At 40.5% G+C, this 72,089-nt stretch overlaps 1 long non-coding RNA gene across 1 annotated transcript; it reads left to right on the forward strand.

Annotated features, from left to right (window-relative positions):
- Positions 1-21,157: 21,157 nt before the first annotated feature.
- Positions 21,158-59,699, forward strand: LOC113612715 (uncharacterized). Its single transcript, XR_003429941.1, has 4 exons — positions 21,158-21,354; positions 49,216-50,421; positions 53,511-53,591; positions 55,315-59,699. It is a non-coding gene; the product is annotated as an uncharacterized LOC113612715 (long non-coding RNA).
- The last annotated feature ends 12,390 nt before the right edge of the window (positions 59,700-72,089 follow it).

Consider the following 72,089-nt stretch of genomic DNA (forward strand, 5'->3'; position numbering starts at 1 on the left):
GTTTTTTCTTTCCTCGTGGTTGGCAGGAGACCAATCAAGCTGCCGTCAGCTCCTCCCATGGCCAGAGGCTTAAAAAAAACCCCAGCAAGCTATGTCACCCAGCAGGCAGCACAAGACAGGTGACCTATCTACACACACTTCTGCCATGTACTACGTTCACAGACTGGCTGCAGCAGTCCCTTTTGCTGGGGGTTGTGTATTTTTACTCTCTTAGCTTAATATTTTTGGATGGGACAGAAAAGTGTTAATGCAGTGTCATGCAGCTTCACAGAGAAGGGATAATTCTGGATGGTCTCTCCTCCTTCCCTAGGCTAGGACGCCTGTGGGTCAGCATTTGAGATACAGTTAGACTGCATTCAACTGAACAAGGGAATACCTTGCAACTTGTTAGTGATCTGGAAAATGTCCATGGCGCCTTGTTAAGTGAAAACAGCAGCTTATAAAACAGCAATACACTGGAAATAGGCACAGAAAAGGCTGGGAGGACAGATACCGCAAAGTTAGCAGTGGTTACCTCTGGCTTGTGGGAATATGAGTGATTTCTTTCTCATTTTCTTTTTCGTTTGAACATTATTTATTGAGTGGTTAGCGTGATTGAGGCATAATAAATTCTCAATCAGTCTTTTATGTTTTAAAACACACATGATATAGGAACATCTGTTTCTTCTGTAGTAAGAAATAAGCTACTTTTCAAAGTCTACCTCATACCTATTAAGAAAACTTTTACCTTCTTGGAAGGAAATCCAATGCACAAAAATCCCAAACTTACATCCAAATAAACTAGGAAGTGACCATTCGCTCTACAAATGAGTTCACCACATGGTTCATTTAAATAGAATGCTCTCTAACACTCAATACCTGATTCAGTTCGCAATAATTTGCCCCGATCATGAGGAAGAAGTAAATTCAAACTTTATAAATTGGGCTAAAATTATTTACAGTCCTTTAGGTTTAGTTGGAACCAAGAAATGAGGAAAGTAAACGCTGCTGATGAAACGTTGCCGTCCGTGGAATACAGAGACACAGATCCCGTGCTTCTAGCAGAGGTGCTCTCCTGCCCACCGACAGGTTCGGCAAGCTGAGCTGGCTGCAGGGCCTCTGGGTCCTACCCCAACTGCACCCCATCTCCCGCTCCTGTAAGCCTTGCTACTTTCCCTCGGTTTTTAGGTACGTTGGCCACATCAGAGGCTGGTGCACTGCGAGGGGTGCGTGGAAAGAGGAACGATGCTGTGCAGCCTGGCGGCATGGCCTAACGTTAGTGCACCAACAATAGAATAAAATGACCTCACCATTTTCAGAGGTAATCATAGGACTCGAGCATTAATCAGGGGGGATTTTATGTGGTCCAAGAGGCGGCAGGAGGCCTTGGGGCGAGTGAGGGGTGTGTTGGGTGCTGAGACCCCATACTCCTGTGGGAATGGAAACAGTAAGGGGTGGAAGGATAGAAACATGGGTCCCCCTATAACCAAGAGCAGTAGAGAGGAGAGGTAGACCAGGACTAGCGTGCCTTGAAGAGTGACTTGGTATTCCCATTAGAGGTCATTTCTATTCGTTTCTTAGCACGGGACGGGCACTGGGCTAGCATGGGAGGTGCAAGGGTTGTGCCCCTCAAGCAGCTTCCAGGGCAGGGCAAGGTAAAGCTTATACAGGTACACAAATCCCATGATGCCGGAGGGAGTAAGCTGAAGGCGGTGAGAGAGAGAAGGGTGATCAGAGAGTTTGAACATACAGAGGAGCCTTCCTAGGGGAGGAAAATGTTTCCTGGATTGGGTGGCATTCAAAGGGGTCACAGATTTTGACAGGCAGAGAAGGGGAGAGGGCTACCAGTGGACGTACCAGCCTCAGCAAAAGCCCAGAGCTGGGAAACGTTATGTGCGCCTATCTGGTTGGAGTGTAGGGTAGCGATGACCACAGTGATGCCATCTGTGCCCGTGCAGGGGAAGAGCCAACTACAGAACGAATAGTTGGTTTTGTCTTGTTTTCTTTTTTTTAAACAACAGAAAGAGATATATGTCCCATGCATCTTTTTTGGTTTTAGTTTAGTTTTTTTTTTTTTAAGCGTACAAGTCAGTAAATTTTTATTCACTAAGTTGGGCAACCATCACCAGTATCTAATTGCAGAATGCTTTCAACACCCTCAGAAGAAAAGCCATACTCACTTCTCTCTTTCCAACCTATGGCAATTGCTAATCTACTTTCTGTCTCTATGAATTTGTCTATTCTGGACATTTTATCTAAATGGAATCACATAATATGTGGCCTTTTGTGTCAGGCTTCTTTCACTTAACTTTTTTTTTTTTTTTTTTTTTGTTGCAGTACGCGGGCCTCTCACCATTGTGGCCTCTCCCATTGCGGAGCACAGGCTCCGGATGTGCAGACTCAGCTCCCATGGCTCACGGGCCCAGCCGCTCTGCGGCATGTGGGATCTTCCTGGACCAGGGCACGAACCCGTGTCCCCTCCATCGGCAGGCGGACTTTCAACCACTGCACCACCAGGGAAGCCCTAACATAATATTTTTAAGGTTCGTTCATTTTGTAGCATCTATCAGAACTTCATTCCTTTTTATGGTCAATTAATATACCACTGTATGGATCTACCATCAGTTGATGGGCATTTGGATTGTTTCCACCTTTTGGCTATTGTGAATAACACTGGAATGAACATTTGTTTAACCACCAGGCATTTGTCTTAGTTAGTTCAGGCTGCTATGTTAAAAACTATATACTGGTTAGCTTATAAGCAACAGAAATTTATTTCTCATAGTTCTGGAGTCTAGCGGTCCAAGATCAGGATGGCAGCATGTTTGGGTTTTGGTGAGGACCTCTTCTGGGTTGCAGAGTGCCGTCTTCTTGCTGTGTCCTCAGATGACAGAAAGAGAACCAGAGAGCTCTCCAGGGTCTCTTTTAAGTGGGCACTAATCCCATTCACCCCTTCAACTCCATCCTCATGATCTAAACACCTTCCAAAGACCCCACCTCCTAACCATCACATTGTGAAGGCTAGGAATTCAACATATTAATTTTGGTGGTGGGGGACACAGACATTCAGTTCATAACAGCATCTTAAATAAATACATGAGAGCACTCACTTGAGTGACCGAAGTTCCAAGTATTTTCTTCTCTGCCAAAGAACCTGGAGGTCTTCCTAGGTCTTCCCTCTGGCTTGGCCCTCAAGAACTTATATAATTTTTTTTTTTAAACAAGGATCCCTTTCATTTATTTTTTAAACATTATATTTTATTTTATTTTTTTCTTTGGCTGCGTTGGGTCTTTGTTGCTGCGTGCGGGCTTTCTCTAGTTGCAGTGAGTGGGGGGCTACTCTTCGTTGCGGTGCATGGGCTTCTCCTTGTGGTGGCTTCTCTTGTTGTGGAGCATGGGCTCTAGGTGTGCGGGCTTCAACAGTTGTGGAGTGAGGGCTCAGTAGTTGTGGCTCACGGGCTCTAGAGCGCAGGCTCAGTAGTTGTGGCACACGGGCTTAGTTGCTCCGCGGCATGTGGGATCTTCGGGAGTAGATCTTAACCACTGTGTCACCAGGGAAGTCCAGGAACTTACATAAATTTTTGAGGGCCAACTTGTTGGTTTGTTCTTTTTGCAAGCTCTGGAGTGAATCCATATCTGAGTTCCTACTTGGTAGTTTCTTAACGTAAGACCAGATATTTCTTTCTCATTCCATGTAAAAACAAGTCTCAGGCTGCCACCTCTCTGTGTCCAGCTGGGTTGTTATTTGACACGTGTGGTCCCAGCTCTAGCACATACTGCTCTGCCTGCATGGTTGTCTTTAAAGAGGCAGGGTTTCCACCCGGCCACTACAGAGGAGAAAAAATTCAAATCCTGTGGCATTCTTAAACCATCATTAATGCAAGAGAATGTTACTTAAACACTTATTTTAAACGAGGAAACATTCAAAGTTATTGTTTTAAAAAAACCCAAAAACTCGTAACTTCCCTGGTGGCGCAGTGGTTAAGAATCCGCCTGCCAATGCAGAGGACATGGGTTCAAGCCCTGGTCCTGGAAGATGCCACATGCCACGGAGCAACTAAGCCCATGCTCCACAATTACTGAGCCTGTGCTCTAGAGCCCGTGAGCGCCACAACTACTGAGCCCACGAGCCACAACTACTGAAGCCCATGTGCCTAGAGCCCGTGCTCCGTAACAAGAGAAGACACCACAATCAGAAGCTTGCGCACTGCAACGAAGAGTAGCCCCCACTCGGCACAACTAGAGAAAGCCCGCTCACAGCAACGAAGACCCAACGCAGCCAAAAGTCAACTAAAAAGAAAAAAACAAAAAAAAACTCCAAAAAACAAAACTTACTGCATAATACCCAAAACTGTACTTTTGTTCTTTTAGGTACTCTTTTGAAATGTATCTAATTGTAAACTTGAGTCTAAGATAAGTAACTCTTGGCCTGAGTCCACAGATCACTTCTTAAAACTACTCTTCTTTCTCCTATCTTTTCTTTTAAGCCCCTTGTCCTAACCACATACCTCTTCCCCCTACTCCCTTCTCAATAACTATAGACCCTCCTCTCAAAATGTTCCTAAATCATAGCCTCCCTTCTTAACACGCTCTTTCCAAACCACAGCCCCTGGCCCTTTCTTTCTAGTTACCTCATCCCCCCAAACCACAGCCCTCCTTTTCAAGACTTCTCTTTAAACTCGTTTCCCAAACACTGTCTCATTCCCAAAATCTACATCCCTGAGCTGCAGTCCACTCCCTGAAACCCAAAGACACACATGTCCTCTCATTCACCAACGGGGCTGGGACTCTCTGGGAGAGAAGTATCAGCGTGTTATGACCTGTGGAGGATGGGGAGAAAGGTGAGGAAGTTGCTGTGGAGAGAAATGTGAGAGCCATGATTTAGTGCCCCCTGAGTACGCCCCAGGCTGTGGGCAGCTCCCTTCACTTGGCTGGCCTTTGATTTTCTTATCTGGCATGTACTCAGCCTCTGGCTCATAGGAGGGTCTCAGCAATAATACTCATTGGCTCGATTAAGTGGTCGGATGAAGGACTAGAGGATGAAGTGACCTCCAAGCTGCTTTTGATTCTGTGTAGAATGCTAATGTGCATGTGGTCAAGATGGAGAAGATCAGTAGAACTTTGGAAATTTGAATTACCTGACCAATTACTTCTGTTTTGTTTTTCACTTTGTGTAGTTAGAGTCTTTTTGTGTCAAGGAGAAAAATAAATGGAATTTTACTCGGGAGAGATATAAGACAGTTACTTTCCCCTTTGGACTCCGACTCCTTGATATCTGTCAGTGGGCTGCTAATGAAAATAGCTTCAGTTCTATGGGAATAGCAGTGAGAATGATGAAATCCAGAGATATGACCTCAGAGCACAGGATGTCCAACCAGGATCGTTCTAAATTGCTCAGAAGGCACCAATGAAAGCGAAATGCCATTATTAATAAATATTTGTTGATTGCTTAAAGAACATGAATACTGGGTCTACCTCTAATAAAGATATCTTGTAGCTCTAAGCTTATATACCAGGGACCAAATGTAAATAAGCATGGTGGTTTCCATGAACAAGTAACCCCTTCCAAAAAGTTCTAAAAAATTTTTAACTCAAAATGGATCATATATAGATATGTAAAAAGTGAAACTATACAACTTTTAGAAGAAACCATAAGAGAAGGTCTTCATGACTTTGGATTGGGCAAGGAGTTCCTAGATAAAACACCAAAAGTGTGATCCACAAAAGAAAAAAATGACATATTCGTCTTCAAAAAAATATAAAACTTTGTTCTTTAAAAGACGTGCTAAAGAGAATGAAAAGACAAGTTACAGACTGGGACAAAATCTTTAGAAATCACATATCCATCAAAGAACTTGTATCCAGAATATATAAAGAACTCTTAAAATTTAGCAATAAGAAAACAAACAACCCAATAAAACTAGGCAAAAGATTTTGACAGATACTTCACCAAAAAAAGATAGATATATAGGTAGAAAATAAGTACATGAAAATATGCTCAAAAATATATTGGTCATCAGGGAAATGTAAATTAAAACTACAAGGTAGTTTATTAGAACGGCTAAGAATAAAAACAAAACTGACACTTCCAAGTGTTGGCAAGGATGTGGACAAACTGGAACCTTCAGACATTGCTGATAAGAATGTAAGATGGTATAGCTATTCTCCAAAACAGTATGGCAATTTCCTATGAAATAAACATACACAAACCATATGACTAGGAGTCCCAGTCCTAGTTACTTTTACCCTAGAAAGATGAAACTCAAGTTCGCATAAAAACCTATATCCAAATGTTTATAGAAACGTTTATGATTATTGATAATTGCCAACAACTGGAAACTACAATATCAATGATTTTCAAATGCATTACACTAAGTGAAAGATGCAGAACCAAAATGTTACATAATATGTAATTCAACTTATATGACATTCTGGAAAAGTCCAAACTATAATATGGAGTTACTACAGCCTGAGGGCAGGTGGATTTTTCCAAAGGGGAAGAATTAAGGACATTTTGGGGGTGAGGAAATTGTTCTGCATCCTGACTATGGTAATAGTTCCATGACTTTGTGCACTTGTTAAAACTTACAGAATTGTACACCAAAAAAAAAAAAAAAAAAAGAAATGGGGTCGGGGGTAGTTAATTTACTGTATGTAAAGTGAAAAAAAAAAAAAGTTCTGCGAGTAATGAAGGTGAAAAAAAAAACTGGTCAGGAACTACCCTTGGTTAATCATGAAGCTTTAATTTTTACCCAGAATAATCCTGTTTCTGGTGCTTAACTAATAGCACAATGAGTACAAATGAACATTTTCCTGATACTATATTTACATAGCAGCTAAGGTGACCCTTAAAGACATTCCCAAACAAGGGGCAGCTCTATCCCCTTGCCTTTCCCAACCAAGTTATCTGACACTGAAGATCCTATGACCTCAGGAGAATTATGACTGCCCAGCCGAACAAAGCGTTGATAACACCATGGCCTGCACTTTTCACCTGAGCAAATGTCACCAAGACCTCACACCTGTCACCTGCCTTGGTGAGTGTGCTGGCCTGAACGCTGAGTTCTCAGGAGGCATCCACAACCTCCTCCCCAAATCCTCCCTGGCCTTGCCCCACGGATTAGCCCCTACTGTGATGACAGATGAGATCCAACCCGGGTGCTGCCTCTGGGCCGGGCTCAGCTGGGACAAGCTGGATTTAGCGCTCCATTTCTTTCCCTCACAAAGCCTATCTGTAACTCCGTGACCATTTATTGTTTAGGAATTAAAGGTCTCCTTGAGAGTCTTTTGTGTCCTTGCTAGGCCCTTGCCAGGCTACTGCTACTGCTCTTCCTCTGCCAGCCTAGGGCTTCATTCTGAGGCTCTAGGGAAGTGACGGAGAACTTCAGTGCTCACATCCCAGACTTAGCCTCTATTAGTTCTTCAAGGACCACCCTTCTGAAAAATCATCGGGGTCCCAGGGGAACATCTTGGAGTCTTGGCCGCCCAGGAGAGATTCTGTGTTTTGGTAGTCTTCTGAAGTTTATTATATGAATTACTAGTGCTTCATTGGAGTCTGTCCTATGTCTGGATAATGAATAAGTTTCAAAAAATGTAACTACCAGGGGTTCCAGTTGGATTTCCAAGGCTAATAGAATTGTGTTCTTTCTCTCCCCTTCCCGCCCCCCCATCTGCCACCGAATATATTAAAAGCTGACCCGCCAAACTTGCTTTCCTGCAGAAATTACCTCGGAAATGGAGCTGAGATTCCAGGGGTCCTGGCCTTGGAGAGAATCTAATCCAAGAAGACAGGCAGAACGGAGAAGCCTAGGAAGACGTAAAGTTGGCAGGAAAAAACTTCACAGCTAATTTGGAGGGTAAACAGAAAAGTCGTTCCGCAAAACGTTATGGCAGAGGAAGGGGCCTGGGGAGATTTATGGAAGGGAGCTGCCCTTGCCACCTACACTTTCCTCTCTTGTGCTTAGCATTCAAGGACAACAAAACATCCACCAAAAGAGAGCTAGTCCCTGCCCCAGGATTCACGTAGCTTTGCTCTGTGCATACCAGATCTCCAACAATACCGTGGCTTCCTACCAAGTTTTTAAAAATTTATTTTGATTCCCCCTGATTCCTTTTTACTACTTTAATCAGCTTTGGGTCCTGAAATTTCACTTTGCCTGGCAGGGCCTCCCTCTGCCAGAGCTAAGAGAGAACCCACATGGGCTTTCTCTCAGGAGTGGGACAAGACCAGCCATCTGGGGTAGTATCAATTTCTTCTTGTGCTAATCATTCTATCGGTTTTTAAACACTTGCTCTTTTAAAGGAAATGTAATCCTTATGTTTTTATATCTCATTTACACTCAATTTAAGAAAGCTCTCTTTTGGAAAGAGTCACGTGAGTCATGTGATGTCCAGCCTTCTTCTTTTTTTTTTTTTTTAAGGTTATTAGCCGTAGCTTGACCTTCCTTGAAATCACCTGCTCAAGCCTAAGCACTATTTCTTTTTTTATTTTAAATTTTTTGGCCTTGCCATGTGGCATACGGGAACTCAGTTCCTTGATCAGGGATTGAACCTGTGCCCCCTGCATTGAGACTGTGGAGTTTTAATCGCTGGACCACTAGAGGAATCCTCCAAATAGCCTTCTTGAGCCTCTAGAACTCTTCTCCTGGAAGATGTGTCATTTCATGAGCTTTATCGTGAGCTTCTAGAAGTCTTCTGTTTCCAAAGTGGGAAGCAATGTTTTCTCACTCTAAATTGAAAATCCAATTAAACACGCACGCACATACATACATATGTACGTAACTTGCAATTTAGGTGAATGCCAAGAAAGTTTAGCCCTGAATTTTCAGCTAACGCCTTCTCTCACACAAGCATGGGAGAGCATTGAAATTTTGGAATCTAGAAGGAGTCTGTGGTGTGTGCTAACCCTTCACTTCTCTAGCATCAATCAGCTCTGACTCTGTAGCAAGTCACATCACCTGGAAGCCACTCATTTGAATGGCTGAACTCACGGGCTGTGTGGCAGACACCCTGTGTTTGGATCCTGTCGTTACCCTCTTAAGGTGGTGTAAATATTAACTGAGTTAAAACAGGCAAAACAATTAATGCAACGCCTGATTGTCACCACTGAGAACACATTAGCTGTCACCTCTAGGCTTTTGCACACTGCTCTTAGCACTTTTGGGGAACAATAAAAGAAACTGCTTTATCACAGGAAGATGTTCTCGCCATTATTGTTAAAACTGATTTTGGAAATACCACTTGCTTTGCCTTTCCATGTCCCTTATGGAAAATACTCTTTTGTTAAATTCATGTGACATCATTCAAGCTAGAAAAACAAATTTATGTCTCATGATGAACTGGCAGTCTTCCTTTAGTGAGGTAAATGCAGGTGAATGACTGATTTTTAATTCTTATTTTATTTTTTGCTTTGGAGGCCAGGAAGTCATGGTTTATATTCAGTTGCAGTAGTAATCCTGAGTTTCATAATAATAATGGCTAAATAATAACGCTCATTTAAAAAAGCTAATGTTTAAGCATTTTTGAGTGTTATTGTCTGATAATTTGTACTAGCTCCAAAATGAAAATGAAAGAAGGGCTATTATTGCTAATAAATATACCTGCAATTAATAGACAGGGTCTTTTAGAGCCACTGGCTTTATTTCTGCCCTATGACGTATATTATATCCTCCTGATATAAACTGGATGAAAGTACAGTCTAATGTTACCGATTTCAGCAGCTGTTAAAATTACACAGTAATTGTCCATTCACACTGTAGAGATACACCATGGTGAATTTCCTGCTAGTGTACAGGAAGAAAATCAACATTTAGGCACTAATGAATACGCATGAAATCAGATACACAAACAGAATATATTCTGATTGACATTTCCTTTTTTTGCCTGTACCCCAGTGCTGTTTAAGAACATAGCCAATGGACTTCCCTGGTGGCTCAGTGGTTAAGAATCCCTGCCAATGCCAGGGACACAGGTTCAAGCCCTGGTCCAGGAAGATACCGCATGCCGCAGAACAACAAAGCCTGTGCACCACAACTACTAAGCCCGCGTGCCACTACTACTGAAGCCCGTGCGCCTAGGGCCCGTGCTCCACAGCAAGAGAAGCCACCGCAGTGAGATGCCCGCGCACCACAACAAAGAGTAGCCCCTGCTCTCCGCAACTAGAGAAAAGCCCACGTGTAGCAACGAAGACACAATGCAGCCAAAAATAAATAAATAAATTTATGAAAAAACAAAACAAAACAAATAAACAAACAAAACATAGTCAAGGCTTTATGGGAAAGTTCTTGATTCTCTACTTCAGCATCCCTATCTGTACCCAATAGTTACTAGTTACTCCAGACACCCCAGACCAGAGGACAGTAAAGGAGGGCCCAGATTGGGCTTATAGTTCCTGTAGATTCCAGATGGACTTTATTTATAATTTATTTGCTGAACTGGGATATCTTTGAAAGTGAAAGGGGGCACAATGAATAGTTTTGCTGGGACATAGGTGTAAACATATCCTAAATAAATCACGATGTATGATCACTGTACTTAATAGGATGGGATTAGTAGGAACCCACTAGCAATGGTTTCTGGGGCACTGGGAAGGCCTCTGAATCAAAATATCTCTGTACCTCCCTTTCCTCATTGGTGACTTAAATTTCATCAATACTGATTCATTCATTTTGATTAGACGTCCTCAGTGAGGGGTTAACCCCATTCCCCACCTAAGGGGACATTTACTAATGTCATGATATTTTTCACTGTCACAACTGGGAGGGGTGTGGCTACTGGCGTCTAGTGGGTAGAGATCAGGTTGCTGCTAAACATTCTACAACGCATAGGATAGGCTCCCATGACAAAGAATTATCCAGCCCCAAATGTCAATAGTACTGAGGTTAAGAAATTCTGCTTTGGATTAAGCACTGTCTGTCCTCTGGTTTCCATTTGAAGACACCTGAGGGTCAAGAGAATGAAAAGACAAACCACAGACCGGAAGGAAATATTTGCAAAAAATGCATCCTATAAAGGATTATTATCCAAAACATATATTAAGAAAACCCCTCAACAGTAAGAAAACAAACAACCTGATTAAAAATTGGGCAGGAGATCTGAACGCACATCTCACCAAAGAAGATATACAGATGAGAAATATGCACATGGGAGGATGCGTGGCATCATTTGTCATTAGGGAATTGCATATTAAAACAACGAGATACTACCACACACCTATTAGAATTGTAAAAATCCAAAATACTGACAACGTGAAACGCTGGCAAGAATGTGGAGCAATGGGAACTCTAACATTCATTTCTGGTGGGAATGCAAAATGGTACAGACACTTTGGAAGAGAGCTTGGCAATTTCTTACAAAGATAAACATTATTCTTACCATACGATCTAGCAATCACACCCCTTGGTATTTACCTAAGTGAGTTGAAAACTTATGTCCACACAAAAACTTGTACATAGATGTTTATGAAACTTTATTTCAGTTGCCAAAACTTGGAAGCAACCGAGATTATCTTTCAGTAGGTGAATGGATAAATAAACTGGTACATCTACACAGTAGAATATTATTCAGCACTAAAAAGCAATGAGTTATCAAATCATGAAGAGACGGAGAAACCTTAAATGCATGTAACTAGGTGAAAGAAATCAATTCGAAATGGTTACGTATTGTATGATTCCAATTACATGACATTCTTTGCAAGGCAGAATTTTGGAGACAGTGAAAGGATCAGGGGTTGCCAGGCTTAGAGAGGAGAGAGAGAGGAATAGGCGGAGCACAGAGGATTTGTAGGGCAGGGAAATGTTTCCATATGATGCTACAATGGTAGATACAGATACATGTCATTTCACATTGTCAAAACCCTTAGACTGGACAACACCAAGAGTGAACCCTAATGTCAACTATAGACTTTAGGTGATAATAACATGTCCATGTTTGTTTGTCAATTATAACAAATGTACAGCTCAGTGGGAGATATCGATACGGGGGCAGGGGTGTATAGGAAATCTCTGTACATTCTGTTCAATATTGCTGTGAACCTAAAACTGCTCTACAAAGATACATGAGGGGAAACTCATAAGTCCCTCATCCTTTGTACTGAATGATTTTATCAAATGGTAAGAGAAAGTGACAGCTTTTAAAGGGGGTGTCAATGTCAAAGTATCACCAGCTTTAGACTTTTGCCTACATCGACTCTACTATATTGAACCGGAAGGTGGTCAGGAAATGAGGAGGTGACTGCAACTCCCTGATGCTTTCAGAGAAGTTAGCACAATCATTTATTCATTTTATAATCTGCCCTAATCTGGCCTAATCTAATTAACAGGATGGACAAAACCAAAACCAGATGATAAGAACGATTGGGCTAAGATCATTAACCACAGTTATTTGCGTTTGTTAGAGGACCTACTCTCCCCTTTCATTTGTGGGGTTGGAAAGTTGGCTCTCAGAGCTTCTCTTCCTGGATGTCCTCTGCAAATGTACTTCTCTCCCCGCCTGGATGACATGTGCATTGGAGGAGTTTCTGGAATAGACATTTAATAGCCTCTAATGATTTGTGAAGGAAATTAGACAGTGTTGCCAAAAACATCAGAGAACCAATCGTGCAGCAGTCTGGGTCGAAGGGTAAGGATGTCACAGAGAGAGGGTTAAGGAACTGAGAAACAAAGAAGGAGCTGAAATATCCTACTGGTTAAGGAAATCTAAGTCCGAGTGAAAAACACAGGGGCCATGTCTTCAAGTTCCCTAATAGCTGTGTTAAATGACGTCTCACACTCCTTTGACGAATTACTATTTTACTGTAGAGAAGCCACATCACACTGTCCACATGGGTCAAGCTTCCCTTTATAAAACCTGGCCCCAGGTCCCCAGACACCTAGTGTCCTAACGAAGCGCAGCAGGAACTTTAATTTGTGCCTAGACATTAACAATCCACATATTCTCTATGGCACGCTGCCAATACACTTAAAAAAAAATCACGTAGACGTTACACAATTTCAAGTATTTCTTGAAATAGGTAGGCCACTGACTCGGTATGGAAGAATTCCTTTCTGTATTGCTTATTTGGAAGAGAATTTGCCTGTACCAACAAGACTGCAAATTGGCATGTAATATAAATTTATTGAGGGTTAGAGGTGTGTCTTTTAACAACTGAATATCCCCACTGAACCTAGCACAGAGGTCTGTATATTGTCAGCACTTAAATATTTCTTGAATCAGTGCACAAAGGAATTAACCCAAATTTCAGTGAAGCTGGAAGGGACCCTGAGTGATCTGCATGCTTCCCCTTCTGGAATGAGCTAACGGGACACGTGCACATGAAGGGTTCTTTCTTCCTGGACTTGCTTTTAATATAGGAACAACAGGGTCAGTCCCTAATTCCTGAGGATCCATGGGGAATGGACGCTCACAAGCAAGCTCCCAGGTTACAGAATGCTCCCAAACAGCAAACTCGCTAAGGACAAAAGTGTATCTCTTATCAAGGGCCTTCAGCAGTCAAGCCAGCCATTCAGCACAGTCCTGGGTCAGTAACCATATAGGCGAGGCAGCACAGGAGGTTCAAACAAAATCAGATACAAAGGGAGTAAAATCACTCCTTCTGAGAATTTGTGTTCCCGAATTGACATACAGATCTGATTAGAAACAAAACCATTCTTCCCCCACCCCCACCCCCCCCACCCCCCGTCCAGTCAGGGACTATAAGGCTAAACCAAAAGACTTCCTCTTTTTCATGATTGGATAAATGGGGAGTTTCTGAAAGGTGAAGGGGGCAAAATGAAAATACGACACAGGTATTGTTAGAGAATTTACAGCATGAGCAAGCAGTTCATTTTTCCTTTTGACTTATGTAGCCTGTGACTGATGACTGGTCAGTGACTAAGCAAGCACAGACAAGTGTAAGGAAATGAGGATTAGTTCTTATCAACTGGGATAATCGTATCAGTTGAATAGTAATTAAGTGTGCTGTGTGTCGGCACAACTGTAATTGAAAGTAGTATTTCTACAATACGGACCTTGGGATTGCTTTTAGCACATTCCCTACCTGGAACAAGACTTTGGCCCTCTTCATCACACACACATTTAGTGGGCAATACCAAGGACCAAGCACTAGGTACTGGAGAAAAAGAAAGAAAGGATGAAGCAACTGCCTTGTGGAAGGAGGATTTTGTGATGCCATCACAACCTAAGGGAAACAAAGAAATTCAATCCTACAATGATCTTTTTTTTTGTCCCTGAAGGGATAACACATGTGTTGGTTGGTCTAATCTCCTTCTCCCACCCCTGACCTCACTCCACCACAGCCTCTTCGAATAGACCCATGATTCAGACGTGATGATGTCGTGGTCTCCAACATGATGGTATATTTTTTGAAGATCCTTAAGTGATATAAGTTCACTCTAAGTCTCTATGTTGGAAACTGCAATTTCATATGCACTTTTCTTGATAAGTTTTTATTATTTAATTAAGTATGGTAGTACCTGATAGCTACACAGTATTTATTATACCTCCTAATTGAGCCTCACTCACATACAAATTTTAATTAAATCTTTAACATACTGTATCATGACTGAATTGAGATGTTATGTATTGAGGTAGAGCATTGATTTGTTTTAACAAGCACTGTCAAATAGATTGTCTAATTTACTCTCAATATCACTTAATCGTTGGTTTTTCTTCTTTCTATTCTAGTTATATTTTAAAAGAACTGTTTCCTGTCTTAGAAGTAACATACAGCAGAAAACTTGGAAAACAAAGAAAAACTCCAAGGAAGCAGGTCTATAAGTCATCCTAAATCCTTTCACACAGAGACAGTCCGTGTCATGTTTGGTGAGGCCTTGTGATTTTTTTTTCACATAGATTCATTGTGTGTTGCTTGATAAAAATTGTATACATTATACCCGTAGCTTTGCATATATTTTTCTCACTTAATTTATTGGGGCTGTTTTCTCACATCAACAAAGATTTTGTTCAATGGTTGAATAGCATCAAAGTCCAAGTCGTAAGCTGCTGCATGCTGCCTTGCCATGGTCCAGTGAAGATCCAGCCCCACGAGCCAGGGTTTGTTCCAGATCAAGCAGCCATTTTCTGCATTCTCGGTAAAGGGTCGTCCCCTTAGGAATGTGGAGCTGATGATAAGTGCGTCCTTGACCTTCTGGGCAGGATGGAGAGCTCTTCTATTTTCTCAGGCTTCTGCCTGATAAGGGTGATCAAACAGCAAGATTCAAGATTTTTTACTCAGGAATCTAGTTTATTTGCAGTTGCTTAGACCTCTCATTTGTGTCCTGATTGATCCCTTTACCCAGTTGCCACCTTATTTTAGACACTCACCAACTGAAAACAATACCAATTAACAAAACCCCAAACGCTTCAGTTGGCACCCTGTTTACCATTCTCAATCAGTTTCTTTTCTTTTTTTGTTGTTGTTTCTCTTCCCTTGCCATTGCTACTACAGTGATCAATATCAATATTTCAAATTTGCTGAGGCCTTCATTTCTGTAAAATGCATCTAAAACATGATTATTAGTCTTTAAAAAAATGTAAAGCAAATTTATCTCGAAATCTGCAACGTGTACATGAATGGGTGTGTATATCTGTAACTCTTGTATTTTTATATGTGTAATCTTCAATAAGGCAAACCCAGTTTTTAAACATTTTTTCCCCAACGTATCGGTTAACAGTCCCTGAAGTTATTAGCAAGGTGATTTGGCATCTTGCATTTGAGAGTCTGCTGCATTTGAAAGTCTAGGTTTGTTTGTTTGTGGTTTTTTTGCGGTATGCAGGCCTCTCACCGTTGTGGCCTCTCCCATTGCGGAGCACAGGCTCCGACCGCGCAGGCTCAGAGGCCATGGCTCATGTGGGATCTTCCCGGACTGGGGCGCGAACCCGTGTCCCCTGCATCGGCAGGTGGACTCTCAACCACTGCGCCACCAGGGAAGCCCGAAAGTCTAGGTTTTAGAAGTCCTAGAAAAGCCTAGATAACTGAAAACAATTTTTTTTCAAACTGTAAAATAATAATAATAACAGTAATTGCCTCATACCAGGCCTGTTCTACCTAAGCAATTTTCATATTTTATTTCATTAACTTCTCAAAACCACTCTGCAGTATAGGTACTCTTATAAGCCTATTACTGCAGATGAGGAAAATATAAGTGAGAAATTCTTAAAAGCCTAATTTTGGACAATTTTCACTGCATTTCTCCTATAAGAAACTCAGTGTGAATCTCAACGCTAATTGCTCTCCTTTCAGAGTTAACAATGATACTATTAATAGTAATGTGAGTCATCATACATTGAGTGCACATCTTAAGGAAGTTACTTTATAAACATTATTCCTGATCCTCATGTGGTAGATTGTATTTGTAGCCACAATACATCTCCCTTCCTTCCACTTGCTCCTCCGCACTGTGACCTTGCTACTTCCCCATCAACGAGAAGTTAATTTCTCCATCCCCTTCGATCTACATGGGCCTTGTGACTGCTTTGACCAAGAGAATATGGCAGAAGTGACATTGTGCCAGTTTCAGGACCCAGGCCTTAAGAGCCCAGCTGCCTTCACTTCCTGTCTCTGGAACACTTGTTGCTGGAAGCCCGCCATTATATTAATATAAGAAGTGTGACCATGATGCGGCAAGAAGCCCAGGCTGTATATAAAGGCCAGGTGTAGGGAGTCAGCAAACTATAGCCCATGGGCCAAATCTAGCCCACTGCCTATGTTGCAGGACCTCTGAGCTAAGATGGCTTTTACATTTTTTAATGGTTGGGGGAAAAAAACAAAAGAATAATATTTTGTGGTATATGAAAATTATATGAAGTTTAAATGTCAATGTCGTAAATAAAGTTTATTGAAACACAGCCATTTCTTTACATTATCAGCTATGGCTGCTTTTACACTAATGGCAGAGTTGAATAGTTGTGACAGAGAACATATGGCCCTCAAAGCCTAAAATATTCACTATCTGGCCCTTTACAGGAAAGGTTTGCCATCCACCACCCCCCAACCTTGAGGATGAGAAGGAAATGCCAGGAAGCACTAAGGCAGTAATGCACACGAAGGTATATATATCTATGACATGCATCTCTGACCGCCAGCCCAGCAAACTCAACAGATGCCACGTGGAACAGAGGCAAATTGCCCAGCTGAGCCCTCCCCAAATTCCTGACCTACAATATTAAAAGCAAAATAAATGGCTGTTTTAAAGCAGTAAGCTTTGGTAGCTGGTTACATGGAGATAAATAACTGAAACACCTCACAATCTTACCCTACAAAAGTAAGTATTATCCAACTATTTAAGATGAGGAAACAGGCGCAGAAAGATTGAATGACTCATTCAAGGTCACACAGCTGGTAAATAGGGAACTGGGATTTCACCCCAGGTCCTTTCACTTCCTAAGCTTTATTTATGACACAATTAACACTGTAATATTTGACCTTTTCTCTACTGCTATTCATTTTTTTTTAAGGGCAGATATTACTTTATGGAGAGCTGCTATTTCATTCATTTATTTTTATTTATTTATTTTTGGGTGTGTTGGGTCTTCGTTGCTGTGTGCGAGCTTTCTCTAGTTGTGGTGAGCGGGGGCTACTCTTCGTTGCGGTGCGCGGGCTTCTCATTGTGGTGGCTTCTCTTGTTGTGGAGCATGGGCTCTAGAAGCACGGGCTTCAGTAGTTGTGTCTCGCAGGCTCTAGAGTGCAGGCTCTGCAGTCATGTGGGATCTTCCTGGACCGGGGCTCGAACCCGTGTCCCCTGCATTGGCAGGCGGATTCTTAACCACTGAGCCACCAGGGAAGTCCTCTACTGCTATTCATTGTATGCCCCATGTCAGTCTTCATTCATTTAACAAATGTATTGCACGTAAGCTCTGCACTTAAGCTTTGTGGGGAAACGAGATGAATTCAGAAAATATCTGAAGATTTTACTTAATTTTTTACTTAGTTAAGAAGACCAAGAGTAATAACAATGTGATGATACATGAAACATTTCAAATTCAAATTCAGCATATTTATTCTGAAGCTCATGGACAACAGAATCCCATTCTAGGCAATCAAACTTTCAGAAAAGCTCTGCATTTGAGCCTAATGTCACAGTCTTAAGATTTATCTTTTAAAAAGAACAGGTCAGTGAATAGATAAAAAAAGAAAGCTGATTGAAAGCTCATTCCACCTACCCACAAGGTTAGTTACATGTCAGTTGTTTTTTTTTCATTTCAGATTAACTGTGTTCCTCCATGTTTAAAACATATGTAACAGCACCTGAATAGAAGTTACACAGCTGGAAACCATTAGGATTGAAAAGCAACAGGGAGTAGGAAGCAAAGCCTAGGGAAGGTGATTTTGAGGAACCAGGGGAAGGAATGTGAAAAGAAGTATAGAAGGATATTCCACGCTGTTTGCCAGTCTTTTTCTGAGGTCATTAGTAGAGACGGATTACTCAGTGAAGACCATCAGCTGGGAACACAGCTAGATGAAAACACTAAGGAGAAGATTAAGACAGCCATGGGTTTAAGGCTATTTCTTTGCTTATCAAGGACCTCTTTGCCACCCTACTTAAGTGTTGGTGTCTTGAGGGCAGAGATATGACACCCAGTCCATGGTGTGTGGCCACTGGCTCATACCAGCTTGCAAGAGCTATTGTTAAAGGGCTTCCCTGGTGGCGCAGTGGTTAAGAATCTGCCTGCCAATGCAGGGGACACTGGTTCAAGCCCTGGTCGGGGAAGAGCCCACAGGTCGTGGAGCAACTAGGCCCGTGTGCCACAACTACTGAGCCTGTGCTCTAGAGCCCGTGAGCCACAACTACTGAGCCAGCATGCTGCAGCTACTGAAGCCCGTGCACCTAGAGCCTGTGCTCCACAACAAGAGAAGCCACTGCAATGAGAAGCCCGTGCACCGCAACGAAGAGGAGCCCCCACCCGCCACAACTAGAGAAAAGCCCACACACAGCAATGAAGACCCAACACAGCCAAAAATAAATTAAATTAAATTAAAAAAAAAAGCTATTGTTAAAATTTCAGAAATGTCTGGGAGTCATTTGTTAGATCTTGGTAGCTTGAAATCAGTCATAGGAGTAGTATTTACACCATGGAAATTGGCAAATGCTGCAAATCAGGGCTGTTTTCCCAGAAAGCCAGTTTACCAGTACTCCACTAAGACAGAGTCCATTATAATGATTAACCAGGAGTCAGCAATCCTTTCAATATGGAGTTTATAATAAAATACAAGCAATAGTTACAATTATGCTTTAAATTATTTTTAGTGACATGAGAAAAAAAGCTGGAATTAAAACCTTATCTCTAAGATAGTCTCAAGAATATTAAAACGGAGCTCTGTATTGAAAAAATATTAGAAAGAAAATAGATCAATACCTTCACAGGGGTTATCTTTGTGATGTGGATTTAGAGGTGATTTTTGTCTTATTCATTATGATTGTATCTTTCAAGTATTCTATAAGAATTAGGTGTTGATTTCTTAATTTAAAAATCCATTAAAATGATGTGCCTAGGTATTAACCCTTTTAAAATTTTGTTTACAGAGGGGACAGAGAGAAGGGACACAGGAAGAAAGAATGGAAGGGGAGGGCATTCCCTTTCTCCTCCTTTCAGTCCAGTGAGAATGGGGTTGAAGAGTAATCGCAGCTTGATTCGGGCTAGGGGTTCTGTTAGGAGTGGGGAGGGGAAGAGTAAAGAGGTGGAAAGACAAACGGATAAAGAAAGGCAGCAAATGTAGTAGAAGGAACACTATAATGAGAATCAGAAGTTCTGTTTCTAGGAGCTAAAGTAAGAAGCCACGTGATGATCATTTAACTTTGGGGGCATCAGTTTCTTCACCTCTAAAGTGAGTAGGTTACACTAGAAAACGATGCATGAATTTCATTCTAATCAAGATCTTCTGTGTGACCTTCCTCTTGAGGACAGCCAGCTTTCAGGGTAGATGGGGGGCAGCATGCAGCTCCCCTGACAAGGGAAATGCAGTGCCAGAAGACTCCAGAGAAGGAATGTTTGCGGGAGAGGAAGGAAGTGAATTTTGGCAAGGTGAGCATAGGAAGGTGTTATTTAATGATGACGCTAGTAGGAAACTTTGTCCTAATTAAAAAACTTTTCAAAGGTATTATCAAAGGGATTTTTGGGGACAAAAATAAGATTTCAGTTTTGTTTTATTTTATACATAGATGAAGAGTTCATGCTTTCACAGATGTATTTCCAACTTCTACCAAGGAATTTCTGCATGTGGTCTGTATGCTAAGATCCCTGGTTATATGTTATAATGAGCAAATTGCGCATCTTCTAACATCTCATATATGCTATCGGTTTCCTGGAACTCAATAATTTCCATCTTGTAGTACTTTAGACATGTCTCTTAAAAATCCAGGTATTTTCTAGGATCACATTATAAAATAGACAAATCTCAAAAATATAGCAGAATTTTTACTGGTTAACTCTGATACCAGTTTAGTTAGATAGAGGTGGAAACTAATAGTGCAGTGCATTGCTTTGTATATGGGTTCTAATTATGTATTAGTTATTACATATCTATAATATAGATATTAGTTATATTATATAGATAGATATTAGTTATATTAAGTTCTTGCTTATTTCTATAGATTGTTTTATGTCTATTACAGTTATTCTCAATCATTTGGAAGAAAAAATTGATGGAATAAGATATGACGGTTCCAGACTACATATTTTAAATAGTACATTTTAATCTTTTTATAAAACTTCATTCAAAACATGCCATGTTCATGCCTTTTCCTCAAAGAGCACTGAGGTTTTTTAATGACTATCAGTGAGCTAGTCATATATGTATGTGAAGTGGGAGCTAGTTGCTTCTTTCTGTTTTAATTGTATTTTTGAGACATTGTAAGAAAAACGTCAATGCTGCCTTCCACTGAGTCCATCTTGCAAACAGACCTGGCCTGGTTTAGCTTCCCCAAGGCGGCCTTCTGTGCTGTGTGGGGCTGGGCGTTGAGGCCACGGACACATCTGTAACCAAACCAGCAAGCGTCAGTGGGAGCTGAGATTCATTTCTGTGGAATGAGAGCCTCTCATTCCTTTGTTCTCGATATTTCCTGGCAATGTGTCCACAAGCACATGCTATTAACAGATGGTGGAAGGCATAATTGGGATTTTTATCATAACATATCCCCCATGCGTCCATCATGCAGCAAAGAAGCAGAGATGTATGGGCTACCTCACTCTATCACAGCAGGATTAAACACATCTACTTCAAACTTCTAAAGGCTCTCACGACAGCCTCGACCGTTCAGTTGTATCTGGCTTTCTATCAGAAGAACAGAACTCACTTCAGCAGACCAGTTCATATCAGATCCTTTAAAGATCAGTGGTTACTATGAGAGAGATTGGTTTCTGCAGAGCTGACCTGATCTGGTAAGTTGAGGCACATATCTGTGCTGCACAGCTGAGGCCTACGGGATGGTCACAGTCCTGAACTTTGTACAGACAACTGCGCCCCAAAACCCGTGCAGATAACAAGTTCTCATTTGCTTAACCCTGTAATTATGTGCTGAGCCAGTTAAAAAAAAAAAAAAGCAGGAGTAAGTATGGGAAAAACTTATGCAAAGAAGCTGAGAGGACTCATTTTGATTTTCTTTTCTTGTTGTTCAAATCTTGCGTGTGTCTTCTCAGTTCAGAATCAAAATTGTCGAGGTCGGCTTTATAAAAGCATGTATTTATTGCATGTTTTCTCAGAGAAAGTTAAAGCCTTCATGATTTATGTGTCTAAAGAAGTACTGTCCATGATGATGTTCACAAGACTCCTGTGCATTTACACAGCTTGCAGCATCCAAAGAATTTAAGGGGCTTTGTTAAAAGTATCTGCTAGTTGGGAATATTCACATTAAGCCCAAGATGATTAAAATTGCAAGACTGTCATCTTGGCAGATGCCTGAGCGCTGCAGTCAGTGAGGTTTATATTTGGCAATCAATGGCATAGCTAAAGAAGTAGCTCAGAAAGCTTGAAATCTAAGATGGCAGTGGTTACAGTTGGTGGTCAGGACCTGGGACTGACTCTGGAATCAGATGGCTTGGTTCAAGTCTGATTCTTTCTCCTACAAGCTAAGTGACTTGGATCAAGACACTCAACTTTTCAAGCCTTGATTTCCTTATTTCTAAGGGGGCATGAAAATAGGACCTACCTCATAGGGTTGTTGTCAAAATTAAATGGAATTATATATTAAAAGTGCCTAGCATTGTGCATGGTGCATAGTATGTGCTCAATAAACATTAGTTATTATTATTCATACAAAGTGATAAACAGGGTCAGGTACATAATTTTCAGGCCCCAAGGCAAAGTAAAAATGTCAGGTCCCTTGTTCAAAAACCAGGGAAAAATACTATTGAAGGTGTTAAAATATAAAGCATTTCTTTTATTTCCTGCCCTCTCTTTCTTGACTGGTTGTGATGTTGTTCTTGTTTTTAACTAGTAGATTTTATGTTTTTAGAGAAGTTTAGGTTTACAGAAAAATCTAGCAGAAAGTACAGAGAGTTCCCATATACCCCACCCCCAGTTTCCTCTTGTATTAATGTATTTATTTCCATTAGTGTGGTACGTTTGTTATCAGTAGGTACACATAATTGTTAATTAAGTCCATAGTTTACATTAGGGTCTACTCTTAGCATTGTACAGTTCTAGGGGTTTTGACAGATGCATAGCTATGTATCCACCATGTCAATATTCTCCACAGTAATTTCACTGCCCTAAAATTCCCTTGTGCTCCATCAATTCATTCCTCCTCCGTGCTCCCCCAAATCCCTGACAACCACTTGATCTTTTTACTGTCTCCTTAGCTTGACCTTTTCCAGAATGTCATATAGTTGGAATCATACAAAATGAGTTCTTCAGTCGGCCTTCTTTTACTTATCAATAAGCATTTAAGATTCTTCCTCCAAGACTTTTTGTGGCTTTGATATCTCACTTCCTTTTATCGCTGAATAATATTTCAATGTGTGAGAGTACCACAGTTTGTTTATCCATTCACTTATTGAAGGACACCTTGGTTGTTTCCAGTTTTGGGCAGCTATAAATAAAGTTTCTATAAACATTCATTTGCAGCATTTCATTGTGTGTGGACATAAGTTTTCAACTCATTTAGATAAATACCTAGAAGTGCAATTGCTGGATCCTATTGTAAGACTATGTTTAGCTTTGTAAGAAACCATCAAACTGTATTCAAAAGTGGCTGAACCATTTTGCATTCCCACTAGCAATGGATGAGAGTTCCCATTGTTGTACATCCTTGCCAGCATTTGATGCTGTTAGTATTCTGGATTTTTACCATTTCAATATGTATGTAGAGGTATCTCACTGTTGTTTTAAATTGCTATTCCCTAACGACATAGGACATTGAGCATCTTTTCTTATGCTTATTTGCATCTGTATATCTTCTTTGGTGAGGTGTCTGTTTAGATATATATTTTTAAAATAAATTTATTTATTTATTTATTTGGCTGCATTGGGTCCTCGTTGCTGCACACGGCCTTTCTCTAGTTTCGGTGAGCTGGGGCTACTCTTTGTTGCGGAGCACAGGCTCTGGGCTCGCGGGCTCAGTAGTTGTGGTTTGTGGGCTCTAGAGCGCAGGTTCAGTAGTTGTGGCGCACAGGCTTAGTTGCTCCACGGCATGTGGGGGCTTCCCGGACCAGGGCTCAAACCTGTGTCTCCTGCATTGGCAGGCGGATTCTTAACCACTGCACCAAAAGGGAAGTCCCTCTGTTTAGATATTGTATGCACTTTTTAATCACGTTATTTTCTTATTGTTGGGTTTTAAGAGTTCTTTGAATATTTTGGATACAAGTCGTTTCTCAGATTTTTTTTTTTTTTTCCGGTACGCGGGCCTCTCATTGTTCTGGCCTCTCCCGTTGCAGAGCACAGGCTCCGGACACGCAGGCTCAGCGGCCATGGCTCATGGGCCTAGCCGCTCCGCGGCATGTGGGATCCTCCCAGACCGGGGCACGAACCCGTGTCCCCTGCATCGGCAGGCGGACTCTCAACCACTGCACCACCAGGGAACCCCTCAGATATGTTTTTTACAAATATTTTTCTCCTAGTCTGTGGCTTGTCTTTTCATTCTCTTGATGGCATCTTTCAGAGAGCAGAAGTTCTAAATTTTAATGAAATCCAACTTAACAAATATTTTTCATCTCGTTTTGGCATTACATCTTAAAAACTCATTGTTGGGGCTTCCCTGGTGGCACAGTGGTTAAGAATCCACCTGCCAGTGCAGGGGACACGGGTTTGATCTCTGATCTGGGAAAATCCCACGTGCCGAAGAGTAGCTAAGCCCGTGCGCCACAACTAACTGAGCCTGTGCTCTAGAGCCCGCGAGCCACAACTACAAGACTGCACACTACAACTACTGAAACCTGCGTGCTCTAGGGCCTGCATGCCCCAACTACTGAGCCCATGTGCTGCAACTACTGAAGCCCGTGCACCGAGAGCCAGTGCTCCACAAGAAAAGCCACTGCAATGAGAAGACTGCGCACTGCAACGAAGAGTAGCCCTTGCTCACCACAGCTAGAGAAAGCCTGCGCCCAGTAAAGAAGACCCAAAACAGCCAAAAATAAAACAAAAACAAAAACAAAACTCACTGTCAGACCCAAGGTCATCTAGTGTGAAATAATAGAAAAATATATATATTGGTCTCTGCCCATGTTCCTGGCACAGAACTCCTAAAACTCTTGTAATTTCCTAAGTGATAAGAGCACTAGGAGCTCTTTTGTCTAGTATTTCTAGTATTAGTTCTAATATTTAATCTTTGACCTCAGTTTGTGACATGGAGCTCCCAAATCTCTTGGAATTTCCTGGGTGATAGATCTGTCTTTTGTTCTAATGAACTGACTCTTGGTTAACTCCTTCATAATGTCAGGATGGAGGCCGGTTATCAGAAAGACCAAACCATGATTAGAAGTTTTGGAGTTTCAGCCTCACCCCCGCATCCTCCAGGAAGGGGAGAGGGGCTGGAAACTGAGTTAATGATCAATCATACCTACATGATGAAGCCTCCATAAAAATCGCCAAAGTGGGGTTGGTTGAACACATCCATATGCTTGAAGGGTATTTTACCCCAATTCTATGGGAATAGAAGCTCCTTTGATTAGGACCCTTCACATACCATGCCCTATGCATCTTTTCCATCTGTATCCTTTTATAATAAACCAGTAAATGTAAGTAAGTGCCTTCCTGAGTTCTGTGAGCCATTCTAGCAAATTATTGAACCCCCAAAGGGGTTGTGGGAACCTCGATTTATAGCAGGTCAGTCAGAAGTATAGGTGACAACTTGGGAATTTCAATTGACATCTGAAGTTGGGGCGAGGGCAGTCTTGTAAGGTTGAGCCCTTAACCTGTGAGATTCTGTTACTATCTACCTGAGTCTCCAGGTAGATAGTATCAGAATTGAGTTAAATTGTAGGATGCCCAGTTGTTAGAGAACTGCTTGATGTGTGGAAAACCCACATATTTGGTTTCAAAAGTGAAGTGAATTGTGGTAGTAGTGTGAGAATAAAGGATAATCCAGGGGAGATTTTCCGTATGCCTAATGTTTATTTTTTGCTATATTATCTTCTAGAAGTTTGGTAGTTTTGTATTTTACATTTAATTCTATGACCCATTTTGAGTTAATTTTTATGAAAGATATATGGTCAGAGTCTAAATTCTTTTTTTAAAAAATTTACATGTGGATGTCCACTTGTTCCAGTACCATTTATTGAAAAGAATATGCTTTTTCCAGTGAATTACCTTTGCTTTGTCAAAGATCAGTCAACTATATTTGTGTGGGTCTATTTTGGGCTTTCTATTCTATTTCATTTGTCTGTTCTTTCAACACCACCACAGTTTCTTGAAAACATAGCTTTATAGTAACTCTTGAAGTGGTACAGTGCCAGTCCTCTGACTTTTTTCTTCTTCTTCAGTATTAAGTTTACCATTCTAGGTCTTTTGCCTTTCCAGTATAACCTGTAGAATCCGTTTGTCAATCACCACAAAGTAACTTGCTGGAATTTTGACAGGGATCACATTGAATCTATAGATCAATCTGAGAAGAACTGACATCTTAACAGTATCGAGTCTTATCCATGAACATGGAATATTTCTCCTTTTATTTACTTACTTCGACTTCTTTTACTAGAATTTTGTAGTTTTCCTCATAGAGATCTTATACATATTTTGTTAGCTTTATACCTATGTATTTCATATCATTGTGTTTTTTATTTGCTATCTAATGTTGTTCTAAGTAAAGAAAAATTAAAATGTTATTATGAATTTTCACATTCGTTTTATATCATGCAATGCCAGATTTAAATGCAAATATAAGAACACTTCACTTGTACGTGGAATAACCAAAATGATACAATTTGTATTTCATAGTTCATGGTTGCATATGTATTTTGCTCTTGCCAGACCAGTGGAAAAGCTTGACAAAATTAGTTCAGCTGCTTTTATTTCACTTCTTGATACTCACACATTCTACGAACACTCTCTGCCTTCCGCTCACTGATGAGCAAGGAAGGACTGAAAGGAAAAAGACATAATGGGTTTCCCTATCTTCCCCTTTCCTTCTTTGTCATCATTTTGGGCATAAGTGGTTAGCTAATGCAGAGAAATAACATGAGTAACAAAAAATATGTTAGTATTCCTTGATCGTTTATGTGCCTTATAATGGCATTGCTTTCTTTCTGCATTTAAAGCAAGTTCTGGTTCGAATAGAAAGCTTCGCTTCTCAGAGCTGTGAGCACCACGCTTACACAGTCATAGACATAACACACTTTGTACTTGCATCAGGTCTTACTGAACTCCCATGCATTGTGGGTTCACTGGGATTCTGTGCCAGTGGGCATCTTGAAGGCTATGCTAATGAGGTGGCAATGAACAGTGGTGGACATACATCTTTCCTGTATCCCTTCTGCTTATGTGCATTGAACTTCACTTACAAAACAGAGTTGAAAGATTAAATTATCAAGAATTTCAAGATGGCAGGCTTCCCTTGTGGTGCAGTGGTTAAGAATCCACCTGCCAATGCAGGGGACACGGGTTTGAGCCCTGGTCCAGGAAGATCCCACATGCTGCAGAGCAACTGAGCCCATGCGCCACAACTACTGAGCCTGTGCTCTAGAGCCCGCGAGCCACAACTATTGAGCCCACGTGCCACAACTACTGAAGCCTGCATGCCTAGAGTCTGTGCTTCGCAACAAGAGAAGCCACTGCAACGAGAAGCCCGCACATCGCGACGAAGTGTAGCCGCCGCTCGCCGCAACTAGAGAAAGGTCGCGCGCAGCAATGAAGACCCAACACAGCCAAAAATAAATAAATTTATTTAAAAAAAAAAAGAATTTCAAGATGGCAATGTCATAGCATTAAACCAAGCACAGGACCCCCTGACTATGAGGCCCTTTGCTATGCACAGGATGCTTGTCCACGAAGCCAGCCCTGCTGATAACTGAGAAGCAATGAAGATACAAGGCAGTGCAGCTGATCACAGAAGGATGTATACTTAGAGACTAAAGAAGGATTCAGCTGCAGAGGACATGGAGATGATCTCTGGTTCAAGAAACTAGGCCCCAAAATATAAAATGACTAGCCAGGATCCCACAGGTAAATAGTGGGATGGGGACTCCTCTTTCCATCCCAGCAGCATTGTTGACATTCACGATGCCATATTATTTCAAGCTTCCTCCTCCCTGGATTTCAGGTCTGACGGCATCCAAAAGTGTATTGAGCTTGAATTGATGCCTCTGGAAATATTCAGATTTATACAGGCGGAATCCACGCTGAAACCCAAAGCAGTCATGACTTGTCACAGCTATAGCATTACTACTGGTCACCAACACTTGTTAAAGGTGAGACTAAATTAAAACCAGTCATAGTGATAGTTTTTTAGTACTGGGCATTGGTCTATGGGGAAATAGAAAAGGAGGCATCTTCCTTCACGCGGAGAAAAGTGACTGGTCTGTGTGTATTCTTGGCAGAATTTTTTGCCATTTGAGCCAAGCTCAGATGCAGAAAGAACATGAAATTCAGAAGGGACTTCAGAGATAAACTCATCCAGCGGCTTCTTAACTGTGCTCTGTGGAAACGAGGGATCCCACAAAACTGCTTTCAGGGATCCACAAGCATTTGAGTGAATTTAATTTTAGTTATTTTTAAAACTAAAAATATGCATACTATTCAAATGTATTATAGATCAAAGCTGGATGCAGTGGTGGTCACAAATTGTGATCTCTTCAGTTGTTTCATTAGGAAATGTTATACTTTTCAACTTATAAATAAAAGTGGTATTCCCCTTTTATCTGTTCTATGTATTGGGGAGCCATGTGAGACTTTATTTTAAGAAAGGGTTCCCTTGGGGGCTTCCCTGGTGGCGCAGCGGTTGAGAATCTACCTGCTAATGCAGGGGACACGGGTTCGAGCCCTGGTCTGGGAGGATCCCACATGCCGCGGAGCAACTAGGCCCGTGAGCCACAACTACTGAGCCTGCACGTCTGGAGCCTGTGCTCGGCAACAAGAGAGGCCACGATAGTGAGAGGCCCGCGCACCGCGATGAAGAGTGGCCCCCGCTTGCCACAACTAGAGAAAGCCCTCTCACAGAAACGAATACCCAACACAGCCAAAAATAAATAAATAAAATTAATAAACTCCTACCCCACCCCCCCCAAAAAAGAGAAAGTATTCCCTTGAATAAAAGTAAAGTTTGAAAAACACCGACCTATTCATCCTCCTTCATTTAAACCTCTTAGGACAGTATCAGGAATCATAATAGATGCTCAACAAATATTAGCTATCATTATTTCTTACAGATGGAAAGATTGAGGCCCATGTTGACCAAGTGACTTGTACAGCACATCCTGATGTTTAGCAAAACTCCACCTTGTGTCCTGACTCCTAGATCATTCCTCTTTTCACTCTATTGCAGTTACCTCCACATCCTATCCCTGAGAAAGCAGCTAAAATTTTAAGTCTAGCAGGCATGGACTGTTTTTATGGTCCCTTTGGTCCTACCCTCTTCTTGGTCTTACAACTAGTTTGAGAGAGAGAAAGAAAGGAGGAAGAAGAGGAGTAGAAGAAAAGGAAAGGAAGGGAGGAGAACAGAGAAGAGAGGACTTCTCTAAAATATGTTTACAGCACTTATCCCAAAGTCTCCCTACCCAGGAGGTTAAAGGATGAGTTAAAAAGAGTCCCAGATCCCAATCAAAATTCCAGCAAGTTATTTTATGTGCATCAACAAACTGATTCTAAGGTTTTTATGAAGAGGAAAAGACCCAACACAATGTTGAAGTTGAACAAAGTTGGAGGACTGATGCTACTCAACTTCAAGACTTACTCTAAAACTATGGTAATCATGACTGTGTGGTATTGGTGAAAGAATAGACAAATAGAAACAGTAGAACAGAATAAAGAGCCTAGAAATAGACCCACATAAATGGAGTCAACTGATCTTTGACAAAGAATATAAGGCAATATAATAAGGCCATATAATAGAACAGAGATAGTCTTTTCAAGAAATGGTGCTGAAACAACTGGACATCTACATGCAAAAATATGAATCTAAACACAACTTTACACCCTTTACAAAAATTAACTCAAAATGGATCATTGACCTAAATGTAAAATGCAAAACCATAAAACTCCTAGAAGATAACATGGGAAAAGATAACATGGGAGAAAACCTAGATGACCTCAGGTTTGACAATGAGTTTTTAGGTAAAACACCAAAGTCAAGATGCATGAAAGAAATAATTGATAAGTTGGATTTCATTAAAATTAAAAACTTCTGCTCTGCAAAAGATACCATTAAGAGAATGGAAAGTTAAGCCACAGACTGAGAGAAAATATTTGCAGAAGATCCATCTGATAAAAAACTGCTATTCAAAATATACAAAGAACACAAAACTCAAAAATAAGAAAACAAACAGCTCAATTTTAAAATGGGCCAAAGACCTTACCAGACACCTCACCAAAGAAGATGTACAGATAGAAAATAAGGATATGAAAAGATACTCCACATCATATGTCATCAGGTAAATGCAAGTTAAAACAACAGTGAGATACCACTACGTACATATTAGAATAGCCAAAATGCTGGCGAGAATGTGAAGAAAAATAACTCTCATATACTGTTGGTGGGAATGCAAAATGCCACTTTGGAACACAGTTTGGTGGTTTCTTAACAAAACTAAACATAGTCTTACCATACGATCCAGCAGTCATGTTCCTTGGTACTTGCCCAAAGGAGCTGAAAACTTATGTCCACACAAAAACCTGCACAAGGATTTTAAAGCAGCTTTATTCACAATTACCAAATCTTGGAAGCAACTAAGATGTCCTTCAGTAAGTGAATGGATAAACAAATTGTGGTACATCCATTCAATGGAATATTATTCAACACTAAAAAGAAATGAGCTGTCAAGCCATGAAAAGACATGGAGGAATCTTAAATGCGTATTATTAGCAGAAAAAAGCCAATCTGAAAACTCTGCATACTTTTTGATTCCAACTGTAAGACATTCAGGAAAAGGCAAAAGTTTGGAGACAATAAAATGATCACTGGTTGCCAGGGATGGGGTGGGTGTGCTGTTGTTGGTAGGAATGGTGGGGAGAGATAAATAGGCAGAGCACAGAGGATTTTTAGGGCAGTGAAAATACTCTGTACAATATTCTAATGAAGAATATATGTCATTATACATTTGTCCAAAGCCAAAGAAATAAAATACCAAGAGTGAACCCTAATGTAAACAATGGACTTTGGGTGATTATAATGTGTCAAGGTACCATTGGTAAAAAATGTACCATTCTGGCGAGTGATATGGTACATTTTGATAATGGGGGAGGTTATGGAAGCAAGGGGTATATGGGAAATCTCTGTACTTCCTTCTCAATTTGGTTGTAAACCTAAAACTGCTCTAAAAAGGTAAAGCCTTTAAAAAAAAAAAGATTAAAAAAAAAAAAAAGTCCAGGGCAGGATGGGAGGGAGGAAAGGAAGTTGTGGTGGAATTGTGCTCATTGAAACTCAAACCAGCAACTAATCCCTGACCTATGCAAGGGGCACTGTTCTAGGCACTAGAGGATTTCAAAGGGTTGTCTTCAGGAGGTTAAAAGCTTGTTACAGAGACAAGACAAAAAACATATGGAAAGTTAAGTAAAAACAAAACTGTGAGATAAGTAAATGGAATTAAATAAAAATCATTCACAAAGGAGTTAGAACAGGGCCTCTCCTCAAGCCCAATAACTTTTCAAGCCTAATAATGCTACACCAAAATATAAAAAGCATATTCCCCAACTCCCACCCAATTCCTAAGGAGGTGGTGAGCGTAGAGTGATGGTCAAAAGCATGCACTATGGAGCGAGGCTATCTTGGATGAAATCCTGTCACACTATTCTACTGTCTGGGTGACATTGAGCAAGTTACCCAACTTCTCTGAGCCTTGATAACCTCAGCTGTTAAATCAGTAGTAACATACCCATCTATACAGTTGTTGTGACGGTTAAATGAAAGGCATTTGGGGGCTTCCCTGGTGGTGCAGTGGTTGAGCGTCCACCTGCCGATGCAGGGGATATGGGTTCGTGCCCTGGTCCGGGAGGATCCCGCATGCCGCGGAGCGGCTGGGCCCGTGAGCCATGGCCGCTGAGCCTGCGTGTCCGGAGCCTGTGCTTTTTTTCTTTTCTGTCATGAGAATTCAGAGCCAAAGTAGTACTTTTTTTTTTTTTTTTTAATATTTTATTTATTTATTTAGGCTGCGTGGGGTCTTAGTTGCGGCATGCATGTGGGATTTATTTTCCCGGCCAGGGATCGAACCTGGGCCCCGTGCATTGGGAGCTCCGAGTCTTAGCCACTGGACCACCGGGGAGGTCCCGCCAAAGTAGTACTTACAGTGTTCTGATGTTCCTTCTGTGCTACCCCGGCTGGCTGTCATTTTACTGCCTAGTACAGCTTCTGTTCCGACATTTAGTCAATGTTGTAGACCAAAGAGAAGGAAAAATATCTCCCATATAGGTAAAGACACTTCCAAGAAATCAGCTGGGGACATAAACGAATTTGATCTTTGGAGATGATAGCCTGTCATTTTAAGGGAGAGAGGTGAGGTGAAGAGACTGCTTAGTCTTGGGGTGATATAAGAAAGGCAATGGCAGTCACTGAAAACACCAGGCTGTGGGAATGTGTCTTGAAGGAAATTAGGTCTGGCTGCAGACGCTGAGACAAATGTTAAATTTTTTGTCTTCTCTCATTGACCTTGGCTAACAGAGCCGCTGCCATCTTGAATGTAGTTGACCTCTGTGCCAAAAAGAAGAGTGATCTGAGGACTCTCAAAACATCAATTAAATGTTCTAATTTATTTCATTGTTTTCATCTTGTTTGTTAGAAATAGTCACATGGCCTGAACCAACGAAAAAGGGCCGAGAAAGTGCAATATGACCACATGTCAGATTGCGGAGAGTTGGAAATAGCTGGTGAATATTGCCTCTAGTACATGCTGGTGAAAATATAAATATTTGTAGACTGGGATAGATTAGAGAAAAACATGCAAAAGCAATTTCTAGATTTTCCAGCAAGGAGAACTCTTTGCTAAGTCTTTATAATATTGTCTTAATGTGGGATCCATTGACACTGGAAAATTACTTTGCTCAGTTGAGCTTAATGAGTGCAACTGACAGGGAATCAGTTTGAACTCGGTCTGAAGTGACCCAGTATTGATTCATAATTTTCTGTTTATCACATTTATTTTTAGGCCAAAGGACTTCCTTGCCCATGAGGAATGTTTTATTTTGTTTTGTTTTGACTTTTTGGCAGTGTCACTTGGTTAGCAGGATCTTAGTTCCCTGACCAGGGATTGAACCTGGCCCTCGGCAGTGAAAGCGCTGAGTCCTAACCCCTGGACCACCAGGGAATTCCTGATTCTTATCCCCCTCAGGAAGCCCATAGAATTTTGCTGGCCATTGCAGCCATACACCCTGGATTTTCTGTGACAATCCTAACTTAAAATCTTCGACGCATTTTCCTCATATATTTGTCATACCATGGGTCCTAAATTTTGGTCAGAAATGAGGTTTCTCTTCCAGAGGTCCAGGAGATCGCCAATTGTTTAGAGTCTAGAGGACAGGGAAGAGCCCACAGCCTCCATAAATGAATAAATAAACTTCTGACACCACTCTCCAACTCTACACATTCTGACACTACACACAAATTTAAAATATCCAGAAATCCCACTTTTGGTAACTTTGTGTCATTTATGGCTGTTCTGAGGGTGTTCGGCAACCACTCTTCTTCTTGTCTTTCATCAATACTTAGTCTACTGGTCTCCTTCAATCCACAGGGCTCCGTCCTCTACATGCTGATCCACTCTTTTCCGTAGGGCAATATAATTTTCACAGTATCGTCCTGGAGTTCTTTGTGTAACTATCTTTCTAGACTAGGAATGCCTTCAAGGTAGGGGCCGGATAAACACATAAATAAATGGGGAAAATCCAAAGACCAAGACCCCTTTAAAAAGGTTTAAAAGTATGATTAAAATATCATTAAAAAATTGACATGGCAAATAACAGAAGCTCAATGAATGCTTGAATTAATGAAGTTGTGGTTTACATATTCTATCCTGAAGATTTCCTATTTTCTACCTACATGTCAAAGTGATTGTTGAAAAGAACACAGACTGATAAAATGAATAAGTCAGGAAGCAAACTGTCATTTATAGGAAGGTCTGCCCATGTAAGCTGCTTGCTGGTAGTTTTTAGCAAGAATGATGAGTGATTTGCCCGAACCCAGCCATCTCTAATCTTCTCCCCCTTGTGGTCAGTGGGAGACTTGTTTTAAGTGGCTGGTTTGGGTTTCTTTCCCTTGATGACTTTCACTCCTTTAGCACCATATTCTGACCTAGAGAAACAATCATTCACAGACAAAAATCAAACTCAGATTCCAAATATTTTAACAGTACATGTGGTCTGATGTGAATGCAGAAAGACCCGAGGAGCCAGTCCCTCTTCTTGTGATCTCTTCCTTTCTTGACCAGTTCCTTTACTTCCAGCTCAAAGCCCAACACATCCAGAAAGTTCTACCTGATTTCTTGCTCTTTGGGTCTTGGAGCTCGCCTTGCGGATTCCTCCAACAAGACGGCTATCACTCTGTATGTCTGCTTCCTAGATAGTCATCTCTGCTGGACTGTGAACCCCTTGGGCAGGGCAGGGAAGGTAGGGGCAGGAACTGTGGCTTGCATCTCTTTATTCCAAAACATCTCTAGCGCCAGCTATAGAACAGATGTTCAGTAAAGGTTTGTTGATATAAACAAGTGGCTTTTGCCATTACAACTTTAGGTAGACAGCATAATGCCCTCGGGTCCCAATTATCTCATTTATAAATGTAAGACTTTATAAATTATATAAACTGGACATTAAGTCCCTAAAGAGTCCATGAGTCTGGCATTATTTTTATCATCAGAATATTCTGCAAGGATTGCTCCCCTTTTGACTGCCAGGTCCTTCTCTGTAGGGCTTTTGAATACATTTTGATTTTATAAGGCTGCATGTTGCATGTCATGGTATGTCAATATTGGAGGTGGGAATGAAAAATAGCCCTGTAATTACTAGCAAAGATGGAATTAAAGAGATTTCTTTATGGTATAACTAATTGTATGAATAATTCTTTTTCAAAGAAAAACATCTATTTCATGAAGAGGTCAAAGAAGTTCATATTTACATATTTTTCAATCTGAAGACATACCAACTCATGGAAAATTCTTGAAGTATTTCTTCCCCTTGACTTGGAGCTTCCTTTACTCAATTTTCTCAACATATCAAGTTTTAGTAACATTTGACTCAAGGACCACAAAGCATTAGTTAGTAAACATTCAGTTTGTGTTCAAGACATTTGAGGATGATGAAAATATATTATTTATAATATAAGTAAACTTTCCCCCCAAAAGTTTTAAATTTCTACTTTGGTTCCATGAATGAACACTGAAAAATGCTTATGATTGTGAATCTAAGAACTTTAACAGTTCATACAGATTCTGCCATAAAACAAAACTGTGTCCAAACTGTCTAAGATCTAGAAGACATCAGAACGGGTCTAATATGAGTTTCTCAGTGAGACCTCATGAGAATTCCTCGTCCCATCCCGTCTTGGTTTTGTGAGAATCTGCGTCTTGTCTGAGGCAGAGAGCTGTGCTCAGAGTTACTGAAAGCTGAAAGTTTGCTCTCCCTGAGGTAGGGAGCATTCAGAAGTGGGAATGTTTGGAGGAAACAGTTCTTTCAAAACTGAGGTAAATTTTTTTCAAGTTAAAGTAAACTTGGAAGTCCATGGATATTTTTAATGAGCCAGTTTAGGACAGGAGAAATCTTCAACTCATCAGAAAATAGAATATTGATATTGAAGAAAGGAAAGAAAAATAAATTTTTTAGATAAGAGAATCTTTATTCTTAAGCTTTTTTTTTTTTTGAAAGAAAACCTCACTACTAGCTTGTAAAGATAGGCTGTTAGATTATAAAGAACTGCATCTTGAAATATAAAGTTGTAAAGTGGCCCCATAATGAGGCCTTTCTTCATCTTTACCTTTATTATTTATTTATTTTAAAGAAAGGTTTTTTTTAAAAAATTTTTATTTATTTTATTTTTGGCTGCATTGGGTCTTCATTGCTGTGCGCGGGCTTTCTCTAGTTGCAGCGAGTGGGGGCTACTCTTCGTTGTGGCGCACGAGCTTCTCATTGTGGTGTCTTCTCTTGTTGCGGAACACCGGCTCTAGGTGTGCGGGTTTCAGTAGTTGTGGCATGTGGGCTCAGTAGTTGTGGCTCGCGGGCTCTAGAGCGCAGGCTCAGTAGTTGTGGTGCACAGGCTTAGTTGCTCTGCAGCTTATGGGATCTTCCCAGAACAGGGTTTGAACCTGTGTCCCCTGCATTGGCAGGCAGATTCCTAACCACTGTACCACCAGGGAAGTCCCGTCTTTACCTCTATTGCACTCTTTCCAGGAATGTAGGTGCATGTAAGTCTGTGTGGACACGATTGCAATTGCTCCTGGCAGGCTAGCTGGGAAAAGGTAGCCCTATTAAAATCAGGAGGGCCTTGTCTTCTGAGGTATTTTATTTTTGCTAGATAAAAAATCTACCGAAAAACCTTACCAAATGTCTAAGCGTGATTTCAGATCTTCTATTTATTATCCCTGAGAATGTCTAATAAATTAAGTTCATGTTGTTTTTGAGTTCTAATAAATAATAAAAGCTTATTAACTTTGTGACCACAAAGACCTGTTTTCTTTAATGATGTGCATGTACTTCCACTTTTCACCCCCTTTGGTCTTTTCCTAGGAAAATAATTGTATATTCATATATCAGAGCCATTGGTCTTTTTTTTTTTTTTTTTTTTTTTTGTGTGTGTGGCACGCGGGCCTCTCACTGTTGTGGCCTCTCCCGTTGCGGAGCACAGGCTCCGGACGCGCAGGCTCAGCGGCCATGGCTCACGGGCTCAGCCGCTCCGCAGCATGTGGGATCTTCCCGGACCGGGAACAAACCCGTGTCCCCTGCATCGGCAGGCGGCATTGGTCTTTTTTTTTTTTTAAGGCTTTGTGATTTGACAGAACTGAAACAGGAGGGAAGGGAGCAGGGTACAACCTTTGAAAGAATGACATAGCCCAAGGACATGACATAAACTGATTAGAACCAAATGGGTCCAAGATGGCAGAGAAGTCAGCTTCCACTAGACCTTGAGCCTCAGTAGACGCTCACTGTAACACATCAGCAAGCTAAATGACACACCCGCAGGCGCCATGACAGTTCCAAGACCGACCATAAGGATCAAAAAGTGGGCAGTGGCCCAATTCTTGGAAATCCCCACCCCTTCCTGAAATAGCTGGAATACTCCTCCCACTCATTAGCCTGTGAAATTACCCACCACTATAAACCCCATACCCTGGTGCCTTTCTCACCTTCTGAGATGGCCCACACACACTCTGTCTGTGGAGTGTGTTTCTCTCTAAATAAACCCACTTTGTCTCTCACTGAACTCTTTCTGCAATGAGACAAAGAACCTGAGCTTCAGTAAGTCCTGAAACCAGGTGTGTGATCCCAGTTGGAAGACCGTGGGTTTTGGCCGGGTTCGAGTCCCAGCACATGAATTCAAGTCCCAATCTGAGGTGCATGGTTTCAGAACCAGGAACATAAGAGATACTCAGTAAATATGTGCTGACTGCCTGATGGTTAACAGACATCCATTTCTTGGATATAATGAAAACTCCACTTAGGTTATAACAAGTTTATATAATTTATTTTAATCACAGTCATAATTTTACCTAAAGTTTACATTTTGCTTCCTTCATTTGGGATTTCCTGACCTCCGAAAAATGAAAGACTTAGAATTAAGTCATCAGGAAAAGTCATCTCTAAAATCTGTGAAATAATGTGATGTGTGAGATTTGCTTCAAAATAATCTGGGAGGGGGGCCGGTAGTGGGAAGGGTGGAGAAGAACAAGACTGGCCAGGAGTTGACAATTGTTGAAGCTGAGTGATGGGTACAGGGGGAGCTTTATACTATTCTACTTTTGTATATTGAAAATTTTCAATATATAAACTTAAAAAAAAGATTGGTAAGGTGGAGATAGGGATCTATGTAATATGGTTCCTGTGTCTTTCCCAAGTTGTTGTTTTCTTTTTCTTCCTTTTTTTGCTTCTGGGTACCTTACTTCAAAGACAAATGGGAGTGGGGAAAACATCTCTAGGATCAGTAATGTGATAGTACTGTTTATCTCCCTAGCCCTAAGCCTCCTCTTGAGAAGTTTCTAGGCAGAAGTGAAGGCTTCTGGAAGCTTCTCAAAACTTACATTTGAGCTCCCTACCTTAGTTCCCTTTACCTTGTTTTCTAGATTGGAGGAAAATGACCTTTAGTTTCAGCAATCCATGGGAATGTGTGGGGAGGTGTTTCTTCATCGGAAACAAGATAATGGCAGCATTCTTGCCTGAGGAGAGGGCTGCAAGGATCTTTTTTCCTGTTGCCTCGAGGTACACGCTGGTCAACTCAAATCAGCTGCTGCTGACTGAGCAGGGTTTTCATTAATTATTTTGGGAATCATCTTGGCAACTTTTCCTTTTTTTGAGGCTTTGAAAAGAGCAAACACATCAAACTGTTTATATAGCTACTAGAAGAAAGATAAGATTCTTAACAACCGAACTACTGTACCTTGACCAAATTGTATTGTGTCCTGTGGGCGTGGGCTGCCACTGTCCTGACCATCTGATTTGTGAGTCTTTTCTGATCTTGCACATTTTACAGGTCACCTGTCTCAACCAAAGAGAGAAGAAATCCAAAGGTTGTCTTCATTCTGGCCTTGTGAAATTTTCTCACACTCCTCCAGTGTCTTGGCTTTGCTTATTTAATAATTGAGCCAGTGTTAGCTTTCCTCTTTTTTCTCCCATTGACCAATGCTCAGATTTACATATAATACAATGAAATTCAATATATTTCTAAGAAGTCCACTCTAGGCAGCGTAAAAACAAGCTAATACATTTGTAGCACAACAATAATGTAAAAATTGGTTGTGTCAACTTGACGATTAAGTATTGGTTAACAGAATCAAAGCGTTTTTAGAGCTAGAAAGTTTAAAAAAAAAAAAGTCCTTGGAGTTTATTCTAGCTAACTTTCTTACTTTATACAGTGGAGGTCACTGAGGCCCCCCAAAAAACAAAATGTCTTTTCCACCATCAGAGGTCCCTTCACAGAAAACTTGAGTTGTTTTTGCTGTCTCTGAAGAGCGGTTTCATGGAGCTGGACAAGAAGATGAACTGAGTATGTCCATAGTTCAAAAGTTACTGGTGACCTCTAGAAGTTACAGCAGAGTAGAAAAATGAAGTTGATATCCTCGGCTTTAGTTCATGCAAGCCACGTACCAAGGGGTCTTAAGCTTCAGCATTCTCTCGGAGGCAACGTCATGTTTCTATTACAGAAAAAAATAGAGAAAATTCAGCCACAAAAGGATCCAGTTCAAGAATTCAGTTAACGTGCATTTGGGAAATCAAAATATCCTTCTCATATTCAAAGAAAATAATTACTGTTAAAGTCCATTTTGAAAAAGTCTGCTTTTAATAATACTTTCTTTAGAGAATAGACACTCCAAAAAAAATTGGGAAAATAGATTCAACCTCAAGTAAAATATTCTCTGTGCACCATACTGATAAGATGGAAATGGGGGGAAAAAAGCTTTTTTGAAAAGCACCACTAAATGGAGAATATATTACCAAGTGAAATGCGTTCAACATTTTAGTTCTGTTGAAAGATTAAAATATTTATAAGAATCAACTTTCTTCTTCTTATGAACTGTATATTATTTATAGCTATGTAAAGCTACCGAAAGAAAATTTAAAAAGGCAATTTAAAACTGTTTACATTGACTTATCTTTTTAAAAATTTTGACTTCTTCCAACTACTGCTAGCACACATAGAATTTTTTATACTCTAGAGGAGACAGAGCCCACTTTAAGCAACAGGAGTGGCCTTAACCACTTCTCTTGTGGTTTTGGGAGAGTGGGGGAAGAGAAGGAAAAGAAAGTCAGGAGGGTAGATGAAAGGGCTCCTTTCTAACAACCTTTTAAAAGTAAGATTCTTAGAAATATTTAACTCTTGTAAACTTTGCCTCCCGTATTTGCCAAGTGCCTGAGAAAAAGAAATAAGGGAGACTGTAATAGTGGGCTATTAAGATAGAAAGAAGAAAGGCAACAAAGTTAAATCCAGGGAAGGAAGAATGCCTGTGTATAGACACCAGAGAAGGAAGCAGGTCATAAATGTCGGGACCCTTGGCGCTATGAAGCACTTGTCCTTCTGTTCATCTGCGGATGATGTAAAATAAATAACATCCTACACTTCTTATTTTCATTCCAGTTGGCTCAAGTGCATGAACTTTGAGAACTGGGTCATCTGTTCTTCCTACTGCTGATAAAAAATTTTGAACTGAGTAATTTTACCATGTATAAACCTGATTATCTATCAAAAGAATCTTCTGAGAAAATTAGATAGTGAGTGGACCTTTTAAGCCAGAGACATACTGTTGACATTATTTTAAGTGTCCTGGAGCAGCCTGTAAACCAGTGGTTTTCAAAACTATTTTCCCTCATGATCCATTGTAAGAAATTTATTTTACATCACAACACATGTATATACACACATACACAGAAATCTAAATTACTAAAATAAAAGTTTTGTGAAAAAATACTTCGCCTTACTAGATATGATGCATTCTGATATTTGCGATTTCACTCTTTTTTTTTTTCCAAAATTCTGGTTTGTAACCCATTAAATTGATTTTACCACCAACTAAAGACTCAGGGTGTGAAACACAGACATGAGCAAATCAGGGTACTGGATGGACTCAATAACATGAGATTCAAGAATATGTTATTCGAATCAGACAAGTTTTGTAGAATTCAGAAGTTACCAACTTTGTGATTTATTTGCCTTAATGTAAGACTTCAAACTTTTTGGAATCAAGAGTTTTTTGTTATCAATATGTGGCTTCCACTGGTAAAAGATGATTTGGCAGTATAGCTCTTTTAAACATTATACATGGTACAGCAAAAAGAATGATTTCTTAGTTCCAGAAGGTCCAAGTATAAAGTTAGGGCCTGAAATTATAAAGAAAGTGAATAGTCTAAGCAGACAACTGAAAGAAAAAATGGACAACTGTCTGGAGGTAGCAAAGAGTTCTGAAAAATTTCAAAACTGTCACTATGACATGGCACTTTTACTACTGAATTTACTTTTCCAAGGGACAATGAACCCTTCCAAGAATTTCACAGTTAAGAGATCTTAAACTTTCTGTATGTCCCTCTTGATAAATGCAAGTTTCCTCTCTGTGTTATTTCTTCATTCTTTAAAGATATATTTATTGAATGTTTACAATGTGTCCAGAAATCCAGAAACAGGCCAAAGGAAAAAACTTGTTCTCAGCATGATGACAATTCATTAGAGGAATTGAAAGATTAACGCGAGTACCCTATACAAAATAGACAATCTTCCCCAACGAGCAGTGAGATCCCTCTCCTGACTGTTTCTCCTCCCAGGGAACTCAATTCATCCAATGGTAGGCTATGTCTATTGGGCTGGCCAAAAAGTTCGTTTGGCTAATGAATACATTGTTCAATAAAATTCTTGGTGAAAATGAAAAATGTCTCTTATTTTTACTTAAAACCGAACAAACTTTTTGGCCAACACACTATATTGGACAACTCTGGTTGTTAGGAAGTCCTTTATATTAAATTGTCTACTCAGTGACATCCATCACCAAATCCTATTTCTGTTCTCACGCAGTTTAATAAGAAGCAAATTTGGAATAAACTCAACTTTACTGGATTGACATCAAGAAAGGATACACATTCCTAAGACACTATGGAAATCTGAGCGGGTCCCATTCATTGGCATCTCAGTTTGAGGGAGAGTACCTCCTGGACTGAATCCTAAAATAGAATCAGAACCATAGACTATTTTAGTTGACAGAGACCCTGCAAAGATTAATCCGACTTCTATAACTTTTCAGGTAGGAAAATGAGTTTTTCACCTAATCCACTGAAATATTTTCTGGGAAACATGATTCTGATTTCACTAAGGACATCAGTGTGAAACTGGGATTCACTTTTCAGAGGTTAATTGTCAACTTTGCTGCAATAGATTTTTCTTCCTGAGGCTGACATTTGATATGGTTCAGCCCCTGAAATAACCTTAAATCTAAAGCTCTTTGTTTGATGATGAAGAATATGTGTAGGTAATATCCCCAACTGAGCTGAAGTTGGGAAGAACTAGTACCAACAACTAATAAATTGTAGTGGAGGCTTTTTAAGGCTATGGATTATTATTGATATAATATAATAATATACTATACTATATTATAATATAATATAAAAGTTTACCAAGGACTTTCACAAACCTGCTTGTTTCAAGCCTCACAATAATCTTTGAGGAAGCTATTTTTAACCCCTTATTTCACAAAAGGAAACTAAGGAAGAATACTCTTTCACTCACAGCAAACTAGAACTGTAGATAGGTGTAATGATTTTCTAATCTAACTCCTTGATTGTACAGAACCTGAGGCATGAAAGGGTTAAGCAACATGGTAGAATCAGGGCTAGAATTTAGGAATCAGACTCAAGAGATCTTATTGCCCAAGGTTCTGCACATGTTTGTCAAAATTCTATGAGAGTATTTTGTAAGTCTCTTTAGATGCTTCTAAACATTTATAAATGGAGCCATGCTATACATAGTGTCATTCCTCTTTATTTTCTCGCTTGTATCTAACGTGGACATCTTTTCATGTTGATACCTATGTTTCGATCTCACTGTTATTTTTGAAGGGTGAAAAAATTGGTATTCACTACACACAGTCCAATGCAGCCATACCTATTGTTTGTGGCCAGCTTGAGTCCTCACTTGTCCTTGCCCATGCAGTACTGATTATTAAGTATTTTGAAGACTTATTCCTAGCGCTTTCTCTGCATTCCAAAAATAGGGCAACTGAATCTTTAAATTCTTGAATGCAGCCAATCATATTTCTCAAAAAACCTAGAACTCAACAAAGGCTAGAAATATGTGACGAGCCTGCAGATCTTCACAAAGCAAGGTAGACAGTCTAGTGCTCTGGAAGCAAGGCTGAGGTCTTCCTGCAGATGCCTTGGCCAGATTGGAGGGCTGATATTTGGCAACAAAAGTTCACTTTTGTTCTTGGATTTCCAGCAAGAATTCTGATGGTCGGAGCACCTTCCGCAGACATTCTTATCATTTTTACTTTAAGCCTTAATGATAGTCTCGCATAGTTCACAAAATCCAGCTGACCCTTGAACAAGGTGTGGGTTAGGGCAATGGAAAGTCCAGTATAACTCCACAGTCGGCCCTCTGTATCCGTGGTTCCGAACCCCTGGATGCAACCAACCACAGATCATGTAGTACTGTAATCTGTAGTACTTACTTTTGAAAAAAAATCCATTATTAGTGGACCCATGCAGTTCAAACCCCTGTTGTCTAAGGACCCACTATAGAATTTTTCCCTCCCCACCATCTTTGGACACATGAGCAAACAGTTGAACAGAACACCCTTTTGATGGAGCCATCAAAATGGCTGAAAAGGACAATGATTTGACTGAGGGCAAAAACTGATGTTCGTCATTTGATGGTAGAATTGGACAGGAAAATAATTTGGAATTTCTTCTTAATTTTCTCGCCAGCTATAATTTTGACAGAACACAGAATGTAAAATGGATTTTTTTTTTAACTTCTAACTTCAAGATAGAAAACTTTCACTACCCTTGTGACTGCCTTATTCAATTTCATGTGTTGCTGACACCAGTGACTTGAAGAAAAATAAACAACTTCATAGCATTTTATATTAGATTTGAATGATTTTGACTATCAAGATGATAGTCACACAGAGCTGTTGAGTGTTGGGATTTACAACACACTGGGGAAATTGAATCTCTTTTTTTTGCAATAAATCAGAAACCATAATTGACATGAGTTTCTTTTTTTCTTCCCGTTGTCACAAACCACACTCCAATAATAGTAACAATGTAAAAAGGAGAAGGACTGAAGGGAAATTATATAGTCAGCTTGGTTGAGTAATGAATGAAGCTGTTGGTGGTGATGGGTAGTGTAGTTGTTTTTTTTCAAAGACAATTTTTCTAAATCTACAAGAAATTGAATTTCTGTTGATTTTCCATTGATGCATTTGTTCACAGTATAATACCTGCCATCATTTACTTCGATAACCCCCACTTATTTCTTGCAACTTTCTCAATTTATGGGCAGGAAGAAATAGAATAAGAGACAGAAATACATTTTGAAGGCCTGAAAGCCTTATTTTTGTACTATATTACTGTAATATCAAGGCAAACTTTAAAATAAAACTTACACTCATCTTGAAACAGAAAACATTCTGCTCATGTTATGACATAGAACAGTGTGTATTGTACCACACGGGTGCTAACATCACAAGTAACTAACAAACTTGTCCTACCCTGAAGGGCCAACTCTGAATACGTCCTCATTCTAACTTAAACACATCGGACCAGTCAGTATGCTTTGGTTTAGGTTTTCTTATTTTAGATACTTTTATGAAAACAACAAGTATTGCTTTTGATTCTTCCCCTGCCCCTGACCAGCACACAAATTATATTATAAAATTGTACATGATTTTCAAATGACAGCATAGCCCTCTCTAGAGGTTTTGTTATTCTACACTCAGTTTTCTGTACCAAGAAGCCTATCGTGGCATCTGCATATTTGCTCTTAGATATTCCTTTCTTTGATCTAAGGAACGGAATCCTGTTCAAATGAAAGCAAACACCGCTAAGAGGGGTAATGTATAAAGATGGTGCCAGCCATTAACACCATAGCATAAATTGTTGAATTCAGATAATTAACATTTATTGCAGGATCTCTGAGGGCCTGTGTCAGGCTCGGTGATAGTAAGGACATGTCCCTGAAGAGCATTTGACCCCTGTCATCATTTCATTGGGCAATGTTGGACAAGTTGGTTCAGTTTGGGGCTCAAGATCGTCATCTGTGAATTGAAGAGACTGGATTAGGTTGGTAGTTTTCTAAATCTGGGGATGTTCAGGTTCCCCTCTAGGAAAGGAGAGGGCTCTAGCAGCTCTTGATTATCTTATTTATATATTGATTTTTTTTGTGTATATATTGCTTTTCTTTGATATATATTCATAATCTGTATTATTTGCTTCTTCCTTTCAAGTTTTCTTTTCAAGAAAGAGTTTTGCAGCTAAAATATTACAAATGAACAACTCTGAAAATAATTCTACTAGATGACTTTTAGTGTTTTTAAAACTGTAAAACCTCCAATGACTTTCAATATTCTGTAATGCGATCTTATTTTCTCTGTTTACAGTAGGTAAGCCTCCTGAGGGGATATTGTCATAGAAGGGGGAGAAGGAAGGTGGGAGGTTTCTGGACATTGGCCAGACTAGGGTTTGTGGTGTTTGGTGTATGTCTGGGCCGTGGGTGTGGATGTGTAGGAGGATTTGGCAAAGTCTAACTTTGCCAGTTACTCAGTTTTGTCCAAGGCTAGCCCTGGAACTCACCAGAGCATGGACCACCTGTGTTGTGGTCGATCCTTCTGAGTGAAAGAAAAATTCCCCCTGAGAGACTTAGGAATTTCCACAAATAGCTCCATTTCAGAGATGTCATCTCTCTCTAGGAAGTGCACTTTCTGCCCCTTGTAGGAAAGAAGTCTAGGGCTCAATCATTCCATTGGACACATCTCAGCAAAAAAAATGTGGTTTAAAAAATAAGCATATGAAAAAGAAATTCTCTATAAAATAATCTTATCCGATATGAAGAAACTCTGAATATAAAACATATTATGCCTATAGCTTTTCTCCCACTCCCATCTTGGAATCTTTTCTAAAGTTGTTCCAAAACAACTCTTTTAACAAGGTCAAAAGAAATTTTAGGACTCTCTTTCAAAAGTCCTTTAAAGTATCAGGAAGTGCAAAATCACTAACTCACTGACTTGAACTGACTGAAACAGAAAAGGGCTGTTGATATTATTTTATGATGCTCAGATAAAACCTTGGATTGGGGGTAAGGATGGAAAAGAGTGGATGCTCTCTGGGATCAGTTGTCCCTGAAATCCTTTTGACTGAGGACCATAGGTTTTGAGGTTGACAGAAGGTACCTTCACCTTCCCCCCCATTAAACTCTGGACACAAGATCAGAATAAAGTAAAATGGGCAAATCTATAATGGCCTCAGAGCAGCGCTTATAAAGCTGGAGGAGATGAGGGTTGATAGTTAGGCCTGGGCGTCCTAGCATCCTGGTGTTGGTCCTGACTGTGATAGCATATGTGGTTGGAGGTCTGAGACATAACATTTGCCTTATAGAGAACAGAGGGAGATCAGTAAAGTAGGAAGAGTTTCCCAGAGATTAGAGGGAAGTAGGCAAGCCAAGGTAAAGGGAACAGCGATGGTTAGCTTGAGGACTAAGGTACAGGGAAGATGGAATTGTCCATAGATGGATGTCGGTGATCTTTGAACTGCTCAGGCTTGTGAGTGACTTCTGGCCAAGAACAATCCTGGATTTTAGGTGTGTGGTAGATGTAAATCTCGTTTTTAATTTCTCTTGAGATTTCTCCTTTGACCCATGTGTTATTTAGAAGTGTGTTGTTTAATTTCCATGTATTTTGGGATTTTCCAGTTATCTTTCTGTTATTGATTTCTAGTTAATTCCATTGTGGTCCAAGAGCAAATATTGTATGATTTCTATTCTTTTAAATTTGCTAAGGTGTGTGTTATAGCCCAGAATGTGGTCTACCCTGGGGAATGTTCCATGTGAGCTTGAGAAGAACATATATTTTGCTGTTGTTTTATGAAAGAGTCAATTATATCCAGTTGGTTGATAGCAGTATTGAGTTCAACTATATCCTTATTAATTTTCTGTCTGATAGGTATGTCCGTTTCTTCTAGAGGGGTGTTGAATCTCCAACTATGATAGTAGTTTCGTCTATTTCTCCTATCAGTTTTTGTCTCATGAGGTTTGATGCTCTGATTGTTACGTCTTTTCAGAAACTTGGCCCCTACCATTATGAATGCCCCTCTTTATCCCTAATAAGTTTCCTCACTTTGATCTCTGTTTGGTCTAAAGTTGATATTGCTATTCCTCCTTTCTTTTCTTTTTATATAAATTTATTTATTTATTTAATTTTGGCCATGTTGGGTCTTTGTTGCTGTACGCAAGCTTTCTCTACCTGCGGTGAGCAAGGGCTACTCTTCGTTGTGGTGTGCGGGCTCCTCATTGAGTTGGCTTCTCTTGTTGTGGAGCACGGGCTCTAGGTGTGCGGGCTTCAGCAGTTGTGGAGTGAGGGCTCAGTAGTTGTGGCGCATGGACTTAGTTGCTCCACAGCATGTGGGATCTTCCCAGACCAGGGCTCGAACCCGTGTCCCCTGCATTGGCAGGTGGATTCTTAACCACTGTGCCACCAGGGAAGTCCAGCTACTCCTGCTTTCTATTGGTTAATGTTAGCATGGTATATTTTTCTTTATCCTTTTACTTTTCATCTATACGCATCTTTACATTTAAAGTGGAATTTTTGTAGGAAACATATAGTTGAGTCCTGTTTTTGTATCCACTCTGACAATCTCTGTCTTTCAACTGGTGCATTTAGACTACTGACATTCAAAATGATTATTGATATAGTTGGATTAATATCTACTATATTAGTTACTGTGTTTTTTATTCGTTGCCCTTGTTCTTTGTTCCCATTTTTGTCTTCCACTTTTTTTCTGCCTTTTATGGTTTTATTGAGCATTTTATGTGATTTCATCTTCTCTTATTTCTTAGCATATCAGTTATGCTTTTTCTTTTCCATTTTCTTAATGATTGCCCTAGAGTTGCAATATACATTTACAACTAATCCAAGTCTACTTTCAGATAACACTCTACCACTTCATGGGGAGTGTGAGTACTTTATAATAACGAAATAATACTAATTCCTCCCTCCCATCCCTTTTATCATTTCTGTCATTCATTTCATTTATATATACGCATCCATAAGCATATATACGCATGAGCAATATACACATGCATACATAATTGAATTCATTGGTGCTATTATTATTTTGAACAGTTATTTGTTAGATCAATTAAAAATAAGTAAAATAAAGGGGTTTTTTTACCTTCACTTATTCCTTCTTCAATGATCTTCCTTTCTTTATGTAGATCTGAGTTTCTGACCTATATTATTTTTCTTCTCTCTAAAAATTTCGTTCAACATTTCTTGTAAGGCAGGTCTATTAGCAACAAATTTTCTCAATTTTTGTTTGAGAAAGTCCTTATTTCTCCTTCATTTTTGAAGGATAACTTCATAGGGTACAGAATTCTAGGTTGGTGTCTAGTCTCTTCTTGCTTGCATGGCTTCTGAAGAGGTTGGATGTAGTTCTTATCTTTCTTTGTTCCTCTGTGGGCAAGGTTTTTTCTCTCTGGCTTCTTTCAAGACTTTTTTTCTTTGATTTCTGTAGTTTGAAAAATGATATGCCTAGGTATAGTTTTGGTTTTTTTTGTTTTTTGTTTGTTTGTTTGTTTGTTTTTAATCCTGCTTGGTGTTCTCTGAGCTTCCTGGATCTCTGGTTTGTGTTGACATTAATTTGGGGAAATTCTCAGTTTTTGAATTCTCAGTTTTGAATACCATTCATGAATTCCAGTAATTTGAAATTATTTTTTCAAATATTTTATCTGTCCCTATCTCTCTTTCTTTTCCTTCTGATATTCCCATTATGCATGTGTTATATCCTTTTTGGTTATCCTACAGTCCTTGGATATTCTGTTCTGTTTCTTTTCAGTCTTTGTTCTCTTTGCTTTTTAGTTTTCAAGATTTCTACTGAGATATCCTCAAGTTTAGAGATTCTTTCCTCAGCTGTGTCCAGTCTACTAATAAGCCCAGCAAAGGCATTCTTCATTTCTGTTGCAATTTTTTTTTTTTTTTTTGCGGTACGTGGGCCTCTCACTGCTGTAGCCTCTCCCGTTGCGGAGCACAGGCTCCGGACGCGCAGGCTCAGCGGCCATGGCTCACGGGCCCAGCCGCTCCGCGGCACGCGGGATCCTCCCGGACCAGGGCACGAACCCGTGTCCCCTGCATCGGCAGGCGGACTCTCAACCACTGCGCCACCAGGGAAGCCCTCTGTTGCAATATTTTTGATCTCCAGCATTTATTTTTGGTTCTTCTTTTAGGATTCACATCTTTCTGCTTACATTGCCCATCTGTTCTACTTTATCTATTAGAACCCTTAGCATATTAATCATAGTTGTTTTAAATTCCTGGTCTGATAATTCCAATACTGTTGCCACTTCCGGTTCTGATGATTGCTCTATCTCTTCAAATTTTTTGTCTTTTAGTATGCTTTGTATGTTTTTGTTGACAGCTAGGCATAATGTACTAGATAAAAGGAACTGCTGTAAATAAACCTTTAGTAATGTGACAGTGAGGTGTGGGGAGAGGGGAAGCGTTCTATACTCCTATGATTAGCTCTCAGTCTTTCAGTGAACCTATGCTTCTAGACTATGGACTTCACAAGTGTTTCTCTGTATTTTTCTCCCCTCTTAGGTGGAGCAGGATGGCTAGAGTGGGCTGGAGTTGGGTATTTCCCTTCCCCATGTCAGTTAGGTTGTGATAATACCCTAGCAGGTAGGGTCTGGTTAAATAGTGCCCCCTGAGAGCAGGCCTTGTTAGGAACAAAATACTCTGGCATATTTCAAAATGGTTTATTTTCCCCTCCTCCTGCAGGGAGCTCAAGAGGATTTCCCCCCAAATTTACTGTGGGAAACTGGTCAAGCTCCTGGAGGTAAATCTTACAATATTGTTGGGGTCCCCGTATGACTGGGTGCCCCTGGAGTTTTTAACTCTCAGATTTTTTCTCACTCAGCCTCCAGCAATTCATTAGTTACAGATCAGGTAATTTTCCTACCCAGACGTACTCCTGAGTCCCTGTTCTGGTAAGCAGCAGCTCCCTGTGTTTGCATGTCTCTCTCTTCAACCTTGGGGGCAGTGATTAGCCCTGTGTCCTCCCTGCTCTTAAGGATCCAAGAAGAATTGTTGATTTTTCAGTCTGTTCGGCTTTTTACTTGTTGTTAGGACACAGCGGCAACTTTCAGGCACCTTATATGCGGAACCAGCTGTACATCTTATTAAATGCCAGTGTCACCGAGAGAGCTTTTTATTGAAGGCGGAGGAATTTAAAATATACCAAGAGACTCCAGCTACCCAATGAGTTCTAATTATTAATATTTCTCTCCATCTAGGAGGATTGGAGCAAGTGTGAAGTGCTTGGTGAGAGTGAAGGATGGGCTGGGGTCTAAGAGAAAGTCTTGCTACAGTCACTAGGCTGCCCAAACAGGGGCTGGCCTTCCTTAAAACTCTACAATCCTTCTTAGAAAGGCAACAGTCACAATGAAAGGATCTAACTTGGCTCAGGCTTCATCCTCTATGAGGCAGTATCAGTAAAGTGGGTGTATTGCTGGTCAGTAAAGCTGTTCAGAGGATTTGCTCTGTGTATGTAACATGTTATTTTTTTTCTCCATAAATCCCAAGTAGGTATCAAGTGTCAGTTCTTTCTGTCAGTTCTAACTCACTGTTACTTTTTTGAATAGGAAGAGATAGCATATGATGTGTCCTATATATTGAGAATGTTTAAGGTAACAGGCTATTCTATTGTAGGGAAAAAGTCAAAACCACATTATATTTATATTTTTAAGTAAAAATCAGCCAAAGAAATAATACAATATTTTAGGTTGTTGATGATATCATAGTGTCTCTTTTTTTTTTTTTTTAATGTCTGCTGAAGTCCAGTAAAGGATCTACAAACCTGTGTTGAGAGAGCTGTGTTCTTGTAGAGAACAGAAGAGATAGAGTCTGATAAAACGCGCGTGTGCCTCCTAGTATAATAGAGGTGCCTTCTGATTTTGCAGTATCTCTAGTCAATGAAACCACAAGGTGAGATCATTTGGAACATTTTACATTAAATTAGGGGAGGCTAGATAAGGGAGAGAAGCACAAGTTTAAAATACAATCTGGTTTAATCAAAACCAGGAAACCATGAACTCTTTGGGACTCAGAAGGAAAAAGGAGAACTTGAAAGCAACTGTAATATACAGGCGCCAATGCTGCTCTGTGACAGCTTCTACTTAATGGGAAAGCCGTGGTTTTTTCCAAGGTAAAGATAGTAAATCTGATTAGGGATCTGCCTAGAACAGGGAGTGTACTCTGATCTCTGGAAGAAGGTTTTGCCCTCAACAGGAAGCCTCACCACATCCTATGTGTACACTGGATGACTAATATTTATTATAGAGCCATGTGATGGAACAGTGAACAAAGGTTGCTCCTGGTCACCTTAGGTCCGTCACCACAATCACTCCTCTTATGGAACGTGACATATTGCCCGCCTCCTAGGACAGTTTTTGAGCCACCAACGAATGTTACTTTATAAATACAGCTCAGAACCCCCAGGAATGTGTTAGGACAACTTATCAAACATACTGTCTCTCACCTTGTCTCTCAGTTGCAAAAGGACTCTCCCAACACTTCCTTCGTCCTCGTGGCTGTGCTGTGATTGGCTGTGAATGATGTCATGACACTGTTTACTTTTCTTAGTTGAAGGCAAGGATTGGAGTGTGATAAGTGTGTCTACATTGTGTTAGGTAATAGGAGAAACTGTACACATAGATCTTGAGCCATGTTGTACTCATTTACTATGAGCCTATGATGTGGCAACTCAATGAAACACACATCATCTGTGTGTCTTTTGTTATTTACAACTTTTGGAAGTTTCTGTTTACCTTGGGTTCTTCCTCTTGGACTCTCTTTCTAAGTTTAGCAGTTGAGCCCTACTATTAACAAGCTGTGTCTTTCCACAAACACAAAGCAAATTACTAGGCACAATTTGAAGAGAGATTTGTGGACTGAATTCTGCCCTGACCAAGTTTTAAGATAAGTAAGCTTTGTTTATAATTGAGAGTTGAATTGCCAGGTCTTTTGCAGCTCATTTCCACAAAGCAGAAAATGCCTGGAAAGGAGGAATTTGATTAGGTGGTTTTATATCTATCTATATATACTAAACTATCTATCTATACCCATGAGATATCTATATCTCATGGGTTTAGTAGCATTTCTGGCATTTCTAGAGAGGTAGGAGAAGGCTCATCATAGAGTCTACAAATAACTCTTTAACAGATAAAGAAGAATGTAGGCAATGCTATTCAGCTAGATATCGTGGATTAGACCCAAAAGTTTTTAGGAGAGGTAAATTCTATCAAAATGTCTTCAAAGATTTTTTTTAAAATTTTTTTAAAAAAATAATTTCACCCTGCTCCATACAAAATGTACTGCAGAAACTTTGGTCACACAGTCAAAATAAGAACAATAATTTTCACAATTATTTTAATTATAATTTGGAGGTAGAATGTCCAGTGAAAAGTTATGAACTCCAATTAAGTAAAAATTGCACTTAAGAATCCAAGGGGCATCCTAAGGCCATGCCTTTGGACATTTAATGCCTTCATATCCTCAGTATTCCATCCACATGATAAGCCTCACAAATTGTTGATACTGATATATCACATGAGATATTTCACATGATTTTAGCATACTCATTAGGAGCATTCGTATATTAAAATATCCCTCAAGGTTACTTCTTGTTTCATTGACAACTTTGGCTGCCTCCATGGGATTTCCAGAAGTTGCATTATTCTTTAAAGCCATTCAGCACAACTCACTCACTTGAAACTGCTTTTGTGGACAAAATTCAAAATGTGCTGTCTTTATTATACATATTCATATTCTAAAAGGTAAATTTATATAGGTAAACATACTTTTGGATTCTCATTAGAGTATGTATTGGCCTGGAGACTATTAAACTTCTTTATATAAATATTATTTATAGGTATTAACCAAAAATTCCCTAAAATCTTGAACTTGAGAGATAAAATCACTGTAAAATGTATTTAAAGTTAAGAACTTCTCTAAGGGATTGTAAATCACTTACCTGTACTGTGCTTTGTAGAATCACAGCTTGGACAAGACCACAAGAACCTAAGAATAACCAATGACCCACAACACCCAGCCTGTCTTCAGATACTTCCTACGATTGAGAGCTCACTTTTCGTGATAACTTTTCCAACTTTCACAGGAAAAGTTTTCAGAAGAATTTTACCTGGTTGACTTTGGTCAACAGGTTTAAGCTTTCTGGGTCTCGGGGTCTTTTTACTTGTAAAAGTGTTCCATATTTGTTGCATTTCTACTGTGGATCAGGCAGCCCCAAATATTTTTTTGGCGGGGGGAACCAAGGCAGGGTATAAATGAACAGATTGATGAAATGAAAAAGTAAGCTGCACAGAAATTTTAGTCTTTGGGGATGTAAAGTTGAACAAGACAATAGTCGAAAGGGAGAGATGGGGACATAATCAAACACTTATGAGGACAATACAATGAGTAATTTATTAAGGTTCAGGAAATTCTGGGGACACTGGGAGCTGGGGACACTGCTTGCTATTTGCTCTTTCCCCAGCTCCCTCCCACGTGCAAGCTCAAAGTGCTGATTTCCGATAAAAACTGGATCAGGACTTCCCTCCAGGCGCCTCCTCTCCATGCCCTCCAAAGTCCCTTGCACTGTAAACCCCAGTGAAGGTAGGGACCCCACTGATTTTATTCATCCTTTTATCCATCTCACTGAGCCCAGATTCTGCCTTATGGAGACCCCAAGTAAGTATATATTGAATAAATGAATAAATGAGTCATATCCAGAAGCTAATGGGGAGCTACTCATGGAAGTTATTTAAAGTAATGACATGAGCTTTCTTTACCTTATTACTCCATCTGGAAACATACTTTTGGTAGCAATAAGGATATGGGTCAAAGGAGGCCACGTAGGGGGATATTACAATAATTCAAGTAAGGAGTAATGAGGGGATGAAATAGGGTGATGCCGAGGATACTGGCAGGCGGTAGCCTTGATGATTGACTGGGTAATGGGGAGGGTGAAGAAGAGGTTATTTTCTGAGTTCTGGTTTTGTATTTTTCCAAATAAGGCACATGGGAGGAAGAGCAGTTTCTAGAAGCAGACCATGAGTTCCGCTTTGGACATGTTGCACCAAATATGACTGTGGATGGTAAGATTGGGAGATGCTTGCTGGGCACTTATCAGACCAGGTCTGGAGCTGAAATTGCAGACATTGTTGCTGACTCTGCAACACCCGTTCCACTCCTCTCTCAGTGATTTAGGAAATTGACCTCATCTCAAAGGTAGGCCTAATTGATCTAAAAGTATTGATCCCCAAATCATCCTACTTGCCAGAAATTAGTTCAGGAATAGGCATGTGATCTAATTCCCATCAATGAGAGGCAAGGAGGCTTCTGGAAAGGCACGGGAAGCCAGGCTTTCTCTCTCAGTGGATTTGGATGAGGAAGCCTATAGCTCTGGTGCTGCTGACAACTTTCCTACAGACACAAAGGTACTAAGCCACAGGATGAGGCCAACACTGAAGACTGCAGAGTGGAGAGGGAAAACTCGTTTCCTTGACGATGTTGTTGAATCTGTGCATCCGCCATCTTGGAAGCTTACTCTACCGCTGGATGGCCTCTCACGTGAGCGTTCTCATAACTTTTATGATCATTGGGTGAGGATCTTATTAGTGGCAGTTGAAAGCATCCTAACTGAAACGGCTGAAGCTATGCATCTGGTAGTCACCAGCCATGGGGTGACAGCTAAAGCTGGAGATGTTAAAGAGATTACCTGGCAAGCGTAGGCTGAGAATGGAGTTCTGGGCACCTTACACTTATTTTTGCATCCCATCTGATTCTAACCTATGAATCAAGATTATTTTTTAGCCAAACTCAATCTCCGTAAGTCTATCCTTTAACAAGTGGCCCTGTGACTCTGAACAACCTACAAATCATTTAGCCTTTGTGTGTTTCAGTGAGCTGAACAGTGAATTGGGAGGACATTATCTGTCCATACACCGAATATACATATACACCTATACGAACAGGTTCAGGTTTTGTAGGGCTTGATGCATAGACCATCTTGAGAGACCCTCTTAAAAACTGGGTACAGAGACTTGGAAGGAAGCAGAGCAAGTGAGGGGCCCTAAGGTTTCAAGGCACATCTTTGTCTGCTTAACTTTCAGGTTGTTGTGTGGAATGAGTGAGATAAAGCAGGTGGCGCGTTTAACGCATGGTAATTGGTCAATAACGGTTAGCTGGAGTGATTAGGGATGACACATAATTTCGATCTAGACTATGGTGAGGCACCGATATCTGTATTTATTTAATGTTTCCATTGCTAGTTTAAACTCACTTCTGAGCAGAGTTCTTGCTAACTCCCTCTCCCTCACTCCACCTATAAGGCCCACTTCTCCACTAGGCAGAGGGGAAGGGTGCCTTGGGCCCCTAATAATTTAGAAGCACACAAAAATATTTTTATTTCTTTTAAAATCAGAAGAAAAAAATGACCTTTCAGGTTAAAACAATTTAATACAAAGATCAGTATATTCACCTTTATTCCAACGCCGTAGTAAAATCTAATTTTTAATATTTTCTTATGGAGAATGAAACCCATAAGGCAAAAGTCCCCAAGGCCCACAAAAGTCAGAATGCAGCCCTGCTATCTGCTTCTCCCCTTTGGTCACTTTTTCTGTTTTCCATTATTTTCTACACCTTCATCTCTTCCTTGCCTCTCCCCACTCTTTACTATTTTAAACCGATTATTCTCCTACCTCTAGCATTTTCTGGTCTATATCCGTATGACCATCTCGTGTAAAATGAAAAAATAAAAACAAGCATTTTCCTTGTGTTTCTTTCCTGTCTCAGCCTTTTAATTCCTCGGGTTATCAGCTTTCAGAGTGAAGACACATAATCCCTTTGAGAATGGAAGACTCAGAATAGAGAGTTTGAGACACACCTTCTGAAACTGCAGCCTCTTGAGAGACTGATTCCCAGCAAAGAGTGTTGCTGCTCTGCGTTTCACACTGGAACACAGTGTAGACGACTAACGTTAATTAGGATTACAGGGCCAGGGAGGCTTACCACGCTGTGACAGCTCACGAGAAAGAGAATGCTGCTGCTTCTTTTGGGTGCAATTCTGAGTGTCATGTATGTATGTATTAATCCTTGGGCTCAAGCCAAGTTACATTGAGGTGAGATGCAATCTATTATTTTTAGGTCATATTGGGTAGGGGCGGAGGCTATTATTTTAGGTTGGTGAGAAGGTAGGTTGGGTTAATTTCAGATGATCAAGTTTCCTGTTATGAGCCTTCCTTCAAAAACTAATTTTGGAATGTTATCATTTATAGTTCACGCTTATGGAGAACTTAATGTTGGAAGCATTCCTTAGATCAAGGGGATTTCACGCCTGGGTAATTTTCAAGTTTTATTGTTTTCCAGCTTACTTGCCTGACTTAGAATTCCTACTGCTTCTTAAATTTCACAAATAAATGCCTTAAAGAAAAAAGCTTACACACTAAAAACAAACCAGTACTTAACTCCTTCTTCCAAAACCCCACTGTCCTGAGGGAGATATACATAAAGTAAGAAATAAAGTGGCAAGTTTCCTGTTTCATGAATGCCTTGAATTCTAATTATTTCTTAAAGACAGATTGAAAACAAAGGTTTTTATGAATAATGATCATTAAGATTGTAATCTCTAAACGCTGGCATGTAAGTCTCTGATTTACCATATAAGTTCACACTGATTACCCAAGATGATTTCCAGATGTTTACTCTCTGCATGTAATTAAATTTTGCTAAAAATTATAACTGGCTCAGTTGCTTTAAAAAAAGAACTGTCAACAGAAACATGAAAGAAGTTTTCACTGAGATATTTTTCCCTTCACGGTAGTCACTCCTCTCATGACAGAAATCTCCTTCCTCAAAAATCTCTGGCTCACTTAAACCCACTCCTGATTTTAACCGGAGAAGAGAAAGTTGCTCTAAGACATGTGACGGATTGATCACTTCAAGTCCATCATTTGGGAGGAAACTGCCACAGAATTTGTATGACAGCATAGAAAATTGGCACAAGTAAATTATTGAGTCTGTATTCACAGGCGTAAAAGGGAATAGAAATATATGACAATGGGCAGTAAAATTAAAACTTCAGGGAGAATCAAAGTATCATGGAAAAACAGGTAAGAGCATTGTCTGTTTATGTACTGGGAACTGAAATGATAAGTTTGGGAAAACCTGTGCAATGTATCAGCTAGAATGTGGGTATAATGCACAACAGCAAATGAAGAGACAGATGCCACGTGATGGAAAAGGAACGAAAGTCAGGCAAGAAAATAGTTCAAAGATGCATATCAGGTAGAAATCATTTAAATATATTAGAAAGAAGGAGATGGTAAACTAATCAAATGCAGAGGAATGAAGCTGAGGGGAAACACAGAGAGAAGAAGAAGGAGGCCAAATAATTTGACAAGAGAGGAAGGATGAAAAGATAGAATGAGAGCAACCATCAGGCAATGGTTCTTAATGACCTGTTTCTCATGAAAAATGCATTATCCTGGAAGGGAATGATTTTTCTCCTCCCTCACACTACTTTGATTTGTGTGTCTACAACACACCGAGCCCACTGGGAGGCAGCCGATGGATTCAGAGCCTCCAGAATGATCAACAGGAGACTGCCATTCCAGACACCAAATGCAGTGTAAATAATTACATATCAATGCAAGTCCACTAACGTGGATGGGGTGTGTACTCTCAGGATGAAGCAGGCATCTGCACCGTGACAGAAGTCCGGGGTCTTGACAGAAATGCAAAACCCCAAATGAAACACAGTGATCCAGGGGGAGGAAGACTCAAAAAGGGTAAATGTAACTTGACCCAGAAGTTCTTAATCTTGTTCTGAATAACAGACTTTGCATATTTGATGAAAGTCTCAGGCTTTTACCCCAGAAAACACACATTTGTGTGTACAAACAAAATTGTGTTTATGTCAAAAGGTTTATAGATCTCCTGAAGTCTGTGCTCCCCCTACTTTAAGATCTTAGAGTTCTGAAATTTTAATAGAGAACAACGTTTAATAGGCCACTATTTAAACTACCTACTGATTCACTTCAGTTACAACCTTAGGAATTACTGTAATTACTGAATTTAACTAAAGAGTGAGGCACAGATGTTGTCCCTCTGGGAAATCTTTATTCAAACATGATTTCTTCAATTTTCCAGCAGGGCTGGATTTTTTGTTTATGTATTATTTATACGTTGCTGTGTTCTAGAAAAAAATTTTGACTTGTGAAATGCATATAATACAAAATAAAAAAATAAGTACTTGGAGGAATCGGGTGAAATAAAAACATGAGTAAAAAGCCCACAAAATTCAGAGACAAAAATTAGCAGAGTATATGTCATGGTAGATGTTAGTTACAATTTTGTAACTTTCTGGTAGCCAAAGCTAAGACAAAAACAGGCTTAATTACAAGACTTATAACATTTGATAAAACAAAAACTAATTATCTATTAGGCTGCAAATAACAGAAAACACAGCTAATAATGCTTTACATGAATCAGGGGCTATTTTTCTCACTAACAGGAAGTCCAGAGGTGGACACTTGTTCAGTCATGTTATCAGAGACCCGGGCTTTTTCTATCTGTCTTCCCTACTGTCCTTAGGGTGTTGATTTTTATCACTCTGTAGCCTCACTGCCTCAAGTGGGCTGCTACAACTCCAGACATCACATCCATGACCAAGGTAGAGAGAAGAGGTAAGGACAGGCTAGAGATCTCTCCTCCCACATGTATTTTTCATCAGGAAAGTAATTGCCACCCCTTCCTTTTGCCAATTGCCATTGCTTCCTTGCAGACTTCCTTCTATGTTTCATGGCCACAACTGGATCATATGAATTCCCCCCACTACAAGAAAGACTGGAAAAGTGAGCATCTGACTTTTTGGCCTTTACAGAGAAAGGAGGGCAAGCAAGGGCCTTGGGAATGGCTTTGGGTTAGTGTCTTCTACAGACAATATGAACAGATTTTCCTGATGTAGAGCAGCCTCACTTCTGGCTGTCCTCAAAAGGAGGATACTGTGTGATTCCTCAGATTATGCCCTAAACATCAATCCATGCAGAAAATGCAGCAGCAAGTACTATCATGTTCCATGAGACTTCATGTTTCTCTCTATAGGCTGATGGCTTGGGCTAAGGCACAAATTTAGAAAAGGGAGGTCTACAAGGAGTCAAAACTCAAGTTCACAGCCCTGTTATGATCTCAAGGGCAACATTTAGCCTAGCTAGTGTAATGTATGGGCAGCAATGGCCTTGTACCACTCCTTTGTAAATATTATTTCTCACAACTGGACTTTGAATTAGAATGAGACCACAGGGAGTTAAAGGTTGTAATCTCCAGCACAAACCTACCTGGAACATAAAAGCCTACATCGCTGATAAGAGCAGACATAGATGCTTTAACAACCTGCTAGTGAGAGGAGAGGATTAAGTGCTCCTTCTACAAATTCAGAAGCATAACCAACACGTATGCCTGGTGGATAAATGTTCTCTGACTGGTGAAGATGAGTCCCAAGAAGAAGAGGTAATCATTCTTTCCACTCTATTCCCTTAGCGCGCATCTCCATCTCCATGATAGCATGTGTAGTCCAGATTTATGTAGCTCTAATACTGGTTATAAACCTACTCATTTTGTAGCCCAAGACCATGCTATTTTTCATATAATAGACAGGTATGTTCTCAGAAATATCTAGAAAAAGTATTCTTTTATTGAACAGCGGGTAGAGGTTGCTTAGATAATATCTGGAGAGACAACTTTGCACAAAGAAATCAATGACAACTTCCTTCATGCTCTTTTTAGTAGTGATGGCTTGAAATAAGCATTATTTGAATTCTTATTGCTTAAAGACTGGAATACTAGATGCAGTGGGTTAGACACTAGAGGATAAAAGTTCAAGGGAAGGAAGATGTATTTTCCCTTGAAGAACCTGTGAACTAGTTGTGGGGATGGGCATATTGTATCTGAGAAAGGAAACCAAAACATTTACAAACGCTGTTGTTTTAATAAAGGGTAAATTCGACGTAGGGCAGAAAAAAGGTACAATTAAATTATAATGCTTTTGTGTCTAATTCCATGTCTAAGGTCTTTTGTTTGATAAAAATGATTAAGGCCTATGACTTGTTTTATAATTAGAGGTGTTTCATAAATAAAAAGAGTTGGTGAATAGAGTTACCTGACGTGGAATTTTAAAATATACTGGTGAAATATATTCTTCATCATGTATAATCAAGCTACATCTTTTGCATTAATTGTTGGTATAGATTAGAAACACAATCTGCTAATTGTTTTTTTTATTGCTATAGACATTAAGGAGGCATTCCCATCTTATTTGGGGTTTAGGAGGAAATGGAAAATGACATCATATAAATTACACACTAAGTTGCAGGAATAACAGGAAATGAAAGATGAACAAGACATGTGAGGAGAACAAAAAAGCTTATTTATTGTCACTGAAAGTTAAAGAATTACGAGATAGGATGTCAGGGGTGTCATTTAGCTGGAGAGCATGAAATTCTGAGCAAAGAATTTCAGATTTCACATGCTAAGAAAAAGAGAGTGAAGGTACTTTAAAAAATATCTGACTGTTGGATTATAAAATCTTTGAGAATAATGACTGTCTTCCAGGTTTACATTTATTCACTCAATAAACTCTATGGCTCTGTGGGGGATCAAAAATAAATAAGAAATATAATCCTTGCTCCTCTATGGTCCATGGTCTACTAGAGAAGAAATTATGTTTATACAAAAAGCTGTAATACAAGGTGGACTGTTTTAAATTCCATGGCAGGAATATAGATCAAGTTCCATGGACTCTGCTATGTGAAGGAGTATCCCAGCTGTACGGCGTTGAGAAAGGCTTCCTCAGAGAGGTGACATCTGAGCTGGATACTAAGGGAGCAGTGGTGCTTTGACCTAGAGAGACATCGGGAAGAAGGACATTCTAAGGAGGAGAAACAGTGTGGCTAAAGTGTTGGTGGCAGAAAAGAGAGGCATATGTATAGAGAATAGAAAACAATCCAGTTTATAGGCCCATAAGAGTTCATTAAGTGGAAAAATGAGAGATAAAAATGAAAACAAGCGTTGAGGTTAGAGTCTAGAGAGTCTGTTAGATTTAAGTGAAGGCACTTGGACTTTATTTGGTAGATAATGAGAAACTATCGATGCTTCTTGAGTACCGGACAGAAATCGAACACATGTTTTTCAAGTGGAAGACGCTTCAGATGATAGGAACCAAGCTATCACTCTGTTCACTTTGAAGTGCCCAACATAGTCTTAGCATGTAATAAATAGATGACAATATTTTTAAATTGGCTATTAGAGAAGTACATGAGCAGGGAAGCCATCTAAGAATATTACTGAGAATGTCTGACATCTCCAGGGATGGATCAGGTATGCCGTGTCGGCACTCACTATTCACACCCATCCCCTTCTGCATGGCCCCTGTATCACAGGGGCTGGAAGGTTAACAGCTACATTTCTCAGGCTCCCTTGCTGCCAGTGTTTCAGATGCCTCCCATGAGATTTGGAAGGTGAAATGCAGGTGAAGGCCAATTTTATTTCTGCAGCAGTGACAAGTTCTGGCAGAACTGAGTTTTTGCTGTGGACAGACTTCACATCCCACTTTCTTCTGACCAGCCTCACGGATATGGGGCAACTGTAAAACTGGCAGCAGTTCCTCGACCCCTGGGTGTTGACAGTGATTTCCTGACCTCCGGTTCAGAGCTACAGGGTTATAACCTCAAAACCTAGCAGAGGCACGAGCTTTCCATCTGAGAGGTCTTCCTCACTTACATTTAGCTCTTCCGGTAATTTTGCAGCACTCAATTCCCTGTATTAAATTCCTTTCTACTTGAGGTACCTAAAATGGTTTCTGTTTCCTGCACTGAACGCTGACAGGAGCAAGAGATGAAGAAACTTGCATAGCAGAGGGAAATAGTCATTCAAGGATAAGTCATTGTGAGATGGAAGAAAAGAAATTGAAGTTGGAAGTCCTTCGGCACTACTAAGGGCACCAATGTCCTTTGTTTCAAATGGTCACGTCTATTTGAAGAGGGAGGCAAGCAAGGTAATCTTTATTCTGCACGGTTGTATACTCAGCTAAAATAGGGAGTACCATTAAGGAAGGGGGCAAGGAAGGATATGGAAGACAGTTAGCGCTCCCAGTCACATCACTGTAACCATTCAGTCTTCCCTCCTATGGAGGCTGGCAGCTTCCCGTTTCTTGCTCCCTCAGGCCCCAACACCATCCCCATCCCAGGTTGTAATCTTAATGCTGCTGCTTTTGTCATTTTTTGTCACTTTACCCTCTCTCCCCTACCTGGAACATTTTGCTTGGAGTACTTCTCCTAGCATTAATTATTTTAAAATTCTTTCTCTATCAGCCTACCTCTGACCACCTGAATTTTCCCTCTTCTATGTCTACCAAAAAATGGAACACCCCACCAGACCCCTCAGGCCAAATTTCTATAATGCCTTCTTGTAGAGTCACCTTGACCTGGCTTCTAGAAGGGCTTCAGGTTGTATTGCCCTTCTCCTGACCCTCCATTCTATTTTTCCTTCCCAAAGTCCAGTAGTTCTTGAAAACAACTTCCTTGAAGCTTTTTTGGACTAACTGCAGCCCTCTGTACACCTCACATGAAGCCCCAACAAATCTCCCTTCTTCTGTGCCTTACCAGTACTGTAAACTATTTTCTGTAATGTAAATTACATCTCTTCCAGTTTTGCCAACATTCTTTCAGAGTTCTTTTTAATCTGTGAGTTTTCTTCAGCCATATTTTTTCCTTTTCCACTTTTTCTACTCTTACATTCAAAGTGGCTCAGGGATTGAAGCCCTCTGACCATAGAAAGATATGAAAAGAGACACTTAATTCATGCGTTCCATTGATAAAGTTTCTCTCCTGGCTCTGTTTGAGCTAAGTGAGACCCCAATGAACATCTTTCTGCATCTTCTGGGACCTATCATGGCTCTTATCTACAACACCTTGGGCTTCCCAAGCTTAAGGCTTAGAGATGCATCCACAGACAACTGACTTGCAATGCCACTCCCTAGACAAATACCGTGGCTGTGAAAGCTCCTATTGCCTAAATAAAGTGAGGATGATTTCTCATGGAAGTCCAAGATCAGTTTGATACAATTCAATATCTAATCTCCATGTAACAGGACAAGGAAAGGAGCATCTTCTGTGCCTTTAGCAATTGCAATAGTCCAGGTTATGTTGCAGTAGCCAACAGCTTTCAAATATTATGAGTGGCTTTAAACCAAAAGCGTTGATTTCTTGCTCATGCTACTTGTCCCTTGTAGGTTGGCAGGGGGACTCTGATATTATAGTTATTCAAAGGCTCAGGCTGATGGAGAAACCACCATCTCAAATACTGGTGGTCCACATTCCAGAGAGCCTTACATCAGTAATTCAATACTCCAGGCAGGAAGAGACCCATGTCACTTCTACTCACTGGCTAGAACTAGTCACATGGCCCTACCCAACCACAAGGAGACCAGGAAGTGCAACCCACTTTGCTTGAAAGGGTGGAGAACTGGAAATATTTAGAAAACAGTACGAATATTATCCACAAAACCTAAGAGAAGTCTAGTCAATTGTGACTATTAATATTCACAAGCCACTATTTGATTGCAATTCATATTTCTAAACTTCTTTGTGTTCCAGTCAAAGGAAATCACTTTCAACGTTTTGCTGCTAGTTACTCTGTATCTCTCTCAAATTGTTCCTACTTCAAGGTAAAATGTTTTGAGAGCTCTAGTACAAACTCCCAGGCTGTCTCAGCTTCCTTGTTAATATCCTTGGCACTTGGGCTCTCCTTGAGCGTCCTCCCCACCCCTCCCACCAGCCCCAGCCTCCCCCCTGCACTTGCCTGTCACCCTGGGAGCTGCTTGCATGCATCACTGTTTCAGTGGAAGGCAGCAATACACAAGGGCACCTCATTGTTGGAAAGGAACTGCCTTCTGCCTGCCAAGGACAAATGCAGACACACAAAGCAATATCAAGCAAGACTTCACATCAAAGGGAACCCTGCCTGGGCTTGCCAAGAGCAGGACTGCCTCTGAGCCTTTCCCTTCAGCCTTGTTAGTATTCTTGGGCCCACAGGGCTCCGGCTGCTCCTACCAGGCCCCCTCATTCACTCAGAACTCCTGTTTACTCTGACACCTGAAGCTCAGACTCTCCCTGAATGTGGCCCCGACCACTTGAATGGAGCAGAATGCCAAGTGTTTTAAAACGTTGGGCGATTAGGAAGGAAAATCCATGAGAAATATTTACTCCGTGAACTCTGTTTGAGTAGGAGAACAGAATACTTTACTCAGTTTGTTCACTGCAACAACACAGAGAGAGTTAAGTCCCTGCCTAGTGTTTCAGGGGAAAAAGCACAGAAGGGAAACTTACCTATTGAGGAAGGAAGGATGCTCTATGAGCAGTGGTTGGGGACCATTAGAACCGATGCTGACATGGAGACTGGCTGTCCTAGGCACTCAGACCTGGTGGGGAGAAGTGGTTTCCAGAGAAACTTCTAGTTCTACTTTAGAATCAACACAAGAGTTCAGGTTCCGTTGCTCTCAGGAACAGAAAAAGTCTCTGTTTTAGAAGGAGGATGAGGAAAAAATGGAAAAAGAGACTGACAGTGACAGATAAACTTTATTTTAGAAAACAGGTAAGGCTTTCTGTTCTGGATACTAAAGAACTCTTTTGGAAAGCTACGTTAATCATCAAAATACAACGGAAGTTTTTGAAAGTTTTAAAGTCAAAGATTGTGCGAGATGGAAGGGGAACTTAGAGACTGTATTTTCCAAATCTTTTTTTTTTTTTTTTTTTGAGTTAAGAAAACCTGAGGCTCAGGGATGTCAAAGGGCTTTTTCACAGTGACACACTGGTTAGTGGCAAAGCTGTAGCTAGAACCCTGAGCTCCTGGCTCCCAGGCTTGGTGGAGCAGTCCTAGACATGGCATGCGATCAGAGTGCAGGTCTGCAACTTCGTCAAGGACAGTATTTTTAACACATGGCTTCAACCCTTTGACTAAGATCTTCCACTGTGGCCAACCCTACTGCCCTGTTCCAACAGCTTCCCAGAACCGTAGTAATTAGAGCAAAAAAAATAATGGACAGGGCCCAGAGAAAATGTCACAGTTCTAGAAGTGGGAGGAGGTACAGATAATGCGTTTACATAATTTCCTACTTTCAGAACACTTCATGTAACCATGGATCCATGGAGAGAGCTCAGGCATTCCATGATGGGAAAAAAAAAATTACATCTTTTACTAACCTCTTATTGAAAGGCAACATTTCCTTCATCATGAATGTAGGCAACAAACCAAGACAGTATTTGCAGAACTTGGACTTTGTCACTAATAGAAATAATAAATATTCTCATATTATATTAGTTTGGTAGATATCTTGGAATATCTTTACCCTCATTACCACTTTGCAATTACGGTAGTTATTCGATCTGCCACTAGAGTTTGTTATTTAGTGCTTAATAAATAAGCACATATTTGGCTATGCTACAGATTTTTATAAATATTTTGAAAACAAAATTTCAATATAATTAGATTCCTTTATAATCCTTGGTATTTTATTTTATGCAGTTAAAGACATTGTTCCGAGAAGGGATCTGTAGAATTCATCTGACTGTCGAAAGGGTCCTTGGCATGAAGATTGGGAATCCCTGACATATGAGGGGTGAACGAGTGTCAGGTTGCTGATGGGTACTCATGTCACTCGATCCCATGTGTCTGTTCCATCACCCTGTGGGCTCAGAGTGACAGACATGCTCACTTGTCATTCCGGATTGGAGAACCGCCAGTGTCTCTTGCTTGCAGTTCCAGGATGCACCAGCCTTTGAAAGCTGGTATGACTATATTACAAACGTGACAGGAAAGAATCCATTGTTTGGCATTATTATTAAAATGAAGGCTGATGGAGATTTGGTGACATTTATATTAAGAGGGTTGTATTCTCATGTCTCGTGGAAGTTTTTTCCCAGGGAGTTGGCATTCCAAAGTCCACTCAAAAGAAAATCAGATTTTTCAAAGGTGGCAAAAGTTGGTTTGGCATGGCAAATAAATGTTAAGAAAGAAAATGAAATTTGAAAATATCGAGGCACCATTTTCCACCCCTCAGATAGGCAAAGAGTTTTAAAGATGACAGTCTGCAGGAATGATGGGGTGTAATGAAATGAGTGTTTTCATAAGCTGCCCACAGGACCAAGAGTTGGCATAACTTTTCTAGATGACAGTTTGGATTCTATGTTTTAATTGCTTTTCACCCAGTCATTTCACTTCTAGGAATTTATCCCTACAGACAGAAATACAAGATATTCTTTTAAGGAGCTTCCCTGGTGGTGCAGTGGTTAAGAATCCGCCTGCCAATGCAGGGGACACGGGTTCGAGCCCTGGTCCGGGAAGATCTCACATGCCTGGAGCAACTAAGCCCGTGCACGACAACTACTGAGCCTGCGCTCTAGAGCCCGCAAGCCACAACAGCTGAGCCCACGTGCCACAACTACTGAAGCCCGTGCACGTAGAGCCCATGCTCTGGAACAAGAGAAGCCACCGCGGTGAGAATCCCGCGCACCGCAATGAATAGTAGCCCCTGCTCGCCGCAACTAGAGAAAGCCCGCGTGTAGCAACGAAGACCCAACGCAGCCAAAGATAAATAAATTTTTTTTAAAAAAGATATTCTTTTAAGGATCTTCATCAAAATATTATTTGTAACAGTCAAAACTGGCAACAACATGAATGCCAACAATATGAGGTTGGTTAAATAAATTATGCTACTTCAGCAAGACAAGCTATTATGTAGCTAATTTAAAAAAATACCCATTCTGAAAATATTTAATGATATGGGAAATGCATAAATATAATGTTAGGCCTAAAATGCAAGACATAAAACTGCATGTGTAAGATAATCCTGGTTTTTAGTTTCAAAAATATTCATTGCAATCTTAACTTACATGCATATGCATGTAGAATATATACATGTTTAAAAAAAAAACTTGGGAGGAAATGTATCAAAGTGTCAGTATTGGCAGTCTTTGGGTAGCTGTATTTGAATACTTTTACTGACTTCTTTACTTTGTGGTATATTCTGATATTAGATAAAGCAGTAAGACATTGTGTTTTAAATGATGAACTGGGCCATAGGGGCTGATCTCTGTTTGCAGTGCCTTCTTGTTGCTCCAGACAAAAGTTTGTTTTGCTAGTTGCTGCTGTTAGTTTTCTCCTAACCTTTGCTCTCTTTCCTCACCATGGGCTTCCAGATGTCCGATTTAACCAAGTTCAGGGCATTCAACTCACGTACATTTTCCCCCTCTAGCTTGTACAGAAAATTCAGAAACTACATGAGGGCTGCCAATCTGATAGAGTTAGCATCAGTGTGAATGTCAACCAGAAACCTCTAGGCATATGAGAAATAGTTCAATGGCGGGGGGGGGGGGGGATTTGAAGCTTTTGTAAACAAAACTGAAGATGGAGCTTAAAATAGGGTGAGAATTTGAGGAGGCATCTGCCCCTTTTCTCCTTTTACCTCTGACTGTTTCTGCCTTAGCTGCGCTTTGTGCATGTCAAGAGGCAGGAAGGGCGATGAAAAAGAATTCTTCTAGAGCCACTTAACCTTTCGCTCATATTTGCATTGAAAGTTGATACATTTTCAACTTTCAGCGATTATTTAGCAGGTAGTGTATAAATTGGCTGGAAAAAATTGTTTGGCTGGATGAAGCCATTATCTATTGATTTTACCTTGAAAGTGAGAATTATGAAGGCAGTTTTCTGTCTGTGAATGTTTGTTTTAAGCTCCTATTATTTGCCATTTCGAATTTTGAAAACACTAGAGCCTAGATTCCCTTCCTCCTCTCTTTCTTAAACTTGGATTGATTTTCTCCTGGGTGAAGTTTAAAATAATAAAAACTGAGAAACCATTTACTCAATGCTTCCTGTTGCATAGCAATCTAAACAAACAAGTCCCTTTCCTCTGTTAAGAACTTCCAATAAAACAATCACAATGGTTGTGTTTAAAAGAGATGATTTCCAAGTCTCCTTTTTTTTTTCTTTAAGAAAAAAATATTAGAGGCCAAAGATTGCAGGAAAAAAACTCAATTGACTTTTTAGTGTTTCACTTCTCATGCTTCTGCAGGGATTTGAAAACTTCTTCTTTTGTGGTGAGGCCAGAGGGGCTGAGCTGGACACATGAGTACCAAGCCAACCAAAGCAGGAAAAACAATAAGACATAATACTAACCATCAAGTGTTGAGTATCCTCTGTGTGCCCGGCGCAGTGCCATGTCAATTACCTAATCCTGTAACAAATCTCTGGTGTTGGGTATCTTCCATCTGCATGCCCAAGTCTTCCCTCTACTCTTCTCCATCCTGTTCTCTGCTCAGGAACCATGATCTGTATGGACTGCAGCAAAGGGCTGCCTTGCCCAGGGGCACTGGCAAGAGAGAGGAGGGAGGAGACAAGGATGGGGTACTTATTTTCCTGGCGTCTGTCTGCTGCTTACGGCAGGTTGGCTGTGTCCCTCTGCCCAGAGCCACAGCTCCCGCCAGGCAGTCCTCCCCGTCCAGCTCCTCTCCCTGAGTCCAGGAATTGCTCTTTGCACTCAGCGCCTTCAGGCGTCCTGATGGAAAGAGCTCTTCCCTGTTGCTAGCTCGAGAGGATGACCCTATCCTTGATGGTAGAGTCCAGCCGTACCCGGCCCTCTGCCCCTCTGCAAAGAGTCTCTTTGTTCACCCCCTTCAGTCACCCCTTCTGAGGATGACATCTGTTTCCTGCTTACCTGTTACCCCTGTCACCATCCTCAGGCAGACCCTGGTAGTTCTTGCTAAGAGGACTATGCTAACCCCCAATGTACTCTTACTTTCCAGATTATTTTGTATTCTCTTGTAAAGCAAACCTTTCTTTTTTTGTTTGTTTTTTTTTGTTTTTTTTGGCGGTACACGGGCCTCTCACTGTCGTGGCCTCTCCCGTTGCGGAGCACAGGCTCCGGACGCGCAGGCTCAGCGGCCATGGCTCACGGGCCCAGCCGCTCCGTGGCATGTGGGATCTTCCCGGACCGGGGCACGAACCCGTGTCCCCTGCATCGGCAGGCGGACTCTCAACCACTGCGCCACCAGGGAAGCCCAAACCTTTCTTTTTTTAAAAAAAAAAAAAATTATATATATATGTATTATTGAAGTATAGTTGATTTACAATGTTGTGTTAGCTTCAGGTGTACAACACAGTGATTCATTTATACATACACACGCGTATATATACATATATATATTCTTATTCAGATTCTTTTCCCTTATAGGTTATTGCAAAATATTGAGTAGAGTTCCTTGTGCTATACAGTAGACCCTTGTTGGTTATCTATTTTATTTATATATAGTAGTGTGTATATGTTAATCCCAACCTCCTAATTTATCCCTCCCCCCACTTTTCCCTTTGGTAACCAAAAGTTTGATTTCTATGTCTGTGGAGCAAATCTTTCTAAAGCACTGCTAAGACACTCAGTTTGACCCCATTCCTCCATAGGAAAGTATTCAAACATGCCATCTTTAGACTTTCCAGAGCTCTCAGGTTTGGTCAAACCGGTTTGTGCTCCATTTCTTGAAAGATGGTGCAATTTTCTCCTTCCCTGTGATCGCTCACACAGTAAACGGGCCTCTGCTGCCCGCTTCCAAAATTACACTCATCCTTCAAGATTCTCTTCCAGCCCCACCTTTTCCAGTTAGTCTTTCCTCCCTGATGTTTTTGTTGGAATGTCTTTCTGTGCAAGTTATTGGGAAATCAATGACATATCACCTTGCCATACATCCTCTAGTATTTTGGAAACATTATTTACATTTTAAATCATTTGACTTTTCAAAATCACGGGCTTTGGCACCAAGTAGTTTTGGCCTTGACTGAAAGCTCTGTCAACAGTGGAAACTCGCATAAGTTATTAACCTGGCAATCTCCCTTGACTCCAAAATGAAAGGGTAATAGTAATACCCACCTTACGTAGTATTGTGAGGATTAAGTTAACATCTATAAACTCCTATTACAGGGTATGGCAGATAAATATTATGTTACTTCTCTTGTTTTCTCTTTCCTCCAACTACGGCTCAAAACTAGCTAACATTTATTAAATGCTTATCACGTGTCATGTACTATTCTAAGCATTTTGCACACATTAATTTAATTACAGCCGTCCTATGTATTACTATTCTCCCTATTTTATGGATGGAGAAACTAAGGTACAGAGAGGTTAAGAAACTTGCCCAAAGACTAAGCTGGGAGCATTAATTCACACGCAGACTGTAGACTTTTTGAGACAAAGACCCATCTTTACACCAGATTTCTTTCTGTCTTTCACAGGGCCAAGCATGATGTCTTATATATAGTCGGTATTCAATAAACGTTGATTTCCTTCCAAGAGGCAAAGGCAATTAAGCTAGTGTCGCAATAGGCAGGGGGCTAGAAATGCACGTGGTCAAAGCAGCAGCTGCTTCCAGGAAGCAAGCGGTAAGTAACAGTGCAGCTGAGACGGAGCTAGGATGCGAGTTTCTGGCAACTGAGGAATGCGGCTGCTGCAGGAAGTCAGAGGGAAGCCAGCTGGGGGGAGGTAAGAAAGAGGAGAACCTGAGCGGGGGAGGCCAGCAATGGTGGAAACTTGTACCAACTAAGCCGGAACTCCTCTGCCAGCGATCCTCCAGGCCCTGAGGAGACAGTAAATCTTACTCCATCCTACGGTTATACCGCTGCAGCATCTTTAAAAACACTTAGCCCCAGACTAATGGGCCCTTTCCTGCTGCCCTTCTTACCTAAGCCAGCAACCTCAGAGCTTTCTGGGATTGCTATTAAAAACACCCAGATCCCAGGAATCGCTCTCCACCAACACAACTGTCACTCACGCCAAGCATGGGACATATGGCCGAGCATCTGGGAGGGGGCAGATCGGCCAGGAGTGCTGGCGGGCGGCACAGGCTTTCATTAGAATGGATGTGTCACAGTAAATCATTTTGTAAATGTTCCCTCCCTTCTCTCTGCATAGCGAAACATAAAGGAAGACGAATTACCCGCAGCTCCATAATGCTGTTGGAATATGCCAAAGCTTGTGCCTGAGACACTTACTGACATTGCCTTAAATATCTTTTTAATATCTTGGCCAGGTCAGGCATACCAATGGCATGACAGAGCTTGCAAATCAATGCCCCAGCTGTTTTGGTTTTTTAATAAAACTGAATGTGATCTCTTTTAAATGATCGCCTTCCATCCCCTAGTTTTCTACGGAGTTTTCAGAGAGCGGCACTGTGGGCAGCCTTGAAGTCAGGACTTGGCTCTGAAAGGAGAGTTGTTCCTTTGGGGTGGGAGTGGGGGTAGAAATGAAACATTTGCGGGGTTACCGTCGTCATCTTTTCCTAGTCCCTGGCCTCACAAATCTGGTGGCAGACGTAATTCACAAAACCAACGTGTGGCTCGCTGCTGTTTTAAAACATGGATTTACCAAAATGTTGCCGAAGAATCTAAAGGTTTCAACTTCTAAAAGTCACGTTGGGCTCTCCATCTGGGATCAGTCCAAGTGATTTATTCATCATTTTATGAGAGATCTTTTCCCAGGGAAATTCTCTGTATCTGATTATCAACATAATGGAAACTGAAAGAGCCCCTACCAAGAATTCAACCTATGCCTATGACTTTTGCCCCTGGAAAAAAATGGAATATGTAAAACTGTCATCAACAGGAACCATCTTGACTGCAGGACATCCACGGTCCCCAGTTACGACAGGAATTCCTCATGCAAATAGGGAGGTGGTCCTGTCTAATTTGAGGTTCCAGTAGGAGGAAAAATCCAATGTAAGTGCTTATAAATCAGAGTTTTATAATGATATTAGTTGACGGCTACTTACGTGGGTCATAAATGTGACACCACGATAAACAGTCTAGTTGCTTTGAGGATGTATTTGAAGGACTCTTTTACTGGCTTAGAGATATTACAGTACCTCCATCAGGAAAGTCTCATCTGTTTTTGCAGTTTATTGCTTTTACTTTCTATAGTTTGTACAAAATGTCTAAGCTTTGTTTCTTCCAATATTTTGCCTGGGCTACATTAGTGGAAGCCTCTGTTTTCCCTGGGCCTTCAGAACCACAAGCCAAATTAAGACAAATGGGGAGCTGGAGCCTCAGCTGGGCCCCCGGAGAGGCCTCCTCCCACTGCCTTCCTTCCCCTGACTTTTCATAAACCAACTTCGAAGCAACTAAAACTCCCCCCCCCCTTTTTTTTCTGACCACAGGCAAAGTTCTGTCTCCTCGGTTCTCTGAAAGTTATCCATTCCTGAATTTTACCCTTAACCACAGTGGAGGAAAGGGAATAACTGAGGTCAGGAAATATGGAAAGAATGTTAACAATTTACCACTAAAATATACATTAAGAATATTTTCAGCAAGTATAATCTCCACGTTGAACTTCTAAATCTAGAATTCTCCTGTCATTATGACCATCTTCACATTTACGTGTGCCCCTTTCAGCTTCAATTCAGTCCTTCCTGAATGAACTCTTTGTAAAAGGTAGGGCTGAGTAAAAATAGACAAATAAGGTCTCCAAGTTTCCCTCCCTATTCAACATTTGGCTTCACTGATTA

This window comes from Aethalodelphis obliquidens, unplaced genomic scaffold (assembly GCF_003676395.1).
Source record: "Aethalodelphis obliquidens isolate GAN/ISIS:26980383/991018 unplaced genomic scaffold, ASM367639v1 scaffold81, whole genome shotgun sequence".
Taxonomy (NCBI): domain Eukaryota; kingdom Metazoa; phylum Chordata; class Mammalia; order Artiodactyla; family Delphinidae; genus Aethalodelphis; species Aethalodelphis obliquidens.